The 60751-nt window shown below is 39.6% G+C and overlaps 3 protein-coding genes and 1 non-coding gene across 6 annotated transcripts; 1 reads left to right on the forward strand and 3 right to left on the reverse strand.

Annotated features, from left to right (window-relative positions):
* Positions 1-5577: 5577 nt before the first annotated feature.
* On the reverse strand, positions 5578-16217 carry rab14l (RAB14, member RAS oncogene family, like). The gene is made up of 8 exons (XM_030768434.1): positions 16147-16217; positions 11884-11942; positions 10823-10876; positions 9788-9965; positions 8747-8813; positions 8423-8510; positions 8080-8110; positions 5578-7983 (listed from the first exon to the last, which is right to left on the reverse strand). The coding sequence occupies exons 2-8, from the start codon at positions 11933-11935 to the stop codon at positions 7806-7808; spliced, it is 648 nt and encodes a 215-aa protein (XP_030624294.1). The 5' UTR covers positions 11936-11942; positions 16147-16217; the 3' UTR covers positions 5578-7805.
* Positions 16218-19642: 3425 nt separating this feature from the next.
* Positions 19643-51322, reverse strand: abl1 (c-abl oncogene 1, non-receptor tyrosine kinase). The gene is made up of 11 exons (XM_030767387.1): positions 51190-51322; positions 29238-29402; positions 26504-26799; positions 25114-25386; positions 23805-23889; positions 23425-23602; positions 22616-22800; positions 22216-22368; positions 21864-21953; positions 21647-21772; positions 19643-21398 (listed from the first exon to the last, which is right to left on the reverse strand). The coding sequence occupies exons 1-11, from the start codon at positions 51320-51322 to the stop codon at positions 19795-19797; spliced, it is 3288 nt and encodes a 1095-aa protein (XP_030623247.1). The 3' UTR covers positions 19643-19794.
* Positions 51323-54110: 2788 nt separating this feature from the next.
* On the reverse strand, positions 54111-58404 carry exosc2 (exosome component 2). Of its 3 annotated transcripts, XM_030769231.1 has the most exons (9): positions 58280-58404; positions 57476-57577; positions 57333-57378; positions 57129-57218; positions 56282-56347; positions 55907-55975; positions 55501-55677; positions 55219-55347; positions 54111-54553 (listed from the first exon to the last, which is right to left on the reverse strand). In XM_030769231.1, the coding sequence occupies exons 1-9, from the start codon at positions 58402-58404 to the stop codon at positions 54473-54475; spliced, it is 885 nt and encodes a 294-aa protein (XP_030625091.1). In that variant the 3' UTR covers positions 54111-54472. The 3 variants fall into 3 exon arrangements, with proteins under 3 accessions (XP_030625091.1, XP_030625093.1, XP_030625092.1); XM_030769233.1 differs by lacking the exon at positions 57129-57218; XM_030769232.1 differs by lacking the exon at positions 55907-55975.
* Positions 58405-59060: 656 nt separating this feature from the next.
* trnag-ccc (transfer RNA glycine (anticodon CCC)) lies at positions 59061-59131 on the forward strand. Its single transcript has one exon. It is a non-coding gene; the product is annotated as a tRNA-Gly (tRNA).
* The last annotated feature ends 1620 nt before the right edge of the window (positions 59132-60751 follow it).

The following is a 60751-nucleotide window of genomic DNA, read 5'->3' on the forward strand; positions in this document are numbered from 1 at the left end:
GCCCATAAAGACATGCTTTCACTGAGAGAGTGCCTGTCACTCACAACCTCATTTTGTCCACAGGGCTTAGTGAGAGGGTTGGTCAACAGACATATCAGAACTTGCACATAAATGAGAGACATGTCCAGAATCAGCAGCAGGAGACTCTGAGGACCTTTCATTTTAAAATGGAAAACAAGGATACCCAGTTTTTCAAACTTCCGTTTTCTCTAAAATGCCCTTATACGTTCTCTAACCTTGATTTTTATTTTTCATGTTTAAACACAAAAAGCAGGATTTTAAGATTTAGATTTATTTCACTCGTTGCGAGACGCATCTGTCAAATTACATTTGACTGTTGTATTGCGTAAACAAAATCTCCAGCATCTGATAATCATTTTCACTCCACCTCTGAGCTCAAACAGACAGCCTATTTTGAGGCAAGCTTCCAACAGATTAACAGCATAATCCATTAGGAATAAAAGGGTTGTCCACGAATCTGCACCCATGTACACCTGCAGCCGACCTTTTCAATTACATCGAGACAGTTGAGACTCGCTAGCGGCATGCAAAAAATCAGTTAGGTGGTAGTTCAAACCAATGGATAGAACATCGTCCTGAACAGTAAAATATTACATTTTGTATTTCCAAGGTAAAGCATGTAACAAAAGGAAATCCCTTGAATAAGTCTGAATTTTTTCAAGATGTTACACTGAATATCTCTGCAGTGTCTTCACGTGTGAGAGAATATTGTGCCTCAAGTGCAAGAGTAGCCTGACTCTGGCTGAGGCAAAAGACATGACCTTTGAAGGCTGTTGTTGCCCCAAGTGATGGAGGAGTGCACACTAATAGGGTGAAACCTTTTTCTCCCTCTCAAAGTCCACGGACTGCAGTGCTATGGTTGTAACGTCATCCATGGACAGAAGTATGTGGATGTCGGCTGCTCCAACCCTGAGATCATCACCTGCACTCACTACCACAAAGGCTTCAAGCATCGCTTCTGCATCAAGACAGAGAGCAGTGAGTTCTCATTGCATATCCACATTTTATAGTCTAGAGTTCAAAGGTTTGTTGGTCTGTTAAGGCATCTACACATACTGTCATAAAAAAAATATGTCGTGGGAGCTGAGGAGGGGGAGGACGTGTGGGAATCAGGTGATTTTCTTGTACATTAGACTCAAAATCTTAATCTTACCCCAGCATTTTTGGATCAGTCTTTTTATTTGAGGTCTACTGAAGGTCTGTCATCTATGAGTAAATACTTCTGTGGATGAATACATAACTGCCCTACATACACGGCATCTAAATCCTTAACCATCATCCATCCTTAGAGCGTATTGAGCTGAATGAGATGAAATTAGCACAAACATAGCTTTTGTTCTGATACTAACCTGTTTATAGGCTTGTATCATTACAAGTGATTAGTGAGGTTTTGCAGTGATTTAGATCATTCAGTTTTACTGGTAACAGATGATTGAGACTGCCATCAGTCTGTTGCACAGAAAAACAGACAGTAGGCTAACCTACCTTAGTTAACCATACTAAGAACTCAAAGTTTCATGCTTACTGCCACTCCGGTTAGCAGCACGTAGAACGCTGCAATGTAATGACAGATTCAGAGCTGCAATATACAACCAGTACGTGAATCCACTAAAGCAAGTGCCAGAGTAATCTTTAAAGATCAGTCTGTCTTCAGTGGGAGATATGAAACACATCATTATCCTCAGCTGATAAAGAATCATGCTGATCTCAATGAATTTGGCAGCTATAATCTATCTGACAGTCAGGGGAAACTAGTGTATTTGGTAAACAGCTGAGGTGGCACTTCTTTTCATGAGCCCAGTGAAGTAATGGGATCAGACACAGCTGATGACAGGTTGTCACATGGCGCTCAGACTGACATGTAGGACAGCTCTGTGTTGAGATGACTGCATTTCTTTGAACAGTATCTTGGGCATCACTCTGACCTGCACTCTACTTTAATCCAAACAAGAAACCATTCAGTATGATGAGGGGAAGTTACATAACCTGCTTTGATCCCCATTCCCTTTCTCAAGATAAAGGTCTGACAGTCCGTCTTCCTGTTGGATGCTGTATTCTCATGCAGCGTGTTGTGATGTAGGCCTAATTTTAACATGAATATTTGTGTACAACAAAATAGAGATTGCATTATTCAAGCTCCTGGAACAGGCTTTTGGCTTATTTAACAAGCTGATGACAGTTACACATTCAGTGAACAATGTAAGAAAAATATGGAGAAATAAGAAATATATTTAAATCTATGTCCACCTATCTTTTCCTCTCTCTATATGTACCCTGTATCTCTATACATACACACACACATGCACATACATACAACCATACATACAGCCATACATGCATACATATATTTTCAGGCCAGTGAGTTTGTACAAGTGCTGCACAGGAGTAAGGAGGATTTCCACTTAATACATTTTTGAAGAATTGTGCTAAAAATGTGAATTTCTTTTCAAAGATGTCTTTCGCCTTTCAGCATCATCCAGGCAGGAAGTACATAGATCAGCTGCCAACTGTCTCGTTTTTATTTTTCATGAATGCTGCTCCAAAAATGTCAGTCTTCCTCATTCCCAGAATCTGTATCAGACTGTGTCTTTTCAGTTTGCACACTGCACAATGGCGAGACCTTGTGGGGTGGAACACAATGAATCTTATGTATTGTAAATTTGACAGATGATATCTGAGTCAAGCAATACTTTGTACCTGCTTGACCAATAAAGTTTGTGCTGTTCAGACCATCTAGATATTAAATATTTACATATTCATTATGGGCGTCAGTTCAGTTCATATTTTTGTTGTGAACCTGACAGAACTTTAGTTTGACGTAGCTCTAGCTGTTAGCTATTACTCAAGCTTTTCAAACAAACTTTAATTTCCCTGTAGTCTGCCACCAGGCACTCCTGAGAGATTTTGAGAGGGTGTTAAAATGAGTTCGGCAAATGTATGTTTATCTATTCTTTGGTTACTACTACAGTCGAAGACTCCCCCTTTGCTACCATCTGAATTTAGCGGGAGACAGTTAAATGGGGGGGCGGGGGGGGGGGGGGGGTAACTTGCCTGCAGTTGGGGGACAAGCCTTGAGAGAGGTTTAAAAACTTTTTCATTTTCACTGTTTTCTCGCATGAAGATGTCTTGTCAGGAGGATTTTTTGCCTCTCACTAGCATTTATACCAGAGTTTAATTTACATAACTAACATTAGCATCCTCAGTTAATGACTGTGAGAGTCTGTGAATAGTAAAATCAGATATGGGCCTCAGACACTCCACTAACCCCTTACGCATTCTTAATAGAAACAGCACCATATTAAAATGTACAGAACTGAAGTCACCGTTGATGATCGAAGAACTGGGGGGCTCAGGCAGGAACCTTCCATGACCCCTTTAGTGATACTAATATTATTGTAGGCTTTGAGCCAAGTGTTTTCCACGAGTTTTCAACCACATAACATATCCTCATTAGTTACAATTAACTATAAATAATTCATTAAAAAATTACAAAGTTGAATGCCTGAAAATAGCCCATAACCATGACAAAATTGTGCAGTCTGATATTTTTAAAAAAATATGGTTGTTGCAAAAGTAAGGGCTTACGCATTACAATAAAAAAGTAAAGTACATAAAACTGATATTATTCGTAACTTTTAAGAGATACCTTTCATCTGTTTTGTATGGAAGCGCACTGCATTCACGAAAGGACAAAAAAGACACAAGACGAGTTTGATGTAGCCTGGGTTTCAAGCATAGCCCAGGTTACCGACGATTGATAAATTGGCTACCTTAGCTTTTCTCATAGTTACGAGATCTTTTCTTATAATTACGAGATCTTTTCTTGTAATTACGAGATAGTAACTCATATTTACGAGAGAAGGTGTCTATTTTTTTTTTTTTTCATTTTGTGAATGCAACGCGCTTCTGTTGTTTTGAACCTGCCAACGGGGAATAATTTATTGCCATATTCAGTACATGTAAAACTGGCCTCATCACTATTGTTCAAGATGTTCGAAAGCTGCACGGAATTAAGCCGAAATGAAGAAGCTTCAAAATGCGAGATATAACGTTCAAATGCCGCAGTTACGTTCGCGCAGCAAACATGGATGTAGCACAGAGCCTTAAGTAGTAAAAAAGTCAAATCGTTGGCACCCCCCTACCACCAACACCACCTTTTCTAGAAGAGGACGTCAGTGTTTGCATATTTAATTTTAAATATCAATGGAGTGCATCAACTGTCTAGCTGTGAACTGTTTTGTGGAAGTTCAGAACAATGACGATGAAAAAACACAAAAAACTGTAAATTGGGGAATCACCATCAAAAGGTCAATGACGTGACTGATTAATAACTGCTGTTTTCTGAACAATATTTGCCATCAACAGCGAATTTCCCCCCAGTTTGACACTGGCATCTATACAGTTTTATCAGCTTGTTTCTTTTATAACCGCACTCTCTTCTGTCATTGTAGCGGCTCTGGGGATCGTCCTGACCAGTGGCTGTGCCACCTCGCGTCACTGCCAGCAACAGGAGTTACCTGGAGTGAGCATTCACTGCTGTGATTCGGATTTGTGCAATAGCGCCCCCTGCTGCCAAGCAAAGGCTCTTCATTACACGTGTGCATTAATCAGTTTGATGGTGATGTGGATGTGTTTGTGAAGAAATAGCACTCATTGTCAGATGCTGGTGGAACGCTAATGGAAACCGCATTTTTAGAGGACGTCATCAGATGTCATTGGCTCTTCGGAAGAGACCAAATGATTATATTTATTTCTTGTCCCTCTTCATGAATATGGCCTAGACAAAACATCACATGTGACGCTGTTCAATGTGACATTTTATTGCACCGCCTTTAAAAATAAATATAGGCCGGGGGGGGGGGGGGGGTAGTCTATATACTTTGATGTGAGTTTTATTTCCACTACTGTTGGTGACTAGTTGGAACCATATGGCCTAGCACCAAAAGGTCATTGCCTAAAAGGTAGAAGAGCAAAGGTCATTTGTAAAAAGAGATCAGCCTCCGAATCATTCCACATAACTGATTTGGACAGTAGTGGATGCAAAATAATGTGTAAAAAAAGAAATAACATCTCATGGTTATGAAAGCTCTGCGTGGTAAATGTTTCATGACTGGGAAACAGATTATAGTACAATAGCTCTCTTGCACATCACAGGGAACAAGCTTGTTTTTGATGTTCAGGGATAAAGTAGAATAAAGCTTCCCAAACAAGTCTTGCATTTCTCATGGATTACATACTCCATTGTGGTGGGTTTTACTGTAAGTCTAATATTTCCTAATATTACCTTACCACAAAGCAACAGTTTCTCAATGCAGTCTCTGTAATAATCTGTTGATGAGTAAAACCAAAATATATGTGAAAAAGTATTAAAGAAATTTACATGGGATTAACAGTGCATTATCGATCCTTTCATCCTGATAAGTAGTATTAATTTAGCTCAAACTAACTGCTTATCTTTTAAAACATGAAGCTCTAGAATTTTAAAATCCTTCTGTAAAAATATGAATTTCAAATGAAATTATGATTACATATAGAAGAAATTACACAGAATGCAAGTTTATGTCTAGAGCATTTTATTGTCATCATTATTAAAATCAAAAGGTCAACATTTTAAAATCATATACACGCAAGAATGCATTTTAAATGTTAGCACAGCTCCTTCAAAATTTATACATATGTACTTTTTTTCAACTTGAACACGTAGCCAGAAGTGGTCATTCAGACAGCAAAGAAATGGGACAAAACAAGAGGAGGACTCCACTATAAACCCCTTCCAAAACCAACCAAGCCCCTCCCTCTCTCCTGGTAAGACAAAAGAAACAGAGGATTCAACACAGTGGAGTACATAACAGTGGTGGACATGTTTTAACAGAGTTTGAGACCAGGTACCAACCAGCGCTTTAGTACTGGCTCTGGAATCCTCCTACCACATTTCCTAATTTAACCAGAGGATGGGACCAAAATGGACATTGAATGCTTCGGTCACGCCATGTTACCAACAAACAGAGAGAGGGATCATCCGTATACAGGCACATTTATTCATAGAAATTATGTTACAGAATTTCCCGAGAAAAAAGCTACAAGCATCTCACTAACACCATGGCCACCTGTACAGAGTTCAAGGGAGTCAGTGCTGCTGTCTGTCCTCCAAGTTGCGTTGTCCCCAGTAGATATATTTAGCCATATATACAGCTACTGAATGAGGGAATTATTTTGTATGGTACATGAACTAAATTAGAACACTGAGCTCCCAACCCCAACCTAAACACTCTCAGCGGAGGGTTTTTTGGGGCGCACATTAAGGTGTTACTATACAAGCCTATACGACAGCAGCTGGTGAATTTACAGCCAGAAGTGAATAACAAGTGTGACTGCTACACAGTTTGCCCTGGTTTAGCATTCACACTGTCACATACCTCCCTCATGGTTAACAAAAACACAGCAGTATTGTAAAACAGTATGTTTTATTTGACAGAGGTGAGACCAAGCAGCAGTATGTAGAGCTAACATAGCAACAAAAGATTAAACCGTAATAGTAATACTATTAACATTAATCATAACAATAAGGCAACAAAAATGCTGATAAGGACAGACAAAAATCTACTGATATGGTCAAAGAGCAGAGGAGGGGAGAGCAAGAGGGCAGGACAGGTGCAATGAAAACAGATGACCCGAAAGAATCAGTCTGTGGGGTAGGGGGGCTTTCCTTATCTTTCATTCAAGTGTCATTTACTGATTCACAAAGGAGGCTCCCAACACACACACACATACACACACACACACATCCCTAACCTTTCCTGTTCTGTTCAGTAAAGAAGCTACTGTTGGAGATTCATTAAGATTTGAGGGTTGTGATGACTCTCAGTACTACTAAGGTGATGGAGGCTTTTAACTTTCCATGATATCAATGAGCAGCAAAGTGAAGTGAGCTACTGACACACTCAACTCCTGATTAGAACTTGCAATATTTAGCCTGGAGTAACACACGCACGCACACACATACACACACACACACATAAATACAAACACACAATCGCTTGCACTTGTTTTCTTTCACACATACACACACCATCTGTCAGCAATGTGGCCTCATTTTACATTAACTCATTACCTTCACTAACCATTCCCTCCTCTACAAGGAATGAAAAAGTAATCACCGAGCAAAGAAGAATCCTATGTTTCAATTTAATTTCTATTGTAAATTTAAAAAGTTACAAGTGTTATTCAAGACTAAACCATGCAAGAGCATCAGGAAAGATGGATGAGTGTGTATTTATAACAAGTGTTGTTTCATATATACTTCCTGTGAGGGGTCAGTTTCTCATAGATGATGTATGTACATTATCCAGCTATAAAACAAATACTTAAAAAGAAGCTTGGTTGATCTGCCTGTCTCTTTTCTCTTAGATAGTTGTCAGTAACCCATTTCTTGTTTTTATGAACTGATTTGGAAGGTCTGATCAATCCCATGATGGATGAGTCCTTGCTGAACAACACCACAAGAGGGTCAAACCATGATGGTGGGAACAGGTTGGACTAAGAAAACAGAACCAAAGTTGAACAGCCATAGGGGAGAGTGAGTGATAGATGGAGAGAGGGAGGGGAGAGGAGGGGTCAATGCCCAGCCCAGCCTATCCCTCATTTCATCCCCTCACGGCTCAGGCTCACGTGGCCCTCGGGGCCTGGAACGGGGACTGGTGAGGTGAAGGAAAAGAAAAGAGAAGGAGGAAAGTTGGGGTGGAGGTGGGTGAGGAAATACACAGGTAAATGGGAGAAGTTGGTCATTAGCAGCCGCAGCCTTCTCTTTGGGGCTGAGGTTCACTGGTTAGCCGGCCACCCTGGGGTGCAGAGGGTTTGTGTTGAACACCAGATTCGGCGGCATTTAGGTCCAGACTGCCATCCTGAATGTTCTGGTAGATCTTCTTTGCTGCTTCCAGGAAAGCGTCCTCGACATTTTCACCTCTGTGGGGAAGGAAAGTACACGTGGATGAAGGAAACGGTCACTACGACGCGAAAAGTTGCTACCAAAAATCAAGGGTAAACGGGGGACTCTCTTACGTTTTTGCGCTGGCTTCCAGGAACAGGAGACCTGAAAAAAAAAGATTGAGGAGAATGCAGAACACACAATGTAACTACACTAAAAACCATGATGCAAGTAAACTTAGGCACAGTTTAAAAACCAAAACTCAGTCTCTTTTTCATCATATGCTTCAGAGAAACCATAGAATTTTATAGAAACATTCTGCTGAAATAAAATAATGGTTAAGAAGCATTTAACTGACACTGTCAGCGCAACCAAATCAACCTTTAAGAGTCTGAAATTGTACAGTTTATCAGTATGAATAGTTCAGTGTACATCTAAAATTCAGTTTAGGTGAGAATAACTAAATGTACAGCTCACCGTTCTCCTCAGCAAACTGTTTGGCCTCCTCATATGTCACATCCCTCTGGGCCTCCAGGTCTGCTTTGTTACCTATGAGAATGATCACCTACACACACAAAAGTCTCTTCTCATTTTCTATTCATTTTAAAAAAGGGCCAACCACACTTTCAACACAATGTTTGGGGCTTTTTTTTATAAGAACAAGCAAAACAGAGCTTTGCAGTCTGAGGTAAGTGAGGTAAAGTAAAAATGTGATTAGGAAAAATAAAGTTATGGGCTCATCAAATTTATAAGCAGAAGAAACTTATGAGTATATGGGGATGCACACTAAAAGCAACTCACAGTATTTGGGTTAGTGAGATTCCTGGCATCCGTCAGCCAACTGCTGAGATGGTTGTATGTGCTTCTCCTGTAGAGAACACAAACGGGAAAACAGTGGTTGTCATGACAATTGAGGGTGACAAGGCACTGGGACATTGCAGCCAGATGGCACACAAACATCTTGTCATCAGATCCTCAGTTTAATCAATATCAATAATCTGGCAGACACATCACCCTGGCTGAGTGAATAGACTGGCTGATCCGGTGCTGATGTTTAACCAAGGGCACATGATAATGTTTGAGAAACACAGCACTGCTAGCCTGTATCAGATGAGATGATACTGTCACAGAACAGTCTACTGTTTATGTCTGCACACCAGTTAGCCCTCTCAACAACGCCTGAGAGTTTGGGAGGAAAGGCTAAATGAATGAGATGTCTTTAGGAAACTAACCAATCTGAGATTAATTTGAATCACTTAATCCAAAACTATACACACATTCTATGCCTAAAAATTCTCTTATACGGGATAAGTTCTTACACTCATGGTCAACTTATCCACAGCCTGCAAAACCTTATTTTCAGGTAAAAAATGAACTGTATTACTGCTTGAGACTGAAAAAAAGGTGTAACTGGTCAAAAAAGTATGACCAAAGTACGAATTCATATTGACCAAGGTCACCAACTGGGAGACATGAGCATTCCGTACATGCTTAGTGATTGATTTAGTGATGAACTGCCAAAATCCCTTGAACCCAGTTGAAATGGAGCGTAGGTTCCCAGGAAAAGCACTGTGCATAGTTTCAAGGATGGTCTGAAGCCCCTCTCTCCAGCATATGTTGATAGCAATGACATAACTATCTCTCAGTGTCACGTCAACAATGGACGACTGAGACATGAACGACCCAGACACCAAAGACTGTCTGTTGTCCTCAACAGTGCTTCAGATGCAACATTCATTACTTTACTGATTTTGCTGTCAGCACAGAAGAGTGGATGGTGTCAGGTGTAGTGAACTGAGAGAATGGAGTGTGTGTGTGTGTGTGTGTGTGCGACTGGCATACCTGGTTATGTCATAGACCATGAGAGCCCCAGCGGCGCCCCTGTAATAGCTGCGTGTGACTGCCCTGAAGCGTTCCTGCCCCGCCGTGTCCCAGATCTGCAGCTTGATCTTCTGACCGCTCACCTCGATTATCCTCGTGCCGAACTCCACGCCAATCGTGTGGGGGCAGTCTGCCATGACTGAGGACCATCAAAAATAGACACATTATTATATGACGGCTCAGGAGAGCACAGGAGGAGGAATTTGTCATTTGTGCGCGATTTGTCATTTTAGTTGCAGCACTCAAAAACACCTGTTTTGTGTCAAAAACCTAAAATGCACTAAAAAAATACATGTCTTAACAATGCTATTAATGGTCTTGACTCCAATAACATGGAACTTCCTAATTAAAAATTTGCAACTTTGGAATCTATAAATAAACAGAGCTCTGTATGTAATCATGTTGATACTCTTATTTGTTCCCATAGCCATGCAAAGAAAGCAGTTTCTTCTAGTATTGGTCTTTTTTAGCTTTGTGCCAGGCACACACAGATGTACCGACTGAATATAACACTAAAAACAGTCATCTCCTGAAATATAATATCAGAAATACTTCAATGACATAATAATGATGAGGAGGTAATTGTCAAAATAAACAAATTTCAACATGGGTCAACTTCCATTTTGACTGGACTTTAAAATAGAAATATATTAAGGACACTGTTCTTTCAGGAGTGACACCTGGTTGTTAAAAAATGCCTTTAACAATTTTAAGTGTAGCCTAGTAGGACCACAGAAGCCAGTTAAAAATAAACAGCGTTTCAATAAGGCAAGAATTCTACAAATATCACAATTAACCATTAAATTTTAACCCCAAAACGTTCAACCCCCATTATCTTTGTAGTCTCATTTATGAAGCATATAAGGGGAGAGCTCTTTTGAGATAAAATGTAAGATTTGCTCACTGACAATAAATCTCCAGAATTTATGTCTCGGAAACATGTTCCTGCAATTGAAATGATTTGAAGACTAAATGATTAAGAGGAGATGTACTTACATTTCTTTTCTGTGAACTGGTGAAGCAAACATGACTTTCCTACTCCCATGTCCCCTATAGACAGAGTCAGAGATAAACATTACAATGTAAGTATAATCAGAACCATAAAAAGGTACATAGTACAGCACTGTCTTCTGTTTACAATAGAGAGAAAACAGCTCAGTCTGACAAAAAAGAGAAATGAAGGAATTCATCAGACATTCAGGCGACGGCCCAAATAAGATGCAGTTTGCAACATAACTACTGTGAGGGAGCATCAGATGCAAACAACAAAAGTGGGTTTAAATTGGACATTCAACTATCCGACAGAAAAATTTATATTCTAGCAGAGTATTTTGAAGTATTCAGTGTCCTAACAGTGCTACTTCTGAGCCAAAGTCCCAGCTGTGCCACACTTGATGAGTATGTTCAGAGGATCGCCATGGACAACGAGCCCTTTAAATGAGTCTGAGGGCTGAGGTCACTCTTCCTGTAACTGCATGCTGCTGGTCATTTATGGTTAGGTGCCCATGTAGTTGTGAGTACAGTTCAATGAATAGTCATCTTCTCAAAGCACATGCCGTCACTAGACAGTGTTACTTCAGAAAGTAGTAAGGAAAATGACAAAAGTTCAACTTTTAAGCATTCTTTTTTTTAATTAACAGAAATTAAAGTTCCCTCCTAAAACAGCATTAAAAATAGCAGAAAAGGCCAGGCCACTCAATATTCTAGAGGTGCCATGGCATAGCACTAAGTACATCATACAGAAGACTGTATTCAACTCAGCTGAAAAAATTAAACATTTTCCCCAGAGAAGAACACATGCTGCAAATACCTTCAACTGGCCAAGTCTAGACAACGTCTGCATAGATTCTGTAGCAGGATAAGCATTTGTTTAATTGTTTTTCAGTATTTTTTTATTGCTTTATTGTTTTTCTGAGTTCTGCTATGCACGACTACTTCATATTAACACTAACCTATCAGCTGACCTGAAAGATGTCCTTAGCCTGTACTGTTTTTTTAACTTAACGGCTACACCCACCCTCCACTCACCCAGTATCTCTGAGAATGTGCTTACTTACCGATGATGATGTATTTGAAAATGTAGGAGTAGTTGTATGGTGCTGTGGCCATTGTGGCTCTAAAGGAGACAGAGAAACACTGATCAATCAGTTGAATATAATCAATACTGTCAAACAGAAACACACAGGTTAATTTAATGGAATGCCAACAAATACTACACATTTGACAGCTGTTCAGGGACTATAATTTAAAAAAACAAGTTATTTCAATTTTGGTGAATAATCTGGCAGCGTGAATGCCAGCAACAAACAAAATCTAAATAACATGAAACATATTTTGAATTTTCTAAAAATAAAGCTGAAATCTAAAATGAACTCCAACAATGCATGCCAATCACTGTAAGGGTTAACAGGTAGTACACACTAAAAGAAAAAGTGCAGACAAGATAATGCGGAACAAGACAAAGAGGTTTAATCAACTGTTCAGTAAGTGAGCGGATGCGTAAATTGCACAATTTATCTGTTGTCTGCTTCAAAATGTTTTGTATACTCTTCATCAGCAGAACAAAACTACTGCCTATAAATTCATCAACATCCCTTTAGAAAAACACTTTACTCCTTTACCTAAATCATAAAAATAAAATGGGTTGAATTTTGAAGCATTTGCTGACTCTCTCTTGATGACTGGATTCCATGTTATTAGCTCAGTTCTTATATTTCACCCACTTCCTCTTTATTGAAACCACCACAGGCACTTGATCTGTGATGTTTCATGAAGTGCTACATTTATTGACAAGGGCTGCCATAACGAAAGAAAAGTCTCACGAGCATCTCAGCATTCAAACTTTGCCAGTAAATAATTTCTGTCAGCACAGACCTAGCTATACTCATAAGTTTTAATGTCTGTGCTGTTTCAGTACAGCCTGATCACTGGAAAAGAAGACATCAACTGAGCTGTATTCCAGTCCTATACTATGTGATGTGTAACATTTCAGAACACTATGCAAAGCTGTGGTGAGATGGAGATACAACAGCATTGAGAAACTGAACAAATTGATGGGAAAACTGATAATGATCGGACACTTTGGGTGAAAAGCAAACTTCAATATGTACTGTGAATTACTCAGGGTTATGATTCTAGGTTGACCACAGTGGATAAAATACTGAATTTAGCTGAGCTGACATCCATCCATTATTTAACTCATTTTTTGCATGTGAATAAATGATCACAAAAGAAACAATAAGCAATGCACAATGAACATATGAAATTCAACATAATAATAGTGTGAAACCACGTCAAAACGTACAAGGAAAATGAGTCAGTTAAGCCAGTTCAGTGGTGACCTAGAGCTCTGTGCCATTCATTACTGAAATCAGCAGTTCATGGCCTCTGCCTTTACAAAATCAGCAAAATCACATTTGTTTGCGTAAATGACACTCTACGGAGAAATGGAAACTTTGATGTCATTGACTTTCAAGGCTGAAGAAGCTGCCGAAGTGACTGATGGCACAATGAATGAAAACTAAAGTGGAAACTGAACTGAACTTAAACAATCACAATGCCTCACTGTCATGCAAAACTACATGTCTTCAATAAATAGTAAAATAGCAATTCTAAAATTTATTCCTCCATTTCTTTATATTATCTACTTAGTGTCCACACTAATGAGTTCAGGGTCTACTAATAGGCTATTTGCATAATGCAATAAAGGCTTTTTTATCACTCTTCGTGCCCATGTGTTCCTTTATGCATGGTTCTGGTGCTTTATTTGTTGTATTCCACAGATAGCACATGACTTACACAAAGGTTTTTGACAGTTCCTTCAGTGTGGGAACATCCAATAAGCACTGCACAGTCTAATATCACATATGTGTACTGCAAATATACTGATATGAACTTGTCATTCATTTCACTGAAAGCTGGTCCTTAAGACTGTTAAACATTAGCTCCAGTAAGCAAGCTTAATTTTGGCATCCTAGGAGTACTTGCTTGCTCAAAACTAATGTCCCTTATAAAGGAACCAATGTAAATGTCATGTGCTCTGGTACCTCGGGCATTGCTCTCTGTATCAAAAACAACAAAAACAACTGGACCACAAGATTAACTCTTTGCTGTTTAAATATTCAAACTGACACTCTATGTTGCCACTGCTGCTTTACTCATAATAACCCCCTGTTGAGCCTACAAGGTAAATATGCTATAAGCCCTCCAGACTCAGATCTCTTCATCCCTCACATGACCTGCTGTCAGGCAAGATCACAGGGACCTGTGAGAAGACACCACATTCCAAAGCCTGGCCCACACAAGCAACAGTAACCATTCACTTCATGCTCATTTCAGGAAACACTTGCCCACTTCCTTGTGCAGGGCCACTGGTGCAAGGAGAGGAGGGAATAAGGCATGTGACTGTACTGCAGTCTCAGCACCTCCTTGTGCCCATTCACAGAATTGACATATCACCCAAGTCACTACTGCTCTTGACTCTACAAGACCCATGTACACACCCTTGTATTTCTAAATCACTTTTCACAGGTGAATAGATGCCATTTTGGGCAAATCCACTATCTATTTCAAGGATCCGTATCAAGTTTGTTTTAAATTAATGTGGTTTAAAAAGTAACTTACCTGATCAAAGTTTACGTAAAAAACACAACGGGGAGGGCAACCTTGTGATTGTTTTTTTATCAGAAATGAGCACTACAAGCTCAAACCTAGCTGATGTCAGCTGGTCTGCAGTACATAACGCTTAGCTTTTATAAGTCAACTTCATTATGCCAACATACCTAGCGAGGAGTAGGAGGCAATATGATTAAACCCCTCAAAAGAATTCTGACAGCCTTTCCTAGAATACTGTGAGCAAGCAATGGCCTACGTTCAATCTGAATATTGTCATTTATATAGCTGGAGTGCGGTTATCAGAATAAAAAAAAAAAAAAAAAAAAAGACACAGCCAATGGCTCTCTGACAAGCCCGGAGAGTAAACCTTAGATCAGCATCGAAGTTCAAAAGGATATTTTGCCATATTTTAAACCTACCTTAGATGAGCTCACCAATCAGCATAAGGCAATCAACCGGCTTAGGTTAGCGGCTGCAACGGGAAACCCGTAATGCAGCTTGCTAATGTGATTTTTACCATCATTTTGTTAAACTACGGCCTAAACATGTAAACATTGTAAACACCCAAATCTACCGGAGCACAAACTTAACGAATGACAATGAAATTAACGAAGAGTTCACTTAAAACTTCAAGGGGGAAACGGTCTGTCAAGCGATGAAAAGTTTGTTTAACAACATATTAATCTGTGTTTACTTATTTGCATGAGAAGGATGTTCGCCCTTAATAGCCAGCCTCCGGCCTACTCTATACAGACCAATACCACCCACTGAAAACAGTTTTTTAACGGCTGTCAACAAACAATTCAGGTAATTGTTAACACCAGCCTCCTTGCCATCTTTCAAAGATATGCAAACGAAACATAACATGGATTAAATGTTGACAGTGTTTGTCTATTATCAAAATGAGCCCGGCGATAACAGTGCCGTGATGTTTAGCTTGGGATAACGTTCACCTCGCCTTGATGGTTGGCTATCAGCTAAGCTAACCCCTTCCGAAATGTCTTTTCCTACTTTGCATGACACCTCGAGATTTTAAACCATGAAAATCTCATTCTGATGATCCACTAGAACATATCTTTGGCGACAGCTGGGATGCAGAGTCAGGGCACGGCGACATAAGTAACTTTATTAATTTCTCTTCCGGATAGCGTATTAGTTAACCTGCTAGCAGGAAAACGGCTGAACACATATTAAGCTATCTAAACACTATGTCCAACCCGTAACAGCCAGGATAGTTAGCTTAGCTAACGCTATCCCTAGCTGGCAGTAGCCGGTTAACCAAAATCAAGTCCCGACGCAACAGAACAAGGCTGCTGCCCAGCCTCGCCTCCCACTGCTTACTAAATACATAACACGCCATGACAACATGTGAAACTGACATGTATATGGTTCAACTCCAAACCAACAAAGATTGTGGCTTGGGTGTAGCCAAGCTCCATCCTTCCTGCTTTCTCTACACTGCAAACTGCCTGTCAATTTCCTTTCTACATAAGATAGGACTGGATGGATAACGAGCTAACTGGCCAGCTAACCTAACCTGCGATATGCTAGGAGTATGTAGCTGGTCAGCTAGGCTAGTTAGCAGGCTAGCCAGGTGCAACAATTAAACATTAATCTTTAAACATCTAATTCGATAGTATATATTCCTGATGTAAATATGACATAAGAAAACTTGAATATTACTATATGACAACTGGCCATCTTACCGGGTGTTTCAGGTTTTCACTTTACTGCTTAGAGCCTTCCAAAGGGATCTGCAGGTTATCCTGGGCTGAAGAGACTGCCTATCCAAGATGGCGGCCTGCACCGCACAGGGTTTCCTCTGTCGTATACAATGGGCTTGTGGGACAAAGGGCATACACATGCTGGATTTACAGTTTTAGCACATGCGTTAAAATAACACATGCGAACTTTCTCAAGGGACAACTGTGAAATTAATTCATGGTGTAGCACAGTGCGATAACTATTCCGTAATAATTATTTACATGAAGTAGCTCTTGCAACACTAAGGTAGGTGGGCCGGACAGGTGGCCTCTAATGGATGGCGAATGAATAATTATGGATATGATGGAAAATGTAGGTCTGATACAATAATAAAATATGAAAATATTTCATAAACACTACACTGTGTAAGTTTATTAATGTGAGCGTATAATCCTGAAAGAAAATTATCTGTAGACATTTAAAATGTATTTCAAAGACCATATATTTATTCATAAGACAATCAGATTTGTTTATTTTTCTTAAAAAAAGAAAGTAGTTTCTTAAACTCTGTGTTTCTCAAGAACTTGAACCATAATCCCAAGGGAATCATCAGTAAAGTCTGAATCTATGACATCTGTTGTTGACAACATACAATGGAATATCAATTACATAGCTGGGTTGAGGTGGAAAATACAGCAGTTTATATGGAAAAGCTAGAGTACAACAAATATCCTACCATCTTGATTGAATGGGAAAGTAAACAACATACATAATCTTTGCAAATCCCTCCAGTTTGCTGTATCTAGTTTGGTGCAAAGGATCTGAATAGCTTTTTGAGCTAAGTAGGGTCTCATGCACTGCAGTTCTACTGAATGTATGGCCAAGTGTGTTGTTGCTTTCCTTTGAATACTAAGGGCACAGCAACTCCAAATGTCACACTGTGTATCGTGCCTTAAAAGATGTTGACCATTCCAATATCACAAATATTTTGCTTTACCTTTTGGGCATTAAAATGATTCCTGCAATGATTTGTATATGCAAGCAAGTCTTTGAAACAGTTTACAGCTCTAAGAGAAAATGCATCAAGGATTGTTTGTTTTCCTGTTTTATGATCAGAGCAAGATATTACACCACACCAACAGCTGAGTTCCTCAAAGCAGTGGTTTACCATGGAGCACTGATTTTCATGTTCATGCATGCAGTTTTTCTCAACACTCTAATAGTGTATTCAAAATTTAAAGAAGAGGAACCAGTGCACTTACAATGATCCCCCTCTCTCCTTCTCAAGGGTTTCTGCAGGCCCTTACCGTTGGTGACTTGCATTAACACAGCTTTCAGGTAAATAGAATCCTACCCTTCTGAATTACAATACACGGCTGAATTGTTTTCTACATAAAGCATTCATAGAAAAATAGTTAAGATCCATGAGTTTTGAAATAGTGTTAGAGGGGAGAAGTGGGGCCTGTGATACATGGGGGTTGAATAGTTTGCAAGGTCACTGGGATATGGATTGTGATCAAAAGGTAGAAACATTGGTAGGCAAACAATGCGAAATATACCAAAAGTAGAAGTTTTCAGATCTGGTACCTGAGTTGATTGGGCATTTGGCATCCCTGGCAAGCTCGGCATAGTGTACAAAAATGTTAAACAGGCCTGAGTGCCTACAGTTACGGTTAAAATGGCCAGAAAAAGAGACCTTGGTAACTTTGAAAGAGGATTGACTTGCTGGGCTGCATGTGATAGGAGCTTCAATGATGAAGACAACTCAAATTCATGATTCAGTAGAGTCTAATATTTTGATACTGACTGTAAACTCTGTGGAAAGACATCATCTGCAAAAGGCAACTGTGGTGAAAATCACATACTCCTCAAATATGATGTTTGTAAACTAGTGGCTCAATGCTGAACAGATGGTCTAGAAACTACGTAATGATTCTGAATGATCACCTTCAAACAAACAAAACAACAAAAAAAAAAGAAAATAAACCCCAAAACAAAACAAGACACACTGTCTTGAAACAACCACAAAACCTGTTATTTTCTGACTGAAGATCAAACAACAGCAAATAAAATATCAACTTTCAAGTAGCAAAAGGTATTTTATGCAACAAAAATTGCACCAAGATTACAAGAAGAAACAAATGAGAAAGGAAAAAAATTGAGTATTTACAAAGAGGAGCAGATTAGTCTAAAAAATAGTGAAGTGGCTATGATACAAAGAGGGGGGGGGTAGTGGCATTTTATGAAAATAAACATTAAACATGAAAGTCAACAGTACCATGTTAAAGTAAAGGCAGCTTGCTGTTGGCCTTATCCTTAGGTATCGCAGTCAGAGGGCAAAGGTGATGGAAACAGCACACCAATACTGAAGGAAGACAGTCACTGATTACACAACGACAGTTCATTGGTTTGGTAAGTGTAATAATTTCTCATATTCAGTCAGTCAGTCCAACAAAAATGTTCTGTAAGACAAGGGAAACGATGTGCCATCCAATTCATGAAGTAACTTTGCTACGTTCCACAGAAACTTGAGACGTCATAAGAGCTGAGTGGTGGTTGTACTGCATGTAGCCTCTCTGTAGTGGTATGCAGCACTATTACATAATGAATGGGAGCAAGCTTTATCTTACATAACATCACAAAACAACACAACATTCAGATACATTGGCACTTGAGTTTCTGGTCCTATTTCTTGTTTTTTCTCCAGCAGTTCCTGGAGACAGTAGTGTTTGTATCAGACATCAGAATCTTACTAAAGAAAAACACACAGTTTGTTAAAAAGTCTTTAGGCCAAGTTGCAGTTTTTGTTAGGCACAGATGTTGAATGTGGTTCTGCGGATAGTTTAAGGCACTTTGTCAAAAAGCTGATGCACAGACGCAAAAAAAAAACAACCAAAAAACACACCTCTTTTCCTCAATGGCTTTTCACGTCATCCATGGTACAGTGTGGAAAGTCTACAATAACGGTCTCGGCAGGCACAACAGTGACTCACAACCATTCCTCACATCATGGGATCATTCATAGCTCACAGTTGAGTCCTGCATGAGATTTTTTGCAGCCGCACAGAGAAAATATGAGGATTCATAGCTGGCGGAGGGGGATTTAACTGAGAGTTCTGCTTGTGTTTGTGAACTAGTCTCCATGACAACATCACGACAAGTTTCTTGTTTAAGTTGCTTGTTGTTAATGAAAACATTCATACTGACTTATCAAGAAAGTACTCACAAAAATGGAGGATAAATGTAGTAACTGTGACTTCATTCTACAACATTGTCATCTGCAATGCTATTGGATTAGGATATCATTAACAAATAATAAAATGACAACAACAGAAAACACTCAGGGGAAAACAAGAGTCTGAGATGGTGTTACTTAAAGAACCTCCTAATAAAATACTCCATAGAAAAGATCCTTAGACCACAGCCTTTGCTGAAAGGCTGAACTGTTTATTCAAATTTAACATTTTTAAATGGGAAAAAAAAGATAGTACTTGTGTCCTCTGTTTTTGCAGGGGTCAAATAACTGTTCAGTCCATTAGCTTAAGTGTGGAACATGCTACAACCACCTCTAACAAAGCCCTTACCACAAATTCTCTCTGACAGGGCCACTATGAATGTAGAAGATGGCCTGGCCTCAAGATAGTCAGCCGCTACCTCTGAACAATGTCACTGATTTCCTTGACGGAAGAGAGCAGCTTGGTAAAGTCCTGTTGCGCACTGGTACCCCCAGTGGCTGTTGGGCAGATCTGCAGCTCCCGCAGGCTATTTTCTAATTTGTTGATGGCCTCTCGGAAGGCAAATTTATTTCTCATCTGCTGAATGGAATCCACATAGCTGACACAGTATTTGGACAGGTTCTTTCCAGCTTCCAAGACTGCACTGTGGCTGCCGGTCTGCTCTGAGGTCTTGCCAATGGCGGCACGCAAAATCTCTGTGCTTTCCAGCACCATCTCCCGTGTAATGGCTGAATTAGAGAGTCGCTCTGGGGTCTGCCGAGTTTTCCGCAAAGAGCGGCGAGTTGTCACAAGAGGCATGAGAGTTGTAGAAGCCTGATCACTAATGGTAGAGCCTGTCCCCAATCCCAGCTGGTGGCTGGTCAGAGATGTGGTTGAGGTCTTAGACGATTGTACTTTTGAGGTGTTGAGTTTTTTAGCACCTTCCTGAGGCAAGTGGGACCTACCTAGTTCAGTCACGCCAGCACTGGAAGGACTAGGGTCAGAGGTGCCTTTGACTTTGGTTTCTGTGGCAGGATCATGAGTGGGGCTACGTGAGCTCCTGCCAGATTTGGTGGTAGAAGGTGGAGGGGGAGGAGGTGCAGGTTTGGGTTTTGCAATTTTCCCCCTTTCTCTCTGCATGGAGATATCGAGATTGTGTTTGTATCTGCGTGCCCGGCACTCATCACCAGCAGCACCTAGAGCAGGAAATACATTTGGCTTGAGCAGCTCAGCTTGCAGGGCACTGGTTTTCGAGGTTTCTGTCTGTGGCCGTCTAACTGGTTTTGGAGTAAGGGTCTGGGGGCTTGATCCTGGACTGGACTCACCATCCTTGAGATCTTCATCTGCTGCATCTTCAATCTTCTTGGGGAGGCGAGGAGGTGGGGTTAGGGTATCACCACGAGGTGCACAATCTGGCTTCTGTTCATTAGCCCTCTTGCGTGGTAGGGCAGGCTTACCACCAAAAGTGCCTGAGTCAAAGTGACGAGACTGGAGGTCACGAGGCAAAGTGACAGATTTCCACTCAGTGTGATCAGAACCAGGGGGCATGCTGGAAGCTGAGGCGGAACGAAGGAATCTCTTGGAGTTGGAGATGGGATCGTCCTCACCTGGAGGAGTGGTGGCAATCTTTCCACTAATGTTGAGTGCTGTAGGAGTACCCTTCTTCCGTTGAGAGAGGAGTTGGCCAGGATACGTGGGGGTTCCATTGGTGATTCCACTGGCTCCATTGTTATTGGCACTCAGGAATTTAGTGGCATCAATGCTGTTAGAAGCATCATTGAAAGAGGCACCATTGCTGAAATCATCTTTGGGGTCTGCGCTGAACCCTCTGCGGTCAAGATGTCCATCCATTTCCTTGAAAGAGCTGCTACGTTTGGGAGGTGCAGGAGCAGTTTTCTTCTTCTTCTTAATCAAATTGAAGAGACTAGTTCTGGACTTATCCTTGTCCTTATCCTTATCTTCACTCGTGTTGCCATCTAGGAAAAGCCTTTCTTTCCGGGGAGGCATAGGGGACACAGCCACCTCAGGCTCCACAGCATCTTCAATAAAAAAATAAATAAATAAATAAGAAACAGTGTACACTCAACATCTGTTGTCTACTAGTACAGCATTGCTTTTACTTTGTTGTTGTTCATTCAACAGTTTAAAAATGAACGGTTTCACAGCATGAAACAGTCATCACCCTGAAGAAGGTTTGAATATTCAGGCTATTGTCATAGACTAGACTAGCGATTTAAATTGTTGATACACTGCCCTCTCCTGAGCTAACAGAAATAAAAGTGCTCACCTGGACTGTCCCCATCTTTGTCCATGTTTCTACGCAGTGTTCTGGTCTTGGTAGGCAGCTCTGGCGCTTGCTGTAGAGAGCCTAGTGTCATCTTCTTTCCCTTCTTCCCCAGTTCTTTCTCTACCTCTGTAAAAACCAAAACACAAAACATCAGTTGAACATAAACAGCTAAAAAGAACACCATGCTAAAGCTGAACTGAAAGAGATGCTGATGTACCATCAGAAATGCTGGACTCCTGAAACATGGTCTCAAATGCTTGGTGGGTTTCAGCAAAGGATGGTCTCTCTGCAGGGTTCCATTTCCAGCCTATGTAAAAGAAACTTAACTTGAAAAAAGCTAAAAAGCACACCTGATTCTTAATATGTAAAACAGCGATTCGCTGGATGTGAAAACGGCTCTGTGAAGTTTGTCCAGAACTAGATACACCATAGCATAAACACATAATTAGATGAAAATAATTACAAACTGCTCAATGGCCTTTCCTGATTTCAAAACTAATTTTGGAAGAAATTCCATAAAAGTAGTTTTGCTTCATAACATAAGCATGAAGGATAAGAAATCTACTCACAGGCCCTCATAAGTTCATAGACTTTTTCTGGGCAACCCTCTGGCCGGTCCATTCGATAATCTTTTTCCAGTAGCTCATACACCTGGGACAGGTCAATCCCTGGGTAAGGCGACATTCCATAGGTGGCAATCTCCCATAGCAGCACGCCAAAAGCTGTTGGATTGCATTATGATTGCATTATATTTTTTCCATTAAAATAGTGGTAAACCATGATTATCTGGGCTTGCATATTTTTTACAGTATCTCATTAATAACAAATTGCTATGGAATAAGTTTTGCCTTGGTCTCTTTTTCAGACTTTGTCTGGGAGACAAAAGGCTTTACCTTATTCTCTGTATGAACTTAGTACCACTAAGTAAATGATTATGACCTCACTTTGAGGTCATTTGCCTCTACTCACCCCAGACATCTGATTTGATTGAAAATTTATTGTAAGCCAGGCTCTCTGGAGCAGTCCATTTAATTGGGAATTTTGCACCTGCGTGGGCTGTATAGGTGTCCCCAATCATGAGACGACTCAAGCCGAAATCAGCCACCTTCACCAGGTGGTTTTCTCCAACCAAGCAGTTACGAGCTGCTAGGTCCCTGAAATTATATGGTCAGTAAACAAAGGGTAAGTAACTGATGCAATGGCAAAGGGCCTTTTAAAATTAATCAATCAATGTATATTTGTCTCTGCTTTTGTGGAAAAGCAGAAACAAATATTCAGAATGCTTGTTTAAGTCCCTGAAGGGCCCTGTTTTCCTCCACATTTCAGTGGAGTCTCATTGCGAAGTAGCATTGTACAGAGAACAGGGAGAAACTCTAGTATCTACAGGTTAGGGCACATCCTACTATTTATATTCTAATAACTTTCAGGTACATCTGAGTTCTATTCCAAAAAGGACTATAACAGCATCTCCTCAAAGAAAGTAAACAAATATTGATGAAATGTGCCAGTAAGCATTACAAACAAAAGCTTACATATCATAAAGTCCACCCACAGAAAGCCTAAATACCAAACCGACATTAAACAAAAACACACACACACATGTAAGAGGTCAGTCAAACAAAGGGCACTCCTCAGCATGACCTCTGAAAACAAGGTCTGCAATCTTCCAGGTGTTGCATAAGTGTGTATGGGTAGCTGTTCGGGGAGCAGGTTTGCCCTGATTTTAAAACTAACAGGCCAAGCTCATACCAGTTACAAAACATAGTGGCCCTGTGTACCTGTGGATGAAGTTCTTTCTCTCCAAGTATTCCATGGCAGAAGAGATCTGCGTGGCCATGTAAAGCAGTACCACGGCATTGACCTCCTCACGGTTACACTCCCGCAAGTAGTCCAACAGGTTGCCATGCGTCATGAACTCTGTGATGATATAGAAGGGAGGCTCCCGTGTGCACACACCTGCACCACAGATTGGAGCAAATCAAAAAAATACTACATACATGTGCAACATACTCACACTCATGGGTACTTCCAGTAACATTATACAAATAATACACCTCAGTGTACTCATGACAGTTAAATCAATGACTTTCCTTTGAATGATATGCAGTTTTTTAATGTGTACCTTTTCTCCTAATACTCACTTGTGTGGTAAACTCACCTAATAGCTGTACCAGATTTGGGTGTTTGATCTCTTTCATGACTGCAGCCTCCTTCAGGAACTCCTCCACCTCCATAGTGTCCTCCTGCATTGGAAAGAACAGGAGCAAAAATGTCAGCCTCATGGAGTACACGTAAAGGAGAACACTTTGAACCCACACATGAAGGGTTTTTTAATGCTTCCACTGTGAAGAGTCATAAGAGATCAGTAAATGAGAAAAACCTTTTTTATCTGGGGAAAATAATAACGTTGGCCCAAATGTGGCCTAAATGACCTCATCACTGTGTCAAGCAAGCTTTTTCTTTACTCTCTAATGCATTCTCTGGGGTTGACGTTGTTTCTGTTGCAAAGTTCTCTTAAAACTAATTGTCACTGCCTTCTCTTCAGCCTCCAGTATTATCATGAAAGAAATGTTGTGATGTGGATTTAATCATGGAGAACCACAATATTACTCATAAGCGTAGGACTCAGCATGGATTTGTTATGTTGATGACTGAGGGCTTGCACTCAGTTTATTCAGTGCAAGATTCAATACTGCCCCTATATCTGTGCAAGTTAAAAACTGGACTGAATTACTGGTGTCCAAATAATAATCACATTCAAATTTGTTATCCTGTGTGGTCAAACCCAACATAAATTACTTTGCTTTGAGGTTATTTATTTGCTAATAATTGTATTTATGTTGAAATTTTAAGGCTTTCATTACTTAAATAATAATCAACATTTAACACATTTTATTCTTTCCCCTTCGCTGCAAAAGTATTTAACAGTAACTAATTAAAAGACTAAGTACAACCCCTTTGCGCCTGGCGCCTAACTTTATGCTCAAATTATCTGCCGTTAAACGAGCAAAAGTGGATGTGGACACACCCTAAATGCAGTTACACCAAAAAAAACCATCTCTGAAAGGTACATTTCTGTTTTTGTGATTGCACTTTGTTTTACAGGCAACTTTTTAAAGTGAAACTTTCTGCCTAAAACTCCATCCTTGTCCTCGTCCATCTTAAGCCAGGATGGTTTGGTTTGTCGGCACACGTCGTCACATGTCAGCCACCACAGGAAGTAAACAAAACGCAGCTGCATTAATTGCGCTAATTTTTTTAACATGTTAAATATTTCAAATTGATCTCAAAATTGACAGCAATTTTGATAGCACAGTTACATAGTATAACATAGTATTTCAACCCATCATTACCTATACAATAAAAGGACTGAAATAAAGTTCCGTTTCACACACTACCATTTGAAAGGTGACTCTCAGTCTACGACTGCCAAAAAGTCAAATACAAGACACCATCTCAGGTCTTACTTTGAGGGTTTTCACTGCCACTGTGAGGTTGTATTTCTTCCATACTCCCTCATACACCTCTCCATATTGACCCCCACCCAGTTTGTGTTTCATGGTGATGTCAGTACGTTCCATCTCCCACTTGTCGTAGTTGGGCGAGACCCCGTAGATGGTGGGCTTGTTGCGTTTGGGTGCTGGATAGTGCAGTGTGGTAATGAGACCATCTGCAACAGTGGAGTGGTGGTGCACCAGTTCAGCCAGAGTACTGAAGCGACTCTCTGATGACACATAGAGCTGTGTGAAGAGAGCAGAGCACAGAAGACTTGTAACACATGTGCAAATACAGGAAACATGACAAAGCAAGCAAAATCCACCTGTAAGATTTCAACATCATTCCAAGTTCTATAACATCAAACAAAATGCCATTGACTTTCCTTTTGTAACCACGTATGTCCCCAGGATATTCACAACAATGTTTAAAATGCATTTCCTTCTGAGGTAACATGGTAATTCACTTTCAGTTCAAGGTAAATTACATACATTGTTGGAATAGTTACTTGTTTTCTTTTTAATTCCTTCTTATAGTGTGTTTGCTGATACAACTCAGTTTCAAATTTTCATAAACCATCACTTTTTACCATTTAGCTGATACTTCTACACCTCGTATCACTCAGTATAGTCAATCAGTCAATGTACCAAAGCCTAAAGTGTGTGGTGCTAAATAATTCTCACTGAAACATTTAGGATACTCAGCCCGAAAGCTTTTATCACCAAGTCATCCTGTGGGGTCAATAGGTTAGAGTTTTGGGGAAAGAACAGCATTCCTGATGACTTCATAATACACACAGAAGGACATACTTAGGAACTGGCATTGCAGTGGTAAGAAACTGGCGTAACAAAGAAGGCAGGCAGGACATTACTTCAACCAAATCCAAAAATTTGGCTCAGTCTGTCAAGCTGGAAGTCACAATATTGTTGAGGTTTGTGGCAACAGGACAAAAAAAGGATATTAATTCCAATTTTATCACAGTTTTCAATGTAATGTTGTGCCAACAAACATCAATGCAGACAGCCATTTCACTACTCTGAACACCATAAACTGCAATGAAAAATATGCTTTGCGGATAATATGCTGATAATATGTGGATAATATTCAGCACTGAGGGGTGATTTTACCTGTAATTACCATGATACCTGGGACGAACCCTCAAATGGTTAACAGATACCAGGACTCATGTTACTTTCATCTTGCCAACATTTGTCAGCGCATCGACAATGTCCCTTCAATGTTCCCATTCATGTGCAATGAATTTACATTCCTTCAATGTTCCCATTCATGTGCAATGAATTTACTACCTTTAATCTGTGGCATGTCAGCAGTGTGTGTTTCAGAGTGTGTGTGTCCACTCACCTTGCCATCGGAGGCAGTGTTGATGCGGTAGTGATAGACACGGCCCTCGTAACGCAATGAAATGGAGCGCTGGCCGGGGCTGCTCTCACTCTCTCGCACCAAAAAGCTACCGTTGATACCACTGCTCAGCAGGTACTCCGCAGCATTACGGGACACAGGCCCATGGTACCAGCTGTGCTTCTCCAGGCTGTTGACGGGTGTAATGTAGTTGCTGGGGACCCAGCCCTGCCCATTCTTGGTCTGAGCCTCACACCACTCTCCATTATGGTTGTAGCCCAGCACACGGAGTTTCTCTCCTGCAAAGGACAATCAACAAAGCCTCTGCATTAGATCACCTTCTATAATGCCATCACACACATTTAAACACAATAAACTAATGTTTGGCTGTTAAATGTCAAAGGTTTAGATGCCCTCGAAGCTGCATTTTTATGATAACCTTTGCAGTCAGACAATTTCATGTAAAAACATTGATTTGCAATTTATTGATATAATTAATATGTCAGGCCTCTGGTCAGCCCACAAAGCAGAAAGACTATTCACACAGTTCAGGAAAACTGGATGAATTCAAAGTGTTCAAAATGTTCAAAGCATATTGTGTTAACCATGTGATTTGTGGTTCTTAACCATGGTTAATTACCCTCAGGAATTTGGTCAAATTTAGACCTAATTTAAGATGTTTCCATTTGGTAGACAGTCTGTTAGGTTTAGATTATTGAAATAATAAATTATCTTGGTTCATCATCATCGGACAATTTTTAACATGAAAAACTTCATCTAGCAGCATGTCTTTCTCCATTTTTCTATCAGCACAAGTTGCTGGGTCACACAACTAGTTACACTATCTGGCAGGAATGCGCTCTTAGTTCAGCTGTATAATATCAACATGCAAAGCCACCTCGGTGATGTTACTACACACAATGCAATGCAGTGTTGAAGTCAAACCCAAAACTAAGAGCACAGTTTAAAAGGAATTTCTATTATGCTCTTTTGTGGGAAATAATTGAAGTAGAAGAAGTAGTAGAAGTAACGAACTCTGACACCAGTGCTGGTGTGACATCTTGTCCTGATCCACTGCTGAAAGAGCACAACAATCCTCCAGAACTTCAGTTTCAATGAAGCTTAGAGTTTAAAAAAAGGCCCTCTTCGTGTAGCTCATGTTCTGACACTACTTATACAATGTAACAATGGAAATGACATAGTTCTATGGAAGGCATTTTACAGGCAGTTCATGAAAGTGTCTTATGTGTGGACCTCTAACTCAGCCATACAGAAATCTCTTGATCCTCACTGAACCTAGCACAAGATTGACAGCAGGGCAGACATTACAGCCAGCAATGACTTCACATCTCATTCTTAAACTGGACTGTCTATTAATAAAATGATGGTAGTTAAGCAGATCTACACTGCAGTAGTCCACAGAGTTGGAAATCATCTCTATCCCCTTCTCCCTCTCTGCACCTCTTTCTCCCTCAGAAGATTACATATGTGGATTTCAGGTCAGTGACAACTGGGATTACATAAAAAAAAAATGGTGACTATAATATCCTGTATTAAAGGTGAGTTAGTGACCGATCAGAAAAATACAGAAATTACGTTACGAACATATTGACATTCTTAGCAACCAGGACAGTCACACTAATGGATTCTGTACCAAATAAACATTGAAGGCTTGTGAGCTTAATCATAATCAAATACTTGCTAAAATAAAAATTTGACAGTCATATTATCCAGCACACATAACTGCTGCTGGCAGCCACAGTTTCATTTATGTTTCTCTTCCCAAAAAGTGGCTGCTATGAAAGGCACAGAGGTGTGAGACTTGGTAGCTGTGATCCTATTTTTACCCAAATACTGAGGCTATCAAATTGGTCCATATAAGCCAGAAGGTGGCCCATTAGAGGAAAAAGTAAAAATTTAGCAAATTTTAATCTATAATTGTTTCGGTTAAAGAAAAAAAATCCTTGTTCACCTAGTTTGGACTGGCCAATTCCCTGTACTATTTCCGACAACCTGCCAATGGCATGACACCTGCTTGGGAGGGCAAAGACTAGTGTATGCATCCAGTACATGCAAAGTCAGCCACCACTTCTTGTTATCTGCTAGTTTATGAGCATCTCTATTTTTTGTTTTTTTAGGTTGGAACCTCAGAACTTTGCAAAACAATCCTGAATTATTTTATCCAAGCTGAACTGTCATGCAAGCTAATGGTTAGTAAGCACAAACAGCAGCCAACTAATGAATTTAAATGGCTGACAAACAGGATGTTTCTTGTACATAATAAAATGTTATAACTCATGTTTCATGTAACAGCTGGTAAGTAATGAAATAATTACACCCATTCCTTGTGAACACATCAAAGGTCTGAATTGTCTTCACGGAAGATATAATACAGGCTTTAAACAGTACTTTTACAAATGGATTATATATTATGACTAATCACAGACAAGTGTGGGTGTTATGATATCACCAGTAATGTACTTCTGAGATTCTTTGTTTCTTTTTCTTAACATATCCATACTAGAAACATGACTCCTTTCCACTAGGCTCTATGTTGGGTGTTGTCCCTTCTAGTTCACTTATAATTTCTAACATGGATTACAATGCTTTTTAAAGGTTTCTTGATACTTAATGAACAATCCTGGACCACTTAGAATGAAATATTTAACACAACTGTGGTACAAATATATTTAAACACATTTATGTAATGTGGTATGGCAAAAGAAACTTTTCCTACCTTTAGTGATGCTGAGAGTGTTGTCACCACTTGCCACAAAGTCATACAGTGCAACAAACAGATTTGGGTCATTTTCACTGGGCCCTGCCAACAGGTTTTCTTTGGAGTTCCAGCGTGCTGCTTCACTTAGACCAGGTGGCTCAAAATCAGGACGCTGAAGAGCTTCTGCAAAAGATACATTTTGAAGAAAGTGAAACATTGCTGGAGCACTTTCTCCACAACTTGCCTACTGATTTTTACAGCATTAAGCAAAAAGTACACATCTGCAAAAACAATTTTACACAGTTTGTCAAAAACATGACCTTAGGAAGAAGGTGGCTTAACCAAAAACATTCACAATTCAAATAATGATCACTGATTGGTGTGTTATGAACGGTTGGGTACTGTCCAGTTTATTAAATTACTTGCACAAAGCCTGAGAGCAATGGCATGCTCAGTCCTACCTCTGCCGTACTAGGTACATTCATCTCATTCAACAATTAGATTTTGAAGTTAAATTTGTTACGCTCACTATAATTATTACAGTTCAGCTCCATATTATAGTTCTGTGCTTCAGAGCTGCACTTCAGAGCAATAGAATTCAGTACTGCCGTACTTCTACTGCATTACAACTATTTTTAAGGGATCCCTCACATACCTGAAAATTTCATCCCAAATGCTGATTTGCAATACTCCAGATCTTTGCTCCTATACTTTTCCATGTGTGCCAGTATTAAATACAGAGTCTGATATTTTATGCAGTTCCATAATGTGAAGATTTTATAAATGAACTAACTGACACCTTAAAATGAAGAGCAATATATGGAGGAATACAGTTCAAGCTGTAGCTTTTATGGACAAGGAATATGTGGAGAGAAATTATTAGAAAAGAAACCAAAATGAAAAAGGGTTTTAATCTTGCTGCATTTTTCTTCACCTCTTTCTACAATAAAATCATACTATATTGTACAGGATTTCTTTAATGAACACCTGTACTGTGAAAGTTCATAGCAAATTTAGAAAATACCCTAAAGTTATAGCATTTTAGATGAAGCTGTCACAAAAGTAAACCGACAAACGTCAGTCACCCAGAGCCACAGCTATATTCCATCCAAACCTCTCTGTGCTTACACCTCACACTAATGACCATTCCGAACATCATAAACACCTGAGAGACAGTTCTGAATTACACCCAGAAAGGAAACCAAATCATCATGTCAAACTTGCTGTTTTTTCACTGTAAAACCATTCCTATGATTTGTATTCGACTTTGGTTGATATAGCAAGTTGTTTCCAATGTATCAGCTCATGAAAGCAAAATAGAATAACAGAATACCAGCTCATACTGTTTAGTATTAATGATCAGAAGCTTAAATGTTCTGAGTGCAGTTACTGTTTTTTTTTTTTAAACATGACAATGGAGAGCTATTTAATTTCCACATACGAGCTGCTACAAATGGGGTTTGCCATGCTTCACAAGGCTGCCTCTTAACCAAACTTTCTTTAGAAAGGCTTCAAGAGCAAGTGTTAATTACTATCACTTATATGGTTTGCACTGAATCAAATATTCCTTTCAAAAGCTAATAGGCTTCAAAAAACTGCTTGTGTTCATAAAAGGATATTATTCAGCCTGTCTGTAATTGTGGCAAGATGACCGAGGGGGAGATAGCTAGAACTCAACTAAAGAACATAAAATAACATTGCAGCAACCTCACTGCATCATGTTATGGGCTTCTGACTTTTGATGAACATGTAACCACATTTCTACTCAATGCTGACACTGATGTCAGTGGTGACACAGGGTTAAAGCTGATCCCAGCTCCATCATCAGCAGGCGGATGACAGGCAGGAGTCCTCTGTAACAGCAGGATGAAGAGTCATTTTCTTTTTGTTATTTCTTCTTTGTTGCTGTCTGAAACCAATGCAACAAATCATACAACAAATTCTGTGCGCACTAAAAATATCCTTTTCACACTAATGATTCGTCTAACGATGGATTATCCTGCTGACTATCTGTGTCTTGTAACGTCTTTTAAGCCCCACATGTGTACTGCTATCTTAGAATAATTTCCGCATGTATAATATAATAATTTGTATAATGTATAATCTCCGTATCAATATCACGTCAACAAACCTGGTATTGAGGTCAAAGTTTTGGCATTGTAGAAAGATTAAGTGCAATATCTCATAACTGGAGAACTATCTCTTAGTTTTGACTGGCAGTGCACCTTTACCTTCAACTTGCCAGTCAGCCTAGACACACACACAACAAAAAAAAGGAATATTTGTTGTGACTTCATTGAAAGTGGAAAATCAGGGAGAGGGGAAGCTACCATTTAGACACCGTCTTCATTTATTACTGCTAATTCAGCAGCTCCTGCACAAGTTTCATCAACATGCACTTCTTATTCACATGCCCTGACAACACTGTGCGCTGAGGGAAAAGCCTGAGTGACAATCTGTCACAACACACTCCCTGCTGGAGATGCTCTCATACAGAGATGAAGGTTACACGCTGTTAATATTCCTGAAAAGAGGCTGATAAGAGCAGAATGCTTCTCCTCAATATCCCCTGGGTATAAAAGTCAACCGTTAACCACAGCACACAGTCAACAGAATAGAGTTAAATAGCCTATAGCTGCATGGTAGGAATTTAAAGTACTTTCATCTATTTCAACAACTGTATTCTACAGAACCAACAAAATTATTCACATTTTGAAAGGGAGAATAAATGGTCTCAAGTGTAGGCTTAAGTTGGATCAAAAGTGACTTTCAAACACTATATAGATCTTTTTTCCAACTGATGTTAAAGCGGTCCCCATCTGTCACACAAAATCATCCAATATTCTTGCAGTGGGCTCCTCAAAGGTGGTTAGTCTTGACCTGACGTATCTAAAAACAGCTAGCCTCCCAACTTAGTTTGCTACCTGATCGAGTATTGAGATCAGTTTATATTTAGATTCTTACACAGACTAGCCATCCTTAACATCAGACACAGTGTTAAAAATGCTTGGCTTTCTTCATTCTCCACAAAGCATTCAAAGGGAACCGAGCTACCCTCAAAGCATCCTACCAGGTCAGCTTAAATTTTGCCAAAGCAAAGCCCCAGACACAGAAGAGAAGCTCATCAAACCATGTTTTAAAAGTGTCTGTTAGTCCCTCTTGGGTGAGGAGGCAGCCAGAAAGTGAACTTAAGTCCCACTTTCCAATGACACAGTGACCAAAAGAATGAGAGACATGTCAGACATGTCAGCTGACACACAGCCATCTGTGGTAGAGAAGATGAAACAGCACAAGAAATCTGCACTTCAATTAGATGAATCAGATGTGGCTGGAATTCCTCAGATGATGATGTATGCAGGATACATTATGATGATATTCGGGAAGAATTTCTTTTCTGTGACTATTAAGAAACAACAGTAAGGAAAGAGGGTGTTTTCTTAGGGTAAGTAGACAATTACAACTTGACTAGACATTTGTATTGGGATTTGCAATGCATGCGATATGATGGGTTTGCAACACAGGGTTTGTGGGTTACATCTGTGCCTGGTCTGTCTGCAACAAAATTTCAGCCAATAATTTCCTGCCACACAGAAATCTGGTTAAATATCCCTTCAAAAGCAGCATTATTAGATCAAGGACTAATTCTCTCAGAAAGGGCAGCATTAATTACACTACAAGCAAGCTACAGCAGCAAGATGTTTTTTGAGGCCAACTCTCTCAGTAAATTCTGGGCTGCTCAACCGAAAGAGGAAAACATCTCCTTGGAAAAGGGCAGTAAGAGCAGTTCAGCACTATGCATTCTGTGTGGGTGAAGGATTTCAATTCTGTCATACTTGGAAGAAAAAAAATTCAGGAACCAAGTCTGTTTTGCGCTTGTTTTTTTCCCAGTGCAGCCCTGAGGTCACGCTCTGCATTTAGTCTGTTCCTGTACCTGGGGTTTTTTTTTTTTTGTTGTTTTTTTTTGTTTTTTTTCAGTTGGACTTTTCTAACTAGGACTAAAAAGAGCTTTGGCTTGTTCACAGTCATGATTTCTGAACTATTAAATACATTTGTCATTTACTCTGTGTACCTACTGATGGTTTAGAACGTCAGTACCCCTAATATGAATGTCAGTCACAGTACAGAGCAAAAACTCTCTTGTTCATATCCATCTTCAGATTCTGAAAAAAAATTACATCCCAACCACAAACTTTTCAATGTGAAACCCGTCACCCCAAGTTACTTTAACATCTATGATAAGTAAAAATACAGTCCACTGTAATCTGTGCCTTTTATAACTTAGAACAAATCTGAGCCAAATCTTCTCTAAAATACACTTGAGAAGATACACTGCTGTATTCTTGTCCATGAAAAGCCCAATGTCCATAAAAGTCTACACTTAACTGAAGTCACAGACTGACGAGTAAGTATCCAATAAAAAAAAAAGAAAGAAAGAAAGGGAAAAAAAAAAAAACTAACTTTGTGTAAAAATGTACAGAACATCAAAATCTTGACTGTTTGAATGTTGTGTAATATAATGTATTGTGTTTCGGAAAAAAGTTGTGTAATGTAAATGTTTGTTATAATTACTCTGCTATAAGTAGTCTGAGTGTCCTCCTCCATAAACACAATAAAAATGTTTTGTAATGTTTTCCTTCCTTGCTTTCGGGAGAGGGAAAGCCAGGGGGATGACAACAGTGCTGCACGGCTTGGTTTCAATCCCAAAATATGTAACATTCCATAAGGTGAGTGTACCCAGTCACCCCGTGTTCCACAGCAATAGTCTTCCCCCATTTTTTAATTTCCTTCTTTTTTTTTTTTAAACTCATTTTATTTCTCATAAATTTGATTATTCATGAAAAAAAAAAGTTTTGCTCAGACGATGAGGTCGTGTTTTTCAAGATGAAAGCCCCTCTTGCCGGAAAATCCTCTTCTGTAATTTTGGTCATTATGAGCTCCTTGCGTAATCCACAGCACATGTTGAACGTTTAGTCAAAATTCCACTAAGTGGAACCAATACACAGTGATGGTACACATAAATGCCCCAGATTTCAAAGAAAAGACACATGAAATGAGTTTAACTCTTCATTTTTGAGGAGTATCTATTCCCCGAATGACCAAACTTATAAAGCTACCTTAAAACACACCAAATATCTGTAACTTGATCATCAAAAAAGTTGACAGACAGCTTTGAATCTAAAGTCAAAATCCAAGAGAAAGGCGAGAAAAAGAGCAATATGGACTCTACTGGAAAATGTTTGGTTAAACAAATGTATAACGAAAGCAGCCAGGAATCAGATTTCCTTGTACTCTCTCCTCCCTCACTTTTTTTCCTTGTTTCCCCTGCGAGCCAGTGTGTCTGGCTATGCTCTCCTTCCCCTCTGCTCTCTTTTTCCCCCTCCTCCACTTTCCAAGAGCCCAGGCTTAAGAGATAGCTAAGAGGCCTCAAAGAGGAGCATGAAGGAGCCTATGATTTTCCGAGGATCTGACCGTCATCTGTTTCGTGATATCTACTCTTTAGTACTAGACTGACAATCCTCCTCTGTAATTGAGATTCTTTTCTAAAACTACACACACACACACACACACACACACACACACACACACACATATACACACAAGCTACTCACAGCTGTTCCGCTGTAATTCGGAATTCTTACCTTCCAAGTAACAGCTGGAGGAGGATGAGAGGCCTTTTTTAGATTTGCACCCCACCAGTTTCAAGCAAATCTCCAACATTTTCATTTGCCTTCTTTCACTCCCACTTCAAAAAAGTCTGGTACTTTTTTGTTAGGCTGCCTAGTTGCGTTGCATCCACAATCAACAGTTTTACTCCAGAAAAAGTTAGAACTCTCTCTCTCTCTTAAAGTGCGAACACTGTTAAAAATACCAAAAATTTTAATCGAAAAAAAAGAAGTAAGAAAACAACAACAAAAAGCTGTTGCTGCTCACTTCTAAAAATCCACAGCTTCGTCCACCTTTTTAACGTCAAAAATCTATTGTTCATGTTCCATTTTTTCCGAGTCAAGTTTTTGCTGGTTTTTTCTTCTCCAAGATAGCGAAACAGTCCAAAAAGGCCCAACTCGCCTTAAAAGCGAGGTTGAGAAGCACAGGTATTATTTTGTTACTTCCATTTTGCTGTCTTGTCGCCTCTGTGTCAGTAAGCAGGATGAGCACAGGGACTCACTCGTGTTGCTCTCTGCCAACAAAGGGCCTCTTTCAGGCACTGCCCTCTACACTGAATGACATCAGCTGGCTGGATCCTCCCACCTTCTCCAAAACACACACAGAAACAGAACTACACACGCTCACGTACACATCGACGAAAAATTAAAGTAAAGCTCGCTCTCTGAAAATATATCCAAAGTCAACCAAATGACAGTTTGAGAAATTGAGGCCGGACTCTGCTTTTGTCCTTCCGCTAAACAGTCTTAAAAAAAAAAAAAGTTTGGATGGCTCCTCCCCCATGAGCCCCCACCCCACCACACAGCTGCCTCCTTTTTTTCCAAGTTTGAAACGCATTCACTTTTAAAGAAGACTGAAGCCTGAGTTATGAGCTCACTTCACTATTTTTGCCCTCTGAACTTAAGATCAGACAGATTTTTAGTTTCCCCTCTACTTAAGTCAAGATACTGATAATTACAAGGTCCTTTTGAACAGTAACTGTAAACCAGCATTTCATACCTTCAGAGTAATAAAACGTTGAATCATGTCATTCAGAGATAAGCCCTCTAGTCAGTCACAACCATGAGCAAAACCTATCCTTGATGTGAAAAATATACATATGGGACGTGGTTTTAATAATTTTTTAGGAAATAATACTATAGCTTCCACTGATCATGAAAAGAAGAATGTGGCAAAGAAATGATTTGTTTTGCTCTGAGAGCACCAGTCATGGAATTTAGGTCTTAAAGCACGAAACTTTGAAGGTTAATATAATCAGGGAATTTGCGACAATAGAAGGTTAAAAAAAGAGAGTTTATGTGATTCTCTCTTTCATCTGTCAACATTTGCCGTCTTAATAAACTCATACACAAACATCACATCCCCAATAACTCTCTCAATCTACTGCAAACTCAAGGCATGTAGGTAAGCAGTGATTGAATGTTAAGCTTCCATCCTGCAGTGTAAGTCAGTGCAAAAGGGACATTAGAGATTGTCCCACTAAATATGACATTGCTGATTTCTCTGTGTGTCAGCTGGCAACACCATACAGAACGGAACTCAGGCATGTCTATAAGCGAAAACCAAGTCACACGTTCTCTCTTGGACGTCCTTTGAAATAACCTTAGTGCACGAGCGACAAACATTCACTGAATACTGGATATTTTCTGTGTTTGACTCCTTTAGTTTGTTTTTACACCCGAGAGCTTTCTGAGGCTTTTGATGTCTGTGATCATACAATGTCAGTTGTAAGATCAGTGTATAGATAAGTGCACAATTGCACAATTAAAAAGAAATTAAACTGCTTTCTCCATCTTCTAGAAACTCAACTCGCCATGGAAGAGAGAGGAGAGGAGCGGAGAGGAGAGGAAAGGAGAGGAGAGCCGAGGTTAAAAAAAAAAGGAGGGTGAAAAAAAGGTTGCAGATGGAGAAACATGAAGCACATTGTTTAGTGATGAGCTCATAGGAGAATCGCTCCATTGCGATTTATATAATCCCGCTCCCAGTATGTTAACAGTTAGCTGACGTGCAAAGTATGGTCTCTTACTTTTTTTATTCTCATTGCTCACTTTTTTTCGCCAAAGCCCAGGGCACGGAGCAGTGAGGGCCTGTACTCATCGCTTACTTAACAGACAAATATATAGACTGTTATTCTATCTTTTTTGTGTACATTTCAATCAAAAAAGCTCATTTACAAGGACTTGTTATGCACCTCAATGAAGCCCATTTTATCTTCAAAGGTATGCTCTTTCTTCTGAACCTAAACTTGAATGACATCTGCTATTTCCCACAAAGGCAAGACACAATTATGTGTACATTTACATTAAATTTATATTTATTCAATTAGCAGATGCATTTACCCAAAGCAACTTCCAAGACAGGCAGGATACAAACCAAGCACATGGCCATGAAGGAGCTGTATGTTGCAAAAGTGTCACCATTAAGTTCAGTATCAGTCCAGATACAAATGAAAGAATGTTGAAAGACACATGTACTATGACTAAGAATATCTCAACATACTTCTATTCAGGTAGCCAGAGCAAGCAGTAGCTTACTTCAGGATTAACTAGAAATTGCCATAACTGCAAACCTTGAGGACAGAAACATGAGCAATGGGCCCCAGGGGAGAGGCTGTGCAGTTCAATAACCTACTCATAAACAGACACAATCCTGCAGACACACAAAAACACTCATTACTACATGTAAAATTCCAACATCTAACAATGTTAGCCTCCCAAAGTTTGACCCAAAGCAGTCACAGTTTGGTCAAAGTACGGCCAAGCTTTGCGATTAGACAGGAGAAGTAAAGGTTCTGTACCGGGCACATTCCGACTTCTTGGCTCACCAGTGCCACTGACATCAGTCTCATGTGTCGCCAGTCTAGATGGCAAAAAACAGCCCAGATATTTGAGAATGTTTATTCAAGACACTTGAGAGAATGTTGTATGGGTATCGAGAGGTCTTTCAAGCGTGAGCTGAGGAGTGACATTTTGATTTGCACAAGGCCTCACAGAGCTGGTGCAGCCGTAATGAGAGATGGCATGCCTCTACAAGGTCGAAATCTAAGATTTTGAGTCTGAGTGAATACAAACCGCACAGCAGTGCAGGTGAGGCAATCTCATTCCATTAGTCATGTGTATCTGTGACAGGATTTGCTGAAATCTCGTGGAGAACTGTTACCAAAGCTGTTACTGTTACCAAACATTTTCCTTTAACATCCAAATTATTTTCATGGTACAGAAATCTTCCAGGCCTGAGACTGTGCATCGGTCGCTCTTTCAAAAGCTTGGGGGCATCAATTTAAGAGACAGCACCTGCATTGATCTACCATGGAATGCCGAAATCTAAGGCTACAAACCTCGGCTGGAATAACTGTCAGTGGCTGAGATGGAGAATGTTGTGACACTAGCTCTAACCATGCTAAATAACAGGGCAGCAACAAAGGGGAGCTAACCACTTCACAGGCTGGGAAATAACTGTTTTAGCCAGCTGCCTTATTCCCTCCACTGGTTTAACAAGGCCAAACATGATATTCAAAGCCATAACTCTGGAGCACACACAAAGGCAGTCTGCTTGTTAACATTCTTACCATCTCTGATTAATTATCCACACAGCATAACTGAAATATTTTGAATGGCAAATTCAGCAGAGAAAGACTGGAATCCGTCACTGCATAAATAAAACTGCCAAGTTTGAAAGAATGGAAAAAGGTGCCGTGTTTTAATGAATGATATACTCTCATAAGAGGGAAAAATGGCTCTAGAAACAAAACACAGGCAAAGAGAAGGCTCCTTTCTGAGACGAGCCCCACTGTGCCGAGCTATAAACACAAGAGAGGAATATAACTTAGTAGGTAATTGTTCACCCAAAACTGCCTGTTTGGCATCATTCCTTGATTTGACCTCACTGGCTAATTGGCCTTGGAACACTATTTTCCTAAATTTTATGTGTTTCACTCAGAGGATGTTATGTGCAAGCCCTTTCATCAACCACAGTGAAAAAGAGTGTGACGATTGTTATTCCTCACAGTCTTGCCACGTATTTTGAGGGTTAGGCATATTAAGGAGTATATCCGAAGCAAGCACAACGTATAAAAACAGATTTGACCTTCCACGCATAAGCCCAACACCTGAAAATCAAAATAAACCTGGCCTGGATTTCACATACCTAAAATTAGCTGATGGTAATATCTATTATTAGCCAATTGTGAAGAGTACAAAATCTCATTTCAATGGAAACTGTTATTTAGAGGAAACTATTAAACTTTAGATCCATTTCTTTTTATTTACTATTTCATTTGTTACAGTAAACGACTATGAAACTGGATTCATATAAAGTAACGCATGGGCTGAACTGGTGTTAATCATCTGTCTTTGGTCAGAGTGTACGTGGGACTAATGAGGGGACATTAAACGTTGTCTGTAGTTTCTCACACATGCAGTTCAGTGCAACCCCACAGTGGTCCCACACATTCCCAATGCAAGAGATTACGTGCACTACTCCACCACACAAACAGCTCAAACTGCAGAAGGTAAAAGGACATGAGATACATATAGAACTATGAGTACAGTCTACTATTTTATTTTATAATCTAGTCCATTGTCTATTGTATATTGTATAGTCTATTGTATAGTCTATTTCACAATCATTTTTTTTATTTTATTTTATAGTCTAGTCTATTGTCTACTGTCTAGTCTACTTTACAGTCTATTTTATGCTTTTAAAGTGTATCTTTTTAATACTTCTTGATTTTATGTTGACACAGGACCAAGATAAATTCCTTGTATACCTAGAGCTTGGCAAATAAAAAGGTTCTGATTCTGATTCAGAATTTAAGGATTTGAGCAATGGGATGAAATAACTCCCTGATCAGCTAACAAGCACATAATGTGTTTTAATGATGTATTGCACCACACTCTTTCAGCTCAAAAAGGAGACCGTACCAATCCGATGTCACTGTTTAATTAATAAGCTGTATGCCTCACTGTGTGGAAAAGACTGGGATCATTCTTTTATGTGTAAGGCAGCATCAGGTTTTACTTAAACAGTGCTTTCCTAACTTCGTAAAACAAAATGTAACAAATAAATACATATGTATAAAATTGTTATTTATCATTAAAATAGCAAATAATTGTGCACCAGCAACTTGGTAAAAAATCCTCAAAATTAACAGTACCATGGTTCCCAGTGTTCAATCACGTGGCAGAAGCCCTCGTTTTCAACGACTGTCAGGTGTTGCTCATCCAGAACAATGAATTCAAAAAGCTTTGTTATTTTTGTTGCTTTCACACTATTATTAGGAAGTTTCTCCTGCCTTCGCAATGCACCTGACAAAGTTAACTGCTTCTTTGAATCATCCATAGGCGTAACTTATGGGGGGACAGGTGGGACACTTCTCACCCAATACTCAACATGGTGTTTGTCCTAGGGATAAAATGGTTACCAGTTTCATGATAAACCACGGAAAAATTCCCGACGGTTAGTATTACCGTTTCAGATTTTAATTATCCTTAAAACTGTGATCAACCACTTTGAAAAACTCACGTAAAATACTGTCCAGCATCAACCAAAGTTACCAACAATGTCCCAGATGCAGGCGCGCAGGCCAGGTGGTAAATCTGCCAGCAGAAGAGCCCTATGGCTTCATTCTACTAGCAAAACAAAGCCATAGGGCTCTTCTGTTATGAGGTTTACTACCCACTCTGAGTTAGCTAACTCTGAGGTTTCACTAAACCTGCTTTCTGAAGTACCCCACGGAGATTTTTCAGCTTTCTACGTCCACACTAAACTGGGTAAATCTGAAAACGCAGATTTTATGTAAAAACGTTTCTCCATACACACTATCGTTTTCGTACCATTTTCCAAATGTTCTACGTCCACACCAAAACACTGAAACGCCTTAGTGTTTGTTGTTATGACATTGACTGTATTTCGACCATCATGTTTGTTCTGATGTCTTGGGCACAAACTTTCACCAGTGTCATGGCAACCATAGGCCACCATTTCTGAAGCTCTCCATTTTCCTGTCCACATCACAATGCAAACCCGGCGCCTTTATGCACCTCAGAGAGCATTTTCGAAAAAAGTATCATTTTAGGTGGCAGAGAACGCTGTTTAGGCTATGTCCACATAACAATGGAATGATTTGAAAACGACATTTTTCCTTTGCGTTTTCAAAAATTTTTGCATCCATATGACAACATTTTGAGAACTAGTGTACACTACAGTACTCTAGTGTGGATGGAAGGACTAAACCGAGAAATAATAATGCGTTTTCAAATTTACCCAGGTTAGTGTGGACAGGGAGGATACCATGTGTTGACATTACATGCATTGTATTACTAAGACTCACTTACTTAGATTATTACAACTTTGCGCTTGATTTGTGATGCATCCTTAGCATCCTCACTCAGGAATTCACATCTTCCTTACAAGCTCATTTAAGCAACTGGAGCCATGCATGGGAATGTTGGACCAGGTAGCTTAACTTTTGCATTTAAAAACATGTATCTGCACTTCATTTCAGAGTGTTTTCGAAGCCTGAGAAAGTAATGTCATCTATAAAAGACCAAGTAGACTATTGTACGTTAATTCATTTCAATGGACAGAAAATGTAGGCTAGCCTATCGCCTTCTTTTGATGTGGGTATTTAGCCACCATAACAGCAACAGGCCAGTTACTTTAATGTTTATTCAAACAAAAAAGTGCATAGTGCTGCTACTTTTTTGTGGTTTTCAATAAAAAACGATTTCAGTTTGTGTATCACTGCTTTTTGAACATTTTCAGCACACTTTAACAATACCACGATAATACTGAAAACCGTGATAATTTTGGTCAATATAATCATGATAATACATTTTCATACCGTTTCATCTCTAGTTTGTCCCACCCAATATTTTCCAGGATTTTGCTTTTAAAAATAAATTTGTTGGGAGAATTCGGTTATCATCTAACCTACTGACTGAGGGGAAAAACCTTTAGCCGATGAATTCAGTTGCATACGCATCAACATCTCTGTTGTTATGGCAACATTTGTTAATAACCCAGAGCAAGCAGTGCCGAGAGGGATTGTGGGGATAGTGACATCTTTGTGCGCATTTTCCGTCATGGATAAAAGGAGGGGGAGAACAATACAAAAAAGGAAGCTAACAGATTATTTTATGGGGTAAACACTTGTAAATTTCAAACGTCCCAAAGTTTTTATCAGTAGACCATTCGTTGAATATGTTTTATTCATTCTATGGGTGGCACTGCTGAATCTCAGGCTCATGCAGACTAGTCTACTCGACGTGTGGAAGAGTTTACGTTCTTGGCTAAATTAGCGAGTAATTAAAATTTCAGGAGAGAGACAGACAGAAAATTAGGGGGAGAGAGAAAAAGAGAGAGAGAAGAGAAAGACAGAAAGAGAAGACAGAGACAGAGAGAGAGAGAGAGAGCGAGAGAGAGAGAGGAGCAGTGGTGCCAGTTATTTGAGAAAGGAATGCACAGGAGGTCACATTCCTGACTCTATTGCTGTGGCTTGCCCCATGTTCAACTCTAACTGTCTTCAAAATAGGCAATACTAGTCAAGCGTCTGCAGAGCTGCAAAGACTGGAGAGGATCATTTTGACTGGGAGTGTGGATGCTGCCAGTAAATCTTGCAAGTCTCTGATGTTCATGTCTGTAATACTTCCAGTTATGATTTAACAATATTTACAGGGGACTTGTGCACGTCATGTACCTGGTCAGTAAAAACACATTGCACCTACAATCACAGTTGAATTGTACACTGCTAATAAATTTCAAAGGGATATTAAGTGAATGTTCAAGTGTATTTGAAAGAATATGAATACCAAATAGAAAATTCTCATTGAAGTAACACTGCTATCCCACTCCAGTGGCCTGGTTCCATCTTCATTCAAGATAGCACACGTCACACCCCTCCTTAAAAAAAGCAACTCTGAATTCCACTGTTATCAAAAACTACAGACAAGCATCCTTCATTCCATTTAAATCTCAAACACTTGAGCAGGCAGTACTTACCCAGCTACACTCTTATCTTTTGCAGCACAGCTGCTGCTGAACTCTTATGTCTTTCACACATTCTGTCTCACAACAGAGAAGATATCTGCATGTCTGTTTGACATAGCCTATCTACCTGGATGATCACTAACTACCTGAAATTGTACTTGCACAAAACAGCAAAGAAAGTTTTCCTGACTGTCGGACTTTGTCATCACCACTGATACTCTGAATGCTAATCCAGGAACATCAGCAAAATCAGGCAGAGTATGGGGAGGGGGTGGGGGGCAGTTATTTCAGAGAGGAATGCACAGGAGGACACATTCCTGACTCAACTGCTGCAACTTGCCCCATGTTAAACTCTGACAGCCTTGACACTAACTTTATAGGACTTAGCGAGAAAAACTCAGATATCCCTTGTACATGTGAAACAATGCCAACTGCTTCTGTGTATACTTTGCACAGGCCAAAAATCAGAAAGTGGAATATGGACTCTATGGGACTTAAGAATGTGAGTGAAGGCTTAACGTCCTTATGTTTGACAGAGTCACCACCTTTGACCCTTACGAGCATTTTTTTATGAGTTCACTAGAACATTGCAAAGTGCTCAGGCAGGGCTAAGAGAACTTTTAGCCTGAAGAGCACACTGTTGCCAACACCTGCTTTTGTCAGTCCTACAACACAGTCAAGCACAAGCAGCCGTACCGAACAGTCCCTAAAAACCTGATCAGGCAAAAACACCGACAAAACATAAGCATGGCCAAGGTAAAGAAGAAACTCCAATAGAAGCAGTACAGTGTGGAAGTCCATGCTTCACCAAGGATATGGTCCTAGTAAAATGGTGTTAGCAACACCTGGTTATCCATTTTCCCAATATAGCCCATCCCTGAGTACTTGTATAAAATGATTACAACATATTAAAATCAATGATAACGAAGAAAATAGCCCCCAAAGTAGCACCACACAAACATTGTTGGCTGGCACAGCTTCTTGACACTTTTAACCCCTTATATAACCCCTAGGTCAGTTAGCACTGTGATACAGTAACAAGTTATGGGAATCTCACCCTGGGTCTGACTACACTAGAGTATAACCTGTGCCTGTAAACAAATTCAGGCCAATCAGCATTCAAGACCAGAGCTAACCATTTTAAGATCAAAATAATAACACAGGAATACACAAAACAGTAGACAACACAGTTTATTCAGAAAACAAGTGATGAAGCCAAAGGGCAAAGTCATTACTTTTTCAATGAAAGAGCCAACATGGAGTGTTTTAGATTATCACTTCATATATGATTATTGCAAGCCTTAAGATATTTACAACGCTTCTACTATTCAACAAGCTCTTATTCCATCAACCAAGAACTTAACTGCAGCCATGTTTATTATAAAAACTACACTCTTAACAGACCAGAATACAGGATTATATATGGGAGGGATTGTTGTTTCAGGAAAAAGAACTTGGAAGTTTGTGTGTAGGGGGAAAAATGTAATCTCTGACAGAAAGTGATACCTCTGGAGTCACATGATGGCAACACAGCCGAGAAGAGCCTCTGTGGCTCAACAGCTGGCTGAAACGAGCAGCGCATCTTGCCAAGAGGCGCCTGCCCCCCAGGAATCATGGGGGAGCTTTGGTGTCTAGACTGCACAGATTCCATGAGTTCCAGCCAAAAAGGAAAAAAAAAACAAAAAAAAAACTCCAGGGTCCACTCACATCATAGTGCATGCATGCTCTAGTCTAAGCAGCTGTTAGGTTACAGGGGATCCGGGTACAGAACTGCCAGGAAGCGTGCATGATATCACAGCATTCCCAGACCTAGTGGACAGAAGGCTGCTCCCCACTTACACAGACTAAAGAGTAACATGAGCATGCAGAAATTGCCTAAACAAATTCATCAAAAAAAAAAAGTCAACCAATAAAGCATGACCTAAATAAGTCACACAAAAAAACAGCAAATGCTTAGTGGCACTGGTTGAAACACTGCCTGTTCTTTTATTAGTGTCCTGATGGTTGAAGGTCAATGAGGAACTGTCCTCTACTGCCATCTGTAAGGGCAGTCAGCACTACAGGGATGTTCATCTGTGGTCAACCACAGGCAATAACAACAAAGTATACCAGGGGTATCTAATATATTAATCCAGTCAATAAAAGTCTGGTTTATACTATGGTTTATTACAATGAATAGGTCACTACTAGGCTATGCATAATAAAGGGTTCACAGCTCATTTTCTCCTGTAATAATACTGTTTTTATCAACATAAAATGTTGCAAGCACCAGCCTGTGATGTGGTTGCACAAAGTAATCAAGAAGCCTGGTGATCTCTGAAAACAACAGGCTACTGCATGGATCTGCATAAACTTTGTCACTGAAGTAAAAAGAAAGTGCATGATAATGAAGTTCAATTAACATTTCTTGATGTAACATACCAAGGTCTTCAGAAAAATCTAGTGAGAAAACCAGCAAAATGTAGTTTTAAGACACAAGCTATTCTTACTCATCAAGCAATCTGGAGTGAATAGTACATGGACATTTTTGTAAAATGACTGGAGCAAAAGGCAGACTTTGAACTGCAGTTGATTTTTTATTTTTATTTTATTTTAAGTCCTATTGGTCGGAAAACCAAAGAATTTTAAAGTGTCCCAGTCTGATGATGTAATGATAAGTGATGCACCAAAGTGCGAATTCTTGGCAGAGGCCACAGCCAGATTTCAGAAGCAGTGGGCCGAGAACCGAACACTGTGTACCAAATACCAGTATCACTTCTTTTGTCATTATGTTTTAGTGCCATTGCATAAATTAAATCATTTTTGTCTTTTGATTTAAATTAAACTGAACTATAGAACTACAAGGTAATTAAACAGAAATGTTATTACTGAACAGTGAATCCTTTAAAGGGTACACTATTTAAAAAAACTGAACTGAAATTAAGTGAATGAATGAATAGTAACATAAATGTAAACTCATTTATTAAATAAATCATGACTTATCATATATTTGTCAATCAATGTCACTGTCAATCAATCAATGTTTACACAACTAAGTCTCAACAGCAAAACAAAGCTGTATATAGTCGTTGTTATACATGTCTCATGGACAAACAGCATCTAATTGGGCCCCAACACACACATATATATTCACTATTTTCACTCATTCAGCCTAATACCCAATGTGCTGTTTTCCCCTATGTTTAGCCAAATATTTTCTGTAGCCAAACATTCGGTGCATCCCTGATAATTAAATTACAACTCCAGCTTAAATCATTAATGCATTGTGCGGTACTTGCAACAGAGAGGCTACTCTGTCTTTAAAAAAAATTGTCCTTTCAGCTTTTTGCTGGTTCAGATTGCTCTTGCTAGAAATCCGTGTCCTCTCGTTCCTCTGCTGGAGTATTCTGAGAGTTCAGTAGACGGGTGGCACCAGCATGAGCATTCAAGTAGGTCATGCATTATGCTACTGGAAAAAAATTACTTGATTGCCTGGGGGGTCTAACCATTTATTTTGGATTCCTCGCGTCCTAATCATTGAAAATGAGGAGCCTGGGACAAATTGGATTATGGAAACTATTTTTACTGAGTGTTTTGTAATTGCTACATAATCAAAGTGTTCATTCTACTTGTCATCACTTAGCTTCATTTTTTTTTTTTTTACAAATCAAATGATACGTCCTCAGACTAATGTTTGTGTAATGCTAACCGTAACTCTAAATGTACATGTCATTTCAGAACTATCTGAGAAGATGGGGTTAAAGCATTTCAGATGGAGTTAATAAATGTCTTTAATTTGATATAAAATACCGATTTGATTATACATGAGTATAAGAAATTATAAATGTGGATGGAAGCTTGGACGCAAGCAGATCATTTCTAAAGTTTGAAATGGGATGTGAAATCACTGTCCATGTGAACATCCATGTTTCATTAGGTTTATTTGCACGTGTTAAAAGGCCAAAAACACATATGACAGTGGATGTCTGCTTTGTTTTAAGGAACAGCATCAGGGCTTTGAACAGATTCCTCAGTCTAGTTTTGTTTATTTCTCATACAATTTATCCTGAGTGCTTCTGTATTCATTTGTTTCTGCACAGCTTTTACTGTATCAACAACCTCTAGCATGCAACACCCAGAACTGTGTGAGGACAGGCCTTTGCTTGCCCCTCTGTTGAGCCTCTGAGCAGGAATACTGTTCAATGAGAATCTTTATGTCGACCGTGCATTCAATGACTCCCAAACTTTCTGGAACTTATAAAACTCAAGACACATGGATACACATATAAAAACAAAAAAAAAGCAGTCTTGGAAGAGACCTCATACCAAATCACCAAAGTTCATCCCTTCTCTTCTTTCTCTCTCTTCTTCTCTGTGGGGTTTTTGTCCCTCCTCCCTCTGTTTAATTGCCATCCTATTGCACAAGAAGACTCGATGGAATGTAAGACCCTCTGCCTGTCATGACACTGATCATGTTACGGTGAGAAACTACAGAAGATAGTCAAAGTTTGTATTCCTCACAAATGATGCCCAATCAACAACACACCACACCACGCTTCCAGGTCAGGTCTGTGACTGGCCTGTGTTTTTAGCAGGCTAACCCACAGAAAGGAGTACAGCAAACCTTCTTTGTCAGGGAATAACCATCTGCAAGATATTCACTCTTCTTTTCGCACAACCTTTAAGCATATGTTTAAAGGCATTCAGCACTGGCATGCTTATGAAACATTTTAATATTCAGTCTGCAGTAAAACCTAATTAAGAATGTAAAGCAAGATCTTGACTGGGATACTTAATGACACACAATAACCTTAGGAAATTATCCACAACGATGATAGACAGATAGAATTCTAAACTGATGAATACTTGGCAATCATTTTTAAAGCAACCATATTTCATTCTGGTGCCACCAACCTAATCATCTGTCAGTTAGTTCTAGGTAAGGCTAAGTCAGCTGTGACTAGTGACAGTGGCAGTTGTGGGCTACTTGGAACATTAACTGTTTCTATGAGATCCTAGCACAGATGCCTTATCAGATACTGGCACAGATGATTAAAGGTTCTATTCTCAGCACAGCATGTGTACTTAATAAGGATTAACATAAGTACTGCCTAACATACAGACAGCGTTTGCAGACCAGTATGTTTAACAAGGCTGCACTGCTTGGTCTAACACTCTCTCCTGTGTGCTGGGTAGGGAGAGCTTGTGAGTGTGATTCAAAGACCTTCTCCCAAAGAGAAGATGCCTAGTAGGAGAAAAAAAAAAAAGTCAAGGAGATGACATACCCAAAGCATCACCCTCAAACACAGCAAACTCATTAAAAAGGCCTTTACTCCAGTAACTCCAGGTGTAGTGATAAACAGTGGCTTTGAGAATTAATGACTGTGATAAATGACTGTGAATGACTGAATAAGCATGATTTTGATCATGCTTAAGGGTCATGTTACTCATTAGGTTCTGACCTTGCAGCTGTGGACCCTCTCCAGCACCATGGGCAACCTTACACAAATTTCTCTTTCAAATGTCATTCATCACATCGCTTTTAGTTACTGGGGCTAATAACATGTAATAATCCACTAAGATATTGATTTCTAACCACGTATGTTACATTTTCTCAGGCCTTAGAGCACAAAATTTGGACCGGCATTTGAAACACTTCAAACTGGAATACATCAGTCTCCGATAAAAATACAGCTTTCAAAATCCCTCAGAAAATCATGGCCCCCAGCACCACTTATTGGGCACTTTGCCACCCCTTTTCTTTAGGTCTCCAAAATCTTGTCTAAATCCAGAGCAATGTGCGCTTTGGGGAAAACTTCACAGTTGTTCACATTGCCAGCAACCAAGACCAGCATTACCAGACATCACGTATTAATCAACAGCTGTAAATGTAAATCTCTGTGATCACACACACACACTGAACAGTGAGCAGTGAATTTGTCCTCTACATTTAACCCATCCAACACACCAGTAGTGAACACACACACCAGACGCAGGAGCATTCCTTGCGCCCAGGGAGCATTGGGGTTAAGTGCCTTGCTCAAGGGCACACAGCCGTGGATGTTGGTCCTGGGAATCAAACCGGTCACCAGCCCGGTTCTCTAACCTTTAGACCACGGCTGCCCAGCTACAGGTAAGCATAGGCTATAGGTTGCAGTTTTAACTCAGAGGACTTACTGCAATGAACTTTGAGTTCTCTGCCCATGCCACATCTCCCTCTTTTAATGCAGAGGAAAACATCTGTCACTTCTAAATCTTCAGGTGGACACCTTAAGCTTCTTTTCATGCACACTCAAAAGCTTCTCTGCTCACCTGAGTGTAATCACAAAAAGAAGGCAAAACGTTTGTCCCCTGTTCTCCAAGCTGTCTTGTATTGTTGACAAACCAGAAAATGAACACAACCAATTCAGTGATTCCTGTTTCTCTCTTTCTCTGTTATCTAAAGCTACAGTAACCAACTAAATAGTCTGATCCATGTACCATGTCGACCGGTATCTTTGTGCCAACGGACCAGAGGTAGGGTATAAGTCAACTTCATGAAATCGATTAAATGTGAAGGTGAGAAATCGATTGATGAAGGAAAGAAATGAACAATTATAATTATATGTTTGATTACAAAATAAACTAACGAAATGAACTAATTAAAAGCCATTTGTGTGATGTGAATTTTGTGTTCATGCTAAAATGCTAATGATGCTAAGTCAAATTTCAACCCGCCATGGCAATGATCAGCCTCTCCTCCGCTGTGCTTGGGAACTCATGTTTGTTGGGAACAAAAGTTTACACAGTTGTTTTCTCTAGAATTCTCTAATACGGAGCACTTCTTAATTCCAACTGGTTGCCGCCGATCCGCGTCATAGCACATTACCATAAAATTAACCAAACTTCAACTTCATTCTGATGCCCAAACCGCCCAAGATGCGCCATGTCGCTCCCCGCCACAGAGAGACGTTGGCTCACATAGACAATGAATGACGTCCGGTCGTTTTGATACTCTTGCTGCTTCTAGTGTGAACGCACAGTTAGTAATTCATTTAAACAAGCCGAACCCCACATAAACTCAGTCTCTTTCTTTAACAACTGTGGAACAATAACTGTCATTCTGTTGTTACTATAACTGTACTTATCAAATATGATAAAGATTGTTCAGCCCATTCATATTCTGGCATCTCAGAGTACATACAAAACAGAGCTCAGAGTTAGGCTACATTCTGTAGTTACTTTAATGCACTGTTATACTCAAAATTACTGCATCTATTCTTAAACATAGCTTGATTTGAGAAAAACAGGTCCGTATCATGGACGTGCTCCCTTTTTAGTATTACTTTTTCATTGGCATTAGACTCTCTTTTTCATTTTAGTTTTAGTTTGTTTGCTTTTTTTTTATTATTATTATTATTTGTTTAGCTCAGACCATAAAACCACTGTATTTGCAAAGGGACAAAGACTGTTCAACTTTGGTTGAAAAGCTAACTGCTCACAGTGCATTCACAGGAAAGCCAGTGATTCAACAGACCATGTGAACACATGTGATTGGTCAAATGACTCAAAAACACTTAATACGCAAGAACATGTAAACACTGTGATTGGTCAGTTTGCTTTCAGTAAGCCGAATGAAGCTTGTTGAGAAGTAGGTTTTTAACATTGTGGGAATTTTAATGTAAAGAGCAATTCTGCTTAATAGCTTTCAGTTATGATTAGTTAATTAGGGAAACCAAAATTGCAATTACACTTAAGTACCTCCACAACAAATATTAACATAACTTACCCCTTTGCTTACACAACAAAGTGTCATGCACTTTTACACTAACACCATCCAGCTCATGTGTTAGATCGAATTTGCATTACATAACTGGACTGTGACACGGCTCAGAATTTATTATTTATGTCAAATCCTTTTTCAAAAAGGAAAAATGAGAGAACACAATCAACAACCAACACAACATTCTACAGTAAAGGTCGCTAAGTGCTAACTGTAACAATTTCTAAAATGTGTTCAGCTTTGCTCTGAGCCGCTCCTGGTCAGCAAAGCTGAAGTGACTGTTACTTGAATGTTTAAGTGGATTACAAATGCAGTGGCTGCCAGCTAAATCTCATAGTAGTAAAAGAGTCTGCTTGCTTATTTCAAAAATGCCATTAGCATTTTCAGTTACTAAACTCTGGTGAATGCAGTATGGCATTAAGACAGCTGCACAGGTGAACATCACTGGTATATGTGACGATACTAAGTATTTCTGTTCGACACATGACAAAGAGGGTAGCCTAATTAACGAACAATAAACTGGAAAGTACTTCAGCGGAGGATGATGGCAAATACGAGAGAGTAACTCTTCCTTACCGTGCACTTCAAAGACATTGCAGTGTTGGCCTCCTTGCCGCGACAAATCCCTCTTCCCACCCTTGATGAAGTGTAAGGCCGGCAGGCTTGGTCTCCTCTGGTCCCCAACAAACTTCCCTGGCTGCTGCCCCATAAGGGCAGTTGCCAGGCCGAAGCCGGGAGGTGCGGCTGCTATCGGTCACAGTGTAGCTGAGCAGGTGATGAGCTTACACCCGCACAGAGGGAGCTCCTCCGTAGTGTAACCAATGTCCGTCAGTGTGACAGGTGAAAAAACCACACAGTGTGAGACAATGCTCACCTCTTGATCCCACTTATCACACCAGTGTAGTGTTTCTTGATGTCCAGTACAGAGATGTAGCTGATGCCAAGTCTGGCTCTGAAATTTGCTTTGCTCTGTATCATGCATTGACTGCTGTAGTATAGAAATTAGGTCACTGACACTTGTGTGGTTAACAATGACCAAAAAATGTAATCAGACGTCAGAAGTCTGGAGAAAACATCATCCAGAGGAATTCAGTCTCTTTCAAGGTGTAGTGTGGTTATGCTAAAGGAATTTCAAAAGAGCAACATACACATTTCATCAATGTCCTTTTACGGTTAGTGTCAAGATTATACACAAATCCATTAACCAATACATAATGGCGAAATTAACACTTAATTTGTCTATGATTTGAGACCAGTCCACAAGCTAGGCGGCTAAAAGAGAACCTGGGCATTAGCCGTGAACCCCGATTTTGTTTGAAGGATGTTACAAACGCAAGGGCAGCACTGATTGTACACTAAGTTTAAACTACAATCACTCTGAGCAAATAAAGTAACCCATGTCTAAATTCCACACAATTATTACAACTGCTGGAAATAAAAACAGTGCATTTATGTTTCATCAATAATGACCTCAGTTAGTGTGTTTAATAACTCTGCCGAGCAGTATTATGGTCCTTGTAGTGAATAACAAGTTATCAATGTTTATAGCCTCCGTCTTGAAAATGCCTGAACAATCGACACCGGGTACTTTATCAAATTTCAGTATGGTCCATTTAGGTAAGAGAATTTAAGACATGTGATAAGCAAGTCGGGTACACACACCTCAATCAACTTAAACCGCCATTTGACGATTTTCAATACTTATACTGGCAAGACAAATAAAAGCCCGTGCAACAATCTGAAACATTCCAAGTGATTATGTGTGTGCACACTTTTTCCGACGATCAAGCTATTTTCTGGCTTTAATGTAGTACTAAAATCACAGTACTCTGTGAATGCGGAAAAATTACCCCGTTTCTGGCCGTACCCCGACTAGATAATCAAGCAGGAGCTACGCCAACCGGAAACGTTTAAAGGCTTGGCACTTAATAACAACATTAAAATTAGGTTTAACCACTAAATTAGACGATAACAAAGCAACACTTCGTTGTAAATATCAGTACAAACGATATTACAAACTTCCAGCTGTGTAAGATCAAGCAGCTAACCAGCGACTAGAAGCTTGTGTTTCTTATGTTCAAACAGAGCACAAATCTTGAATCTCAACTGATAAAAATGCATCTGTTGTCATGGATGTCACCTCAATATAAAATAACAACTTTTCAGAACACTACACTCTACCCAACAAAGACGACCAATATCTGCTTGTAAGTATAAACTAACTTAGCCGCTTAGCAATATTCGAACGTATTGCCATCAGCTGGAAAGTGTGCGGTGCAAAAGTGAATGCACATCGTCACGGTCAACACAAGCTAGATAATTCAGCTGGCTGATCGAATACCTAAATATTTCACCAGCTAGTTAACATATACTTGCGTCCTACAAGTCCATCTTGGCCGTATAAGACAAGAAGAGCAAACACAGCAACAAACTCCTGGAGACAAATTCTCAACTTCCGTGTCCAAGCTTTCTGTCCCCCTCTCCCGGGCTCCCAAATACACCCGTACCTGGGACACTTTCACCAAGGCACTGAACCTGAAGTTTTCGTGACTGTCAGACTGCCTTCTCTGCTCCCTTTCGTAAGTGCACTACAGAAGATAGTCGCCTTTCGGTCATTTGGCGTCCAAGACAACGTTATGCTATTTCATTAATTTAACGGCAATTAAAAGTTTGTCGACAAATCGTCACAGTAGAGGCCGCCATATTTCCACAAGCAAGGTGCGTTGGTTAAAGGGGTGGGTTACGCTCGACGTCAGAACATGCGTTCTTCCGCCAACAGACAAAGCCATGTAAACGCCCACAGAGCAGATGTTTGTGTTCGCCTCCCAATATATTGGTCTGCTTTTAAAACTTCGTGATAATTTGAGTCACACATTTCTATAGATGACTGAAATTTTTTGAGAGACAAGGTTACCTTATTTAGTTAATATACAGTTTCGGTGTATTTGTCCAAACGATTGAATACAAACTGTACTCATTTTTAGGAAAAAAGTTGTATAGGTAATTTTTCTAAATATATCAATTTGTTAGATATTGTCTCGCGACTACGGAAATGCTTGAGTATGGAAACGAGTGTATCACACCTTTAACAAACTTATGAAAAGTTGCACGGAGAAAGCCTTCAGATTTATGATCATTTCTAGACCATCCTTGGTTTTGTTTTGTAAAACAAAAAAAGACATCTAGGAACATTGTTTTACTACAAAAACTGTACCACTGATAAACACATACCTACGACATAGTATCAGAGCAGTCTCCCTGCAGTACATGCATTCGTACTCTGACAAATTTCGGGTTAAGAATTTTGTATTTTAACAGACTGTGTCTGAGTAAAACTACTGATCTGTGATCATAATGACGTGCACACACAATGTCCACGTTTGCAAACTGAACTGAATCTGAAGTGTCTCCTGGGTCCAACAAAGCAGCAGGTGATGCAAAAACTACCAACAAACCAAAATAATGTGTTTATTGAGAAGACAGGTGTATAATTTCAAGTCAAAATGTTATAATTTCCAGATAATTTATGGCAAAATGGTTGTATTTGTTGATTCAGATATACTCAAAATGTATCCCAGAGGAAGCTTTATCAGAACAGAATATTCACAATATGGTTAAAAAGCAGAACTGTCAAAGCTCATCACAATGTCAGACAAAGACAGGTTTTATATTATAATGAGCACAGCACCAGCTGAACTTGAATCTTAAGTGGGGGGAAAAAAAGAATGAAGAGGTCTACCCACCCTTTTACAGTGTTTAGGGTGTTCTAATGTTAATCTTGGCTGTTCATACCTAATTTTGGTATGAAAAGACAGTCCTTTTCTTGGAATGATTTCATATGCTAAAAGTGACTTGATCTTTAACCCTCCTGCTCCATCAGTCGCTGCCGAGTCTTCATCACAATTTCATCCATCACTTCTGGCTTTAGGATATCTTTGATCTAAGAGACGACAAGAAAGTAAATGAAATGAAGGTATACAGTTTTTTAGGTTAAGAAATATTCCCTGTGGTCTAATTTCAAGATTATTTTGAATGTAAATTCCATACTTTGCCAGTTTTCAATCACTTGTGAAAACAGACGGCAACAGTGGCTTAGGTTTATAGGTCCACAGAAGGATGTGGCAAGTAGCTGGTTAGAATTCAGAGTGAGTGCCAACTACGGATGGGTTTCAAGTTCTAATTTCCCTGCACATGAGCGAGACACTTAACCCCAACTTACTCACTGCTGCATCCATCTTTTATCACACACCCAAATGAGGCAGTATTGAAAAAGAGCAAGCATGCTCAATACTGCTTCAGTAATAATTTGATATGGTATACACTGGAAACACATTCACATGATATGAATACCCTAATAAAATATGCCATATTTATTTAGTAATATTAAACACAATGAACAATAAGCATGTTTAGGTGTACAGGATAGTTCAATGGAAATGTGTTTAATTTCAAAATCTTCGGACAAATTACTATGGCAACTCCCCTCTACTTTTGCAACCCTACATGTGTATCCAATGAAAGTAGTGTAGCTGACATTGTCAGATTCCGTGTGTTAAAAAAACCTTTGTATTAAAAAAGCGAAAGAAAAGACTACTCTAGTCATACCTGGTGTGAGAGGGAGGATTCAAAGCAGTAGAGCACACTGGTATCGTAAAGCAGTATTTTGTGGGCAGCCAGGACCAACAAGCAGTTCCTTAACCGAGAGATAACCTCTCGATCTGAGAGTGGCACAGGCTGAGAGAGTAGAAGAGAGCAACACAGTCACTGATGAAAAAAAAAACAACTTTCCTGATTTTTATCTGCTGAGGTTTTCCCCACAGGTCAGCTATTAACACAAAAAAAAAATCACACAAAATGAAAACAAAGCTACAAAACTCCAATTCTCACCTCCATGCTTGTGTAATATCCTCCTGCTTCTTCATCCTGCTGTCCTGGAGTAGGGTACAGCCATATATAACCATTGCTCCCCAGAATGATGGAAGCCCCACATGGCAAGTTGTGAAAATGAGTTTTCTGTCTCTTCACCAAAGAGGGTGACACAAGAACTAACACCCCTTGTCCCAGCTATGAGGGGGAGACAATTAAAGAGATAGAATCTGATCATCACACTTTTACAAACATTAACACTCATCAGTGAAAGAAAATGTATCTTCATTTGCAAGATACCTGTGTGGCTACTAACACATGCTTTGGATACTGGAAAACATATGCAAAGGAGAGTGATCTGCGATTTCAGATGAATGCTAAAAAATACAGCTACAAATTCTGTCATAAAAGGCTGTGTTACACTTACCTTTCCATACTTTAAGCTGCGAGTGTGTAAAGAAAGAGCCCCATCTGCAAAAACAGACTGTACTTCTGCCTGAACGAGAACAGTCAAGGGGAATCTCACACAGTAATTCCTATAATTAGTGTAATTAACTGAGATGGGATTACAGGTAGTATTACCACAGATGAACTCTTTTTAAAGATGCACCTTCCAACCAAAACAGTGAAAGGGGTATGAGCACAGCTCATGATGTTCAACAGTTATAGTTAAGGACACTGTAATTTGTGTATGGCAAGTATCATTAAATGTCCACTATGCAAAAAAAAAAAATGTGTTTGGGATAAATGGCCTATAAGTCACTGATTTATGGATGCTCCGCACTGTAATTTAATAGGATACGCTGATGAGATCGCCCTCTTGTAAGTAGTCTCTCATGCTCAGTTCATCCTCTGCTGATCTCCTCCTCTGAAATAAACAATCAAAAGTTTGAACAAAAAATACTGATTTACAGCGTTTGATTACAAATTGCTCCCTATTGTTTTTACAACACACATTAACCTTGTTGATGAGCTTTACTGTAGGACCACAGATCAGGGAATTTTCCACTAAGCACTGAGTTTAAGGCCACCTCAGGGCTTACGCATTACATTTGCGGCCTTGATACATTTGCCCGTAAAGTGCTAACCCTTGGGGGCTTAGCCCTAGCCCTGCTCTTGACTGCCTCATCTCCACTACACTGATACCCTCTAAGCTTAATTCTCAATTTGGGTTATAGAATCAATCTAATGGATTTGTTCTGAGCCAGTCTAAAATTGTTGATCTTGAGATAGAGAGTCAGACACCCTTGTCAACCTAAAGGCTCAAACTGACAACACAACCATCAGGATATCTTTTTGAAAGTGGGACAGTTACCAGTGGCACTGCCCTCGACGGGTTCATCCTCAATACAGGAGAACGGGGAGACAAGCAACATAAACCTAAGCTCATTCGACCTCTGTTTCTGCTAAGAGAATCACCAATGGGATTCCATCATCCTATTTTTAGGCGCACTTGTTTTTGCTCCATATTTTACCATTAGCTGGTATCTCTTTGTGTTTCATTTAGTATCTAGGTCCAGAATCTGAATTTTCTGAATGCTTTCCACAATCACAAAGTCATGTAAGGGACTTTCAATCAACAATCCATATACTTTCATAATATACAAGATTGGACACTTATAAGTATATCTAAATTAAATTCTATTCACCAGCTCTCCTCCCGGAAGATTGACAGAGGACAACAGCAGCACAGAATCCAGACGGGAGTTGGTTTCTACTTTCCATCGTTTTTGCTGAACCTAAATGGAGAGAAAGATATACTTGCAAGTTTTATATGGTTTAAATGTTCCAAATTCAAGAAGTTAAAAAGGGCAACTGTCACCTGCTCTAAAACTCAACTGAACATGACGTACCTCTGTGATCCTACCAACTACAACATCACCAACTTCACCATTGAACCTTAAAGTAGAGGGAAAAACAGCTTTAAAATACTCCACATACTGTACTTCCTTTTGGCAAGAATAATGAATAGAAGAGCTTTTGGCTGAGTACTCACCTAGTTTTAAGTGGACGCACACATATCAATTTGTTGACCCTTTCCACCTCCCCTGCCACTGAGGCTGTAAGCTTCTCTTCATCCATATAGGTTCCATGACCCCTGAAAAGTGAAGGTGATGAAATATTTGTCTGAATGATACAAACATAGTTAGGATTAGTACAAGAGAATGGTTTCTGTGTTCATGGCATGCAAAATTCCTTGCAATATCTTTTACTGAGTCTGAGGGTACTTAACACACACTGCTGTAGATTTCTATGGGCTTGAGTTAAAATAACAGCACAGGTTGAGTTCAAGAGTCTACAGTTGGACAGTGATTTAGGGTTTCACCACGATATGCCTTTTTATTTGTCCAGTATTTGTTTTGTGTAACTGGCGTAATATCATTTCTTTGTCCATAAATTCCCCACGTACAAAACCCAGACTGTTTGCTGCTATTCACAACACCTTAACCAAATTAACCAATAGCCACAACGTCATTACATCGCTACAATCTGTTCAAGCTTCTAATAAAACCTGGTTGACATCACAACCATTGATTTCAGTCAGTACAGCATATGTTTAGCCTGAAGCCAACCAAAGCCTAAGGAAGAGAGCTATTCCCCGAATCCACGCTTAAATCGTGCATACTGGACCCTGTGATTAAAGTCTGTACGTCATTATACGTTTCAAACTGCAGTTCTGATTTATTCAAAGATCTCTTAATCACCGCAAAGTTTCTGCAAGCAATGAAAACAGTTTACATTGCTTCGGTCATATGGGGAATATAGTATTTCCACCCAAAACTAAGTGCTGAACATTTACCGCATAAACCCCGTGTCAGATGTGATAACATCTCCTGGAACGACTAGATGTTTTCCATCTAACAACGAAAGAGAAGACGATGAAATTTGTTCTCCTGCAGTAGGCAACCTCATATCAGCCGCCATGCTTCACTCCAACACATTGTATGTGTCGCTCGTTGATAACGTCATCCAGTCTCGGAACCTCCTCCTTCGTTTATTTCCCTTTGACGTGATGCTACATTAGAAGACAATGGGGTACAGTCGGGCTAAATAGGATAGATAAGTGAAATAAATAGCCTACATCTGTACATCTAATTTGGTTATGACTGCCTAAATTCGTTATGCGGATATCGCTACTTGGACATAAAACAAAAGTTAGATTAATTTGTTAATCATGTGATAAATGAATGAAGGGTAATAAAACCGGTCAGAGGGTGAAACAATGCTGTGTGTGCAGTGTATAAAACAAAAGTATGTACTAATCTTTCTTTTGTTTTTTGCAAATGTTTTTGTCCATGTGCCCACATTTAATCTCAAAAATTTCTCATTTTACTCTCCAAGTCCCAATACATTCCTACGTTTTATGCTCATTGCTACATCATTTTAAAAATTGTTGGCCTGCCGCATTTTCTGTGTGCCGTCTTTTAAAAAAAACCAATTAAGATTATTTTCGTGGTTTCCCCGGTCTAAGCTTCACCTCTGCTTATGGAGATTTTGTGATCTGGAAAAACATTGGGGAACGGGCGGTGTGATAAGTAGGGACATATATTTAATTCGACCGGATATCACTGGGGTCATCGGCGCCGCTGGTGTAGTGGTATCATGCAAGATTCCCATTCTTGCGACCCGGGTTCGATTCCCGGGCGGCGCACTGCACTTTTATGGGCAACCTGTGGCCCAAAGGTTAGAGAAGTGGGCCTGTGACCAAAAGGTCGCCAGTTCCATTCCCTGGACCGGCAGGAAAACATCCATGGTTGAAGTGCCCTTGTGCAAGGTAGTTATCCCCCAACCGCTTCCCGGGCGCTGCAGCTGCCCACTGCCTCTCGAGTGTGTTCACTAGGTTGGGTTAAATGAAGGGGACAAAACTCGATATGACGATCTAAAGATTATTTCTTATTCTATTGGGGATTTGTACTTTGATTAAGTTTCAACATTTTTGCTACAAAAGTGCTTAATACTAAATATGTCCAGACGGCACTGTGGACCAATTTTGAGAATCGACATAATGATTCCCCTTGCACCCCATTCTCTTTGGTCAACAACGTTATCAGTCTGGTTATACTCACCAGTAAGAGTGACATTAAGAGGGCATTCAAGACAATGTCCCTTCACCCAGTGGCCGTTTGTCTTAAAATAGTGGTCTCAGTTTGGTTTTGTCGTCAGATTGACAGTGCTAGCAATCATGCATTTTCAGTATCTCATCCAAGGTTTTACTGGGTAAGGTCTGACAGTGCCTTTTGTGCTGCACTTTATAGACAATTTCTTACTTAAGAACTTACATTCTTATTTGCCCAGTTGTGCGTTATCTCAAGTCAAATCCACTTTCCATTCATTGTGCATGTCCCTTCCTTCAAAAGGAAAAAAAACTTTCCACCTGGTTGGAATTTCTTGGCATTATCCTTGACAGTATCACATAAAAGCCTCTGTCCCATCAGACAAGCCCAACCATTCTAATTCACATTGAACTGTCCTCTATTGGATAGAGTCAATCCCCACACCACTACAAATTTGAGGCTAAATTGGTGCCTGCACAAACAGGCAGTTTTGATGTCCATCAACCCGCTGTAAATCTTCCACCAGATTTTGCAGGACAGATGGCAAATTCAATCTCTCCTGTACTTTACTTGTAGTAAATTATTTGTCCTTTTTTCATCTTTTGTCTCTTTAGTCTCCCTGGCTGAACTGAAATAAAGATTTAAGTCACTACATTTTTGACCATTGCCTTGGTCTCAGCTATGTCTCTCAGAAGAATGATTTTCATTCTCCAGACTGTCACTTAGTGCATGTGGTTCTGTGCTCGTTAAAGCTTATGATTACAACGGTGAGGTCCATTCCATCTGAAATAAAGATTTTATTCAGTACTTCTGGCTTTCATTTTGTGGAGGATGATTATGTTTACAGTTAAAAGACAATTTAAATGGTTTAAATTCAATGCTTTTCCTGTGGCTCAGTCTGCGTCAGATCACCAGTGCCAAGCACCACCCTTCTCAGGCCTTCCTGTCATTCCACTGAAGGGTTCAGAAATGCAGCTAAAGAAATGCTGACAATTATTAGAGCTAATGGGCTACGTGTTGTTCTAGTAGCTCATACACCAATGTTAAATCAATGTCAAAAGAAATAATGTAAATTTCATCCTTGTGGGAAAATATGTTGCAAAAACTGGATAAACAAGGCTTTCAGATTGATTTCCAGACAGTAAACTTACATGCTCTATTGAATGCAAAAGGTATGAAATGATAGTAGATTAGGTGTTGTGACAATTGAAATTAAG

The sequence above is a fragment of the Chanos chanos genome, chromosome 3 (assembly GCF_902362185.1).
Source record: "Chanos chanos chromosome 3, fChaCha1.1, whole genome shotgun sequence".
Classification (NCBI taxonomy): Eukaryota; Metazoa; Chordata; class Actinopteri; order Gonorynchiformes; family Chanidae; genus Chanos; species Chanos chanos.

Bases quoted from the DNA above. Each gene is read 5' to 3' on its own strand.
- rab14l (XM_030768434.1), bottom strand. From the start codon at position 11,935: ATGGCCACAGCACCATACAACTACTCCTACATTTTCAAATACATCATC. The intron at 9,966-10,822 runs GTAAGTACATCT...GATGGTCCTCAG, and splicing joins CCAGTTCACAGAAAAGAAAT to TCATGGCAGACTGCCCCCAC. The intron at 8,111-8,422 runs GTGAGCTGTACA...TTTTTTTTTCAG, and splicing joins ACAGTTTGCTGAGGAGAACG to GTCTCCTGTTCCTGGAAGCC.
- abl1 (XM_030767387.1), bottom strand. From the start codon at position 51,322: ATGGGGCAGCAGCCAGGGAAGTTTGTTGGGGACCAGAGGAGACCAAGC. The intron at 25,387-26,503 runs GTGAGTGGACAC...CTCTTCACACAG, and splicing joins ACACTGCCTCCGATGGCAAG to CTCTATGTGTCATCAGAGAG. The intron at 21,399-21,646 runs GTGAGCACTTTT...TTTTTATTGAAG, and splicing joins CAAAGATGGGGACAGTCCAG to ATGCTGTGGAGCCTGAGGTG.
- exosc2 (XM_030769231.1), bottom strand. From the start codon at position 58,404: ATGGCGGCTGATATGAGGTTGCCTACTGCAGGAGAACAAATTTCATCG. The intron at 57,219-57,332 runs GTACGTCATGTT...CTCTCCATTTAG, and splicing joins TAGTTGGTAGGATCACAGAG to GTTCAGCAAAAACGATGGAA. The intron at 55,976-56,281 runs GTATCCTATTAA...GTTCTCGTTCAG, and splicing joins AAGAGGGCGATCTCATCAGC to GCAGAAGTACAGTCTGTTTT.